Genomic DNA, 72089 nt, shown 5'->3' on the forward strand with positions numbered 1-72089 from the left:
TTCCTTTATGGTTCGCTCAGCATGTGCTTCTTCAACCACTGCTTTCTTTCCTTTCTTAGATAGCTCAACAGGTGCTTCTTCAACCATAGCATGCTCAGCAGGTGCTTCTTCAACCATAGTTTACCTTTCTTAGGTTTGATAGGAAGGCTATGAGCTAAGTCGAACAGAATTGTTGAGGTGATCTCAGTGCCCTCTTCAATTTCCCCATTTAAGCTGACTTGGTGATCCTAGAGTATTTTGGTGATGAGAGAGCCCATCCTGAGGATCCCAGTGCTGCGTTGAAAAGCCCCAATGAGAAAGATGGGCATATTGAGTGGCTTGTAGTTCAGCATGTGCCAGATGAAGCACTGCTCAAAGTTTGAGGCTGAGGAGGAGGAGTTGACCTTGGGAAAAAGGTAGTTGGTCAGGATGTAGTGTGCTTGTTTTTTAGGCTGACCCATGCTGGTACTGGAGATCTCACCTTTGTGGTTTTGGGGTTTACAGAACTCGGCAACGTATTCAACCCGCTTATAATCGTTTGTGCATCGCAGTTCTGCACCTTCTGCTTTAAGCTTTAGCAAGATAGCAAGGTAAGAGGGTGTGATGGTGATATCCTTTTTCTTAACCTTGGTGACCAAATAGTCATCATCGTCGTCAGCGACTCTTAGGTTTGCGTAGAATTCCTTCACCAGTTGTGGGTAAGTTGTTCTAGGGAGAGAGAAGAGGGTGGTCCACCCATTCTTTGAAATCCATTCGCAGAAGGGTTTTTCTTCTTTGATGAAGCTCCTGGAAAACCATCGAGAATGATAGACGTTTAGGTTTTTGATGCTGCTGAAAACTGGAAAGAACTTCCTTTCCCTAGGTTGCTTGTTTTTCTTTTCCTTCTTCTTCTTTGAAGGAGTCGTTTGGTCAGTGCGAGGGTTTTCACCGAGGATGCTGACCTCGGGCATAGGTTGGTCACGCTGACCATAGGTTTGTTCCTGAGACTCTGAGGAGGTCTCGTGATATTCCTTCTCAGCAGGAGAGGGAGGATTAATGTCGGAGCGGTTGTCATCGTATTGCTCACCAGAGATGTTCTGGGAATCGTTCGACATGGTGTTCTTGAGGATTTTTGAGAAACTTAGAAGATTTGGGAATTTAGAGAGAGAGAGAGATCAAGTGCTAAATTTTCAAGCGTAAAGAAGGATTAGTGGGAAATCATCCACTATTTATAGCCGGTGCATGCTGATCTGATAGGTCAGAATGGAGGTTCGTTCTTGAATCAATCAACAACATTTAATTCTGACATTAATGATAGATTCGGTGCATGGTTTTCTAATCATTACGCTTACGTCATCCTAGGTGGCTACTTAAATACGCGTATAGGCATTGATTTCACAAGTTGTTTTACTCAGGATCTTAGATACTAAATGTTTGGAGTTCTGAGTATATAGTTTAGCGTAGAAGGGGTTCTTACCATGTGTAGTAACTCATCATTTAGCAATCACTCAATATATATAGCAACTCAACATATAGTGATTTTATATTATTCATATTTACTCAGCATATGACAGTTACTCAACATGTAATAATGACTCGGCATATTATAATCACTCAATCATTCATTTCACTCAGAAATTTATTGAAGAGGATTAGACATACCGATAGCTTCCCTTAGTATGCTGAACTACTCACGAGCCAACGGCTTTGTGAAGATATCTGCAAGCTGTTCATCTGTTGGAACATAGGTCAGCTTGATCTCACCTTTGAGTACATGATCTCTGATGAAGTGATGCCTTATACTGACATGCTTCATCCTGCTGTGTTGGATTGGATTCTTTGATAAGTCAATGGCACTTTTGTTGTTATATTTGACTTCAATTGTTTTCGTTTAAACTCCATAATCATCCAGCTATTGCTTGATCCATAGGACTTATGCAACACAGCTTCCAACAGCAATGTACTCGGCTTTAGTTGTTGATAGGGCAACTGACGACTGCTTTTTACTGAACCAACACACTAGACAGCTTCCAAGGAAATGACATCCTCCTGAAGTGCTTTTCCGCTCAAGCTTGTCTCGTCCATAGTCAGCGTTAGTGTATCCAACGAGTGTGAAATCGTTCGTGTTGGGATACCATAAACCTGCATTCACAGAGCTTTACAAATATCTAAGGATTCTTTTTACAGCTATGTAATAAGATTCCTTAGGACCAGCTTGATATCTTGCACAGTAACATACTGAGTACTGAATATCTGGCCTACTTGCCGTTAGATAGAGTAGAGAGCCAATCATACCTCGATATAATTTGCTGTCTACTGACTTACCTTTTTCATCAGCACAGAGCACCGTGTCAGTACCCATTGGGGTAGATATTGGCTTACAGTTTTCCATATCAAATTTCTTCAATATCTCCTTAGCATACTTAGTCTGGCTAATGAAGATGCCATTCTTGCCTTGTTTGATTTGAAGTCCAAGGAAGAAGTTGAGTTCTCCCATTGACATCTCAAACTCAGTTTGCATCTGCTTGCTAAATTCCTTGCACATTGACTCATTAGTAGCACCAAAGATAATATCATCAACATATATCTGTGCCAGCAGGGTATCTTTACTCTTTTTCTTAATGAATAAGGTTGTGTCAGCTTTTCCTCTTACATAGTTTATGGTCAGCAGAAAGCTGGTCAGCCTTTCATACCAAGCACGTGGTGCTTGCTTCAGGCCGTACAGAGCCTTTTTGAGTTTATAAACATGGGTTGGGAATTTTGGATCCTCAAACCCTAGAGGCTGACTAACATAAACCTCTTCATTTATAACTCCATTAAGAAATGCACTTTTGACATCCATTTGGAACAATTTAAAATTCATAAAGCTAGCATATGTATACAGTATTCTTATAGCTTCTAATCTAGCTACTGGGGCAAAGGTCTCACCATAGTCAATACCTTCCTGCTGACTGTAACCTTGAGCTACAAGTCTGGCTTTGTTCCTGACTACGTTACCTTGTTCGTCTAGTTTATTTCGAAATACCCATTTTGTTCCTATGGTCTTTTGGTTCTTTGGTTTAGGTACTAAATCTCATACTTCATTTCTCTTGAATTGATCGAGCTCCTCTTGCATCGCATTTATCCAGAATTCATCGTTCTCAGCTTCTGAGAAGTTTCTTGGTTCAAGAACTGACACGAAGGCTACGTTGCTGAGATATCTCCTGAGTTGATTTCTGGTCATCAGGGTGTTCTCAGAACCTTGATCTCCTTTGGTAGTGTATTGTCTTCAGGGATAGGTGTTTCTACAATCTCTGCAGGATTATATTGATCAGCAAAAATAATTTGATGTTCGTTTTTACCTTTGGTCATCCCTTGAGGTAGTGACTCAGTGGCTCCGTTTTGGTCAGCGGAAGCTGAGCATGGGTCATCTTCAGTAAGCTGACTTGTTTTCCCTACAAGGTCAGTTTCATCGAACTCAACATGTACAGACTCTTCTAAGACCTGAGTTCGTTTATTAAACACCCTATATGCTTTGTTGTTTGTTGAGTACCCTAAGAAGATGGCTTCATCAGCTTTTGAATCAAACTTAGCAAGGTTGTCTTTAGTATTTAAAATAAAACATTTGCAACCAAAGGCATGAAAATGTCCAATGTTGGGTTTTCATCCTTTCCAAAGTTCATAAGGGGTTTTCTTAAGTATAGGTCTGACTAAAGCCCCATTGAGTATATAGCAAGCTGTGTTGACAGCTTCACCCCAGAAATACTTTGGAAGCCTATTCTCACTCAGCATTGTCCTGGCTATTTCAACTAAGGTTCTGTTTTTCCTTTCAACTACCCCATTCTGTTGAGGAGTTCTAGGAGCAGAAAAATTATGGTCAATGCCGCTGACTTCACAGAATTCATCAAATTGTTGGTTTTTGAATTCTCCGCCATTATCACTTCGGATGTGAGCTAATTTTAGGTCTTTATCATTTTCAATTTTTCTCACTAATGTTGAGAACATCTCAAAAGCCTCATCCTTACTACTCAACAGGATGACCCAAGTGTACCGAGAAAAGTCATCTACAATGACCAAGGAAAATCTCTTACCACCCAAGCTCAGCGGCTGGATTGGTCCGAAAAGATCCAAGTGTAGTAACTCTAATGGACGCTTGGTTGAGACTACATTTTTACTTTGAAAAGATTTTTTAGTTTGTTTACCTTGCTGACAAGCATTACACAATTGATCCTTTTCAAACCTGAGTTTGGGCAATCCCCCAACTAATTGCTTTCTTGCTAATTTGGCAAGGAGGTCCATGCTTACATGACCAAGTCTCTTATGCCATAGCCAGGAATTATCTTCCTTTGACACTAAGCATATATTCTTTGAAAAATTCTTTTCTAGGTTTAGCATGAAAACGTTGTCAACACGAGGGGCAGTTAAAATCAACTCATTTGTTTTTCCCTCGAGTATCCTACACTCAGTGGCATCAAATACAACCTTTTTACCGCTGTCACATAGCTGAGCTACGCTCAGTAGGTTATATTTAAGACCCCTGACTAGGGAGACTGAATCAATAGTAGGATTACCACCAATGGTACCTGACCCTACTATCTTACCCTTTTTGTTGTCTCCAAAACTTACATTTCCTCATTGTTTATGCACAAGTGTGATGAACTGAGTTTCATCACCAGTCATATGCCTTGAGCATGCCCTGTCAATGTACCATAGCTTTGACTTCTCAGCACACCTCAGGCTCACCTGCAATGTAACTAGTTATCTTTAGGTACCTAAGTCTTTTTGGGTCCTCGCTCGTTAGAGTCAACAGGTGATGCATCATATTTAATTTTGTGACGGCATACATTTAAAGTGTGGCCATCTTTCCCACAAAAGTCACAATAAACTACCCTTTGGGGGTATTTCCATTTTTGGTCAGCACAATGGTGCTGAGCATACCAACACACTTTTATAGTGTGTCCTTTCTTTCCACAACAGTCACACTGACTGTTCTGCTGAGTGTACCGTCTTTTCTGACTAGTACCCGAATACTCAGTCTTTGAATAGAACCTTTTCTTAGCTGATGAACTCAGCTGGTTCTGTATGGATGTGATGTCCTTTCTGAGCTTCTTGGAGTCTGGTTGGACTTCAGAGACAAACCTATGCATGATTTTTAGATTTTCATCTTGCCTGGTATTGTCCTGAAGGAGATGTCGAAGGTCACTGAGTTTGACCTCTTCAATCTCATCACATCGCCTGCTGAGTGCTCTTATTTTCTTATTACACTTTTTAATAAGTGTACAGAGATCACTCAGGGCATTTATCATTTCATTTTCGAGCAAGGGTAGAGACATTACCTCAGTTGTATGTTCCTCATGATCAGATCCATCAGAGAGGTCAGCTTGCTCAGAGAGACAATGGTCAGTAGATTCGTCAACTATGAAACAGATATTAGCTGAATCGGTGGCATCGGCTTCTGACGAGGTTGACTCATCACTATCACTCCATGTGGCCACCATTGCCCTTCTACTTCCCTTTTTGTCTTTTTTCAAGGTAGGACAGCTTGATTTGATGTGCCCAGCCTGATGGCATTCAAAGCAAGTAACGGGCTTTGAGCTGTCCTTCTTGTGTCTGTTGTCGCTAGACTCAGCTTTGTATTTATCACTTCTTTTGAATGGCCTTTTGCTGGACTTGTCATTTTTCCTGAACAACTTCTTCATCTTCCTGGTAAACATGGCCATCTCCTCATCATCTGATGAGTCAGCTTCGGTTGAGTCAGCTTTCATGACAAGAGATTTTTGCTTCTTGTCCTCAGTTTTTTCTTAAGCCTCAAAATTCTTCATGGAGATCTCATTGGTCAGCAGAGATCCGATGAGCTCATCATACTTGTACGTGGTTAGGTCCTGAGCTTCTTCAACAACTGTATTTTTTGCTTGCCAGCTCTTGGGGAGACTTCTTAGAATTTTCTTCAATTGTTCTTCTTCAGTGAAGTTCTTGCCGAGTCTTTTAAGCTCGTTGATAATGTTAGTGAATCTTGCATTCATCTCAGAGATGTATTCATTATCGTTCATCTCGAACAGCTCATACAGCCGCATATGTTGATTCACTTTGGACTCTTTGACCTTGCTGGTTCCTTCATAGGTCACCTCCAGCTTCTTCTAGATTTCTCTCACAACCTGAAATCTTATTGTATTCTGCAGCATCTAACGCACAGTGAAGCATGTTTATAGCCGAAGCATTATTTTGCAATTTTTTGAGGTCATCTTCTGACCACTTAGCCTCACTTTTGACAGTTTTTACACCGTCAATGGTTTCATAGGGAACAAATGGGCCTTGGACTATAGCTAGCCATGCACTCATATTTGTTGCCTGAATGAAGTTTTTCATTCTATTCTTCCAAAATGTATAATTGGATCCAAAGAACAGAGATGGCCGACTAATAGATAATCCCTCAGGGAGTATCTGGGTTGTTTGATTTCTTGGAAGGAAACGAGTGCTGTTCTCAGCCATTACAGGGACCAGCTCAAGATAGTTTTATCTTAAATAGTGAGCTGTTAGGCTCTGATACCACTTGTTGGTCCCGTGTAACGTGATAGGATTAGTTCCAAAGGGGGGGTTAGGAACTAATATAACTTTTTCGCTTGATAATGTTGACTTAATTGAATGTTTGATTATTTAACTTAGTTTCAGGTCAGCAAGGCTGAGTGATGTGTGAGACAGCTTTAATCAGATACTGACTAGAGCTGTTTCAGTTGTGAGTTGGGAAGTAACACTTAAGTCAGTTTCCAACTCAGCACTCAGATTACTCAGCTTCAGCTTGTATAGATTATTTACTGAGTAATTTTAAGCAAGCAATACGTACATATATATATCAAGAGAAAGGGTTAGAAGTTACTCAGCAGACTTATCCTGGTTCGGCCTCTCCACCTACGTCTAGTCCCCGGAATCCTTCCGAGCTTTTTCAATCCTCTACTGAGCTCTTTAAAGGTAGAGCACAAACCTTTTACAATAGAAACTGAGTATGCAAGAGTACCGTCCTCTATTCGTTTACTCAATCCTATCTACCACTGAATACTATAACCGAGTACTCAGCTTCTCTCTACCACTGAGTACTATAACCAAGTACACAGCTCTAACCTTTTACAAAGGATACAAGAATTGTTCTCACTTAATGAAGAACACTTTAGATGAATACAATCACTCTAGACTTTTACACAATGATTGGAGTTTGGTGTAAGAGCTTGCTTTTTCTTTTTAGACATCTTCTATTTTGGATTTTCACTTCGTGAAGATTTTCTTTTTCTATCTGTATGTTGTTGTATGTGTCTATGGTCCAAGTGATGATTTGGCCTTTTTATAGCAATCTTGTGGCTTCAATGATTTTGAATTCCGACATAGCCATTGTGGGAAAATGGTCTTCTTCGTCATCACGTGGTCAGCTTCTAGAGCTGCAGGCCAATCCTGTCTTCTGTTTTGGACAGGTGCCAAGTTTGTCTTCTTGCGCGAGGTTTGTGTTCTAGCCAAAAGTCAGATGGTCCATGCGTCTCGAAAAGGTCCTTAAAATAGATTTTCGAGGCTTCTGATTTGTTTCAGAAATTTGTCAGACCTTGTCTTCCAAGTTGACGGATCCTTGATGCTGACTTGATTATTACTCAGCTTGACTCAGCGACTTCACCTTCAAGCTTTCCTGAAGAATACATGTCTTTTGCAAAGCTGAGTTGCATTCTACTCAGCTTTTGTTGTGTGACTTTCTTATGCTGACTTTGTTTTGTCTTTCTTTTATAGACTTTCAGTTCCTGTTCTCGTTAGTTAACTTTCTCAACATTGAACAAACACATTAATACAATTAAATCAAAGCACTTAAATTTAATTGTTTAATCATGGGATTAACTTAAATAATTTTGTCAAATCAAAATCATGTGGAAAGGTGTTTCAACAGTTTGTTATGCCTCACTCACACTAGGCCAGATATCATGTTCCCTCTAAGTTTTCTCTCTAGATTTATTCATGATCCAGGTCAAATACATCTTGTTCATGCTAAAAGCAGCTAAACATGGAGCAACTAAATTCAGAAACCTTAATTTACGAGGGAATTCAAAAACATGAAGAAAACTCACTTACTTCCGTCGTTCTATGCCATTCTTAGAGAAAACATCACCTTCACCCATTGTTGTTCCCCTCTCTTGCTCAATCGTTCCCCGTCGAATAGTCGCTTAAACAGAGCTGAATCGTTCTCACCTTCGTCGCTCAAAGGTGTTTCTTTGGATTTCAACGAGAGAAATGGGTTTTTAGAGTTTTTTCATTTTATATTCTTATGACATGTGTTATAATTTTTATTAGGGTTTAATATTAGTTTTAATGATGTGTAATGTATTAATTGGTGCTATGTCACTAGTGTGATGATTCGACTAACGGTGTTATGCCAAATAAGCAAACTGTTTAGATTAGGGTATTTTTGCTGTAATTGGAAAAATATAAGAATACATTTGTGTGTTTATTTGATATAGGGGTATATGTGTTAAAACAGACAAATACAAGCGCAAATATGTATATTAACCCATTATTATTATTAGAACCATTATTATTTTTATAAGCTTTTTATTTTAATTATTGCTACTTTTAAAGGATTGTATTATTATTTCAGTTTCAATTGAATTCAGTTCAATTCTGTTTTTTCAGTAAAAAAGAACAGAGTCTAAAACTAAAACAAAAGCGGTTTAAAATAACTTAAATATGAGTTTAAACATCTTTCACATCACGAAACATAACTAAAATTACCCCAAACTCAATAAATAAACAAATATATCAATTCAATTAAAAAGTAAGACAAAGTGACTAAAACTTACTAATAGTGATTGAAAATTAAATGAAATTCACTATAAGTAACTTTAAATAGATTTAAATGTAGTTCAAGTCAAATACATGAATTAACATAAATACTTTTATTTACAACAAAGTTACAGTACTAATTGTGTTCTCAAATTGTATATCATTAATTTGTATAAAAAATAAAATAAATATAAGAACCATTCCTTAATCTTATTATGATCAAAATAAGATACAACAAATGTTGGAGTATGCCCTAGTCTCGCATCATTATATATAGATAGTATCCTTGATTATAAGGCAATAATATGTTTTGTTAATGCACTTGTGCAAACTAACTTAAGTATCCTTGATTAGTGATCTCTGCTCACGTTTGACGGATTGAGGATCCAAATAACTAAAACAGGCCCTGAGCCTAGGTTAGGAGTGCACCGGTCTAGGGCTCACGGCTAGAAGGGCCCAAAAAAAATTATTTTATATATATACACATATAGGAATGCCATTTATGCTTAAAAATACATAAATAATTGATATTTTAGACTTAAAAGAGTCATAATTGTTTTTTTTGAATATAGTTTGCGGATTAACTTAAAAAATTGTGAAACATCTTTTTATTTTGGGTAACAAGGTATTAGGTGAGCATAATAATATGTACCGTATAATTATTAATGAAATATTTTTTTGTTTATCATTTAATAAATTATATTTTAATTTTTTACATACAATTGTTTTTATTAAAGAGCACTTATCTCTAATTTCTCCTAGGACCCATAAATTGTCAAGATCAGTCATACAGACAAGTGAAACCATGAAGCAATAAGATATTAATCTAGATATCTCTGGTATGTTGTCACCGTGGAAACGATGATGGACTAAAGACTGATATATGTCTTGGTCTGTAATGGCGTTTCAACGGTTATAGACATTGAATGTCAAACCAAGGGCACAAGGGTTTACAAAACAATAAGCTCTGAATGATCTACTATGAGACAATATGGTAACAATGTAATGGTGGTTCTCATGTAATGCTCATAGATGAGTTCTTTGATCCAAAGTCACTATGGGACCTAGATGAGACACAACATGTTTTTGTTATCACCTTATAGACCAGTCAATTGGTGCCAAGTATGGGTTAACCAAGTATGTTCTAAATCACGTTGAGGGACCATGAGTGAAGTGTGGGGATTATTACTCTCATATAAAAGAGAAAGTATCATTGGCCACAAAGAGTTTAATTGCCATTTTGGTACAATTGATGTCAAATTGGATTTCTTTAAAGGTTTAATTGCTATTTTGGTTAAGTTAATGTTGAGTTTTGATGTATTGATGATTTTAGTAATTTTAATCTATTTGATGGAAAAGTTTATATAAGTGAAATACAGAGAATACTGGAAAAATATAGAATATAGGACAAACACGAAAAACAAGGAAAACATGAAAATGCAAAATACTATTGTTTATTGTGTTTTTCCTATATTTTTCATTCTTCTCGTTTTACTATTTTTTCTCGCTTTTCACGTTTTGTGTTTTTCTCATTTTTTGCATTTTTTGTTTTTTTTTGTTTTTGTTTGTTTGTTTTTTTTGTTTTTCTCATTTTTCTTGTTTGTTGCATTTTTCCATATTCCACGTTTTCCTCGCTTTTCCCTTTATTTTGTGTTTTTTGTGTTTTTCTATATTTTTTTTATCATTTTTTGTGTTTTTTTGCATATTTCACATTTTCCCCGTATTGCGTTTTCTATGATTCTCTCATTTTTTGCATTTTTTCATTTTTTGTGTTTTCTCGTTTTTCACTTTTAATATATATTTAAGGAAAAAGTACAAAAATAAACCTTGTGGTTCATTCCGTTAGCAAGCACATACCAAAATGACTAACGGTGTTAAAAGTCAAAGGAAAAAGAGTTAATTTGGTCCTTATATTTATTTATTTTATAGATTAACCCCCTTATTATCTATTATCAAACCCCAAAATAAAAAATAAAAATCAATTATACCATCTTCTCCATCTCTTTAATTTCTTTTTTTTCTTCTTCTCTCTCTTCTCTCTTAATTTTTTTCTCTCTAAAATCAATTGAACCACCAAACAAACACCCCATTATTCCACCTCATTATCCATTTCCGTTTATCCATTTTTAAAATTTTGCCTTATTTTCATCTTTCAGTTTATCCATTTCTGTTTTCAATAATGAATTTTCATGCCTCTCTTGTATCGCCTGTCATATTTAATTCATTCATATTTCTTAATCTAAATAATTACCACATAAATAAATATATTTATTTATACCTTGATTTGAGTTCTACGATTCTGGAACCAAAACTTGACTTGTCTTGGAGCAAGTCCTAATTGTTTGCTTAATTACTGTCTTTGCTTCTCATATGGGTGTGGATACTCTTTAAAATTAACTTAATATAAATATATATACTATTCATTCATACAAAAATGCTACTAATTAATATTATAATATAAGGTTTGCTCCTCTGAATATTCCAGCCTAATTCGAATAACACAAAATCAATTAATTAACACAAAAAAAAAAACGACGAGGGAAATTAAAATTAAAATTGAAATTGAAATTGAATTTACAAGGTTGAGAGAGAGAGGGAGCAGGAGAGGCGAAGAAGTCTTTAATATGAGAAGAAGGTGAATTAGACATGTCGACGCCCATGGTAGAAGGAAGGGGGGGGGGTTTGGGGTGATAAAATGAGTGTTTTAATAGAGGTTTAGATAAAGAGAGAGAGAGAGAAAGAGAAAGTGGGGTCTTGTTGATTTAAGGATATAAAACAAAAAATGAAGTTCATTAGAGGGGGAAGAAGTTTTGTTTGGGAAGTGAGAAAAAGAGAGGGAAAAGAAAAAGGCTGGTAGGAGTTGAATGTTAGATAATAGGGTGTTTGTTTGGTGGTTTAATTGATTTTAGAGAGAGAAAAATTAAGAGAGAAGAGAGAGAAAGAAGAAAAATATAAGAAATTAAAGAGATGGAGAGGATGGTATAATTGATTTTTATTTTTTATTTTGGAGTTTGTTTGTGATAATTAGATAATAAGAGGGGTTAATTTATAAAATAAATAAATATAAGGACCAAATTAACTCTTTTCCCTTTGACTTTTAACACCGTTAGTCAATTTGGTATGTGTTTGCTAACGGAATGAACCTCAATGTATCATTTTGCAAACTTTTAAACCACATGAGTGTTGTTCGAAAACAGGTGTAACCACAAGGTTTATTTTTGTACTTTTTCCTATATTTAATATTTGAATAATTGATGGTAATAATTAATTTTTTTAGAATAAATAAGAAATTATACTTGAAGGTAATGTTGTCATTTTGAACTACAAATCTAACTATTCCTTTTTATCATATGGCATCAACCAAACATAGAAATATCAATTATATTCCCTCTTATTCTATTCCTATGGAATAACTATTCTATTTCACAAACCAAATGACATATTAGCGTTCCACTCCAAACCGCAAAACGAGCACTATTTAGTTCAGTTGTTAATTGTTTGTTATCGTAGTTAGTTGTTTGATGTTTGTTATTAGCTAATTAATTACTAGTATGAGATAAAATTTTAATGAAATGTTGCTTAGTATATAAAAATATCTAATATAGAAATGTTTTAAATTAATCAACAAATAAATTATAAAAATAAAAAATAAAAAATGTAATACATAAATTAATAAAAATAATCTAAATAATTACATAAAAATTAAAATAATAACTTTATTAAACGAAGTAATAATATTATAAAGATATGAATATCGTTAAAAAAGAAACGAGATAATTTATTAATATTAAATAAATATAAAATTATGAGGAGTGTTAATGTTGAGTTTTTTTCCCCTTCTTGTGGGAGCTTAGGGTTTTCTCCTTCTCGTGGGAGTTTAGAGTTTTATTCAAAGTTGTGATTGATTCACGTCTTCTAATACTGTTGCTGTAATGTCTCTATATTGTGGCAAGTCGATTGGTGAGATCAAACTGCTCGAAGTTGCTATTGTCCCCATTGAGTCTCTTGGAGTTTTTCTTCTCGAGTCACCGCTTTGCAACAGATTCATCTGGTGATTAGATACCATGCAGCTTACGTCTGAAACGAAATGTTTATTAGGGTGCTCCTTTATTTCTGGAAATATATAAAGCCGTCCTTTACACAAATGTCGCTCGCTGAGAAGAAGGACGTTCCGTTTGAATTCCTAAATACTATATAGGAAAAAGTAGAAGGTACAAGTGGATTAGTGTTGATTGGAAAGTTTCTGATGGAGAGATCGATCAAATTTACTACCATGAAATCTCGTTTGGCGGATATATGGATGCTAAAGAAAGGAGTGTGGATAATTGTAGTGGATACAAATCCTTTATCGTTTGAATTTTTCATAAAATCAACAGAGACCGTGTGCTAGATGGAGGGCCCTGGTCCTTTGATAATAAAATGCTAATTTTGGGGGAGTGCAATGTTGGTCAGGCTCCGAAACAAGTGGAACTTGTGATGATGAATATTTGGGTGCAGGTGTATGGAGTGCCTGTAGGCTTTTCATCGGAAGCTGTCGGCAAACAAATAGGAGAATTCATTGGCTGTTTCATAGAGTATGATATTACGAATGATTCGGTGGCTCGAAGCTTGGACTTCATGAGAATTAGGATATCAATGGATGTTTAGAAGCCTTTGAAACGATGCAAACAAATTAAACATTCGGATTCAGAAGTTTCCTTTCTTTATTCACATATGAAAGATTGTGTAATTTTTGCTCTCTTTGTGGTATCTTGGGGCATACGAAACAATTTTGTGATAATATATTTCAAACTGATACTCGGGGAATAAAGAGGGAATGGGGAATCTGGCTTGTTTCTCAGGCTCATCGAGGGGGATCATCCCATATGTCTCGTGGACTTTGGGAGCCGAGTATGGTGGATGAAGGGGCATGGCGGGCAACAACAGGGCTGACATGACCGACAGCCTCAAAACGTTGGAATGGAAGCATTACGGGTAATGACACAGTGGGAAAATATGATGCTGATATTTTATCAGGGGAGAAAGAGGAGCTGGAGCTCCAGGAAGTAAGGAAACATAGGCAAGAAGGGGGAAAAATTCAAGACCCAAGTATTATTGCAATGGGGAAATCTGTAACTTAGAATATGAGAGCGCAATAAGAGCATGTGGTTTCTACGGATCACCAGGATTACATGTGTTCTATTGAAAAGGAAATGACAAAGTCTAAGGATCAGACCCGCTGATGCAAATGACTTATTTAAGCTAGAAATATCGGGGTTTCGGTAACCCCCGGGCAGTTCGAGTTCTAGTTGAGTTGCTGAAAACTCACAAATCGAAGTTGGTAATTCTTATGGAGACACTTGTGGACAATGGTCGTATGGAGGGTCTGAGACGCCAGTTTGGGTTTTCAGACTGCTTTACAGCGAATGCTAGAGGGCATAGTGGTGGCATTGCAATGATATGGAAGGATGATTTAGGATACGAAGTTAATAGTTTCTCTGACCATCATATTGAACTTGTTGTCAGTGACACGTTAGTGGGAGATTGATGGCTTGTTGGGTTCTATGGTTTTGCAAATAGAAATAAACAACGTGAGGCTTGGGGATTTACTTGGCAGGATTGTGAACTCTTCAACTATTCCTAGCCGTTTCATTAGGGACTTCAATTGCATTTTGAGAATAAATGAGAAAAGAGGGGGTCCTGACTATCCATCTTATTTAATCCACCAATTTATTGAAGTTGTCCGATCTAATGATCTTCACAATGTGTGTATGAGGGGTATCCCATTTACATAGGATCGAGGGAGAGGTACTGATCATTGGGTTAGCGAACGTTTGGACCGTGCGTTTGGAACCGGGGGTTAGATGTTATGATTTACCAATTATCGGTTCATAAATTTAACGGCATCTTATTCGGATCAATCCCCACTACTTCTCGAGATTGAGTACTACTTGTCTGTTAGTAGGAAGCACCATTTTCTGTTCGAATCTACCTAGATAATGAAAGACGGCTTCAATGACAATGTCAAAACCTATTGATAGCCAACCCGTCATGCAGTCTCGATTCGATTGGCTGCATGTAGCTCGATGTTGGCTGGGGATTGAATTTCAAGAGCATATTTACGAAGAAGATCACCAGGTATAAACAATTGATGGAGCAACTACGGGATAAAACCGATCCTGATTCAGTGATTTGGTTCTTGGGTTTCAGGGATAGACTAAATATCATGCTGGAACACGAAGCAGTTTACTAGAGGCAGTAGGTGAAAGCTCATTGGTTGAGGGAGGGGGATCAAAACATGAATTATTTCCATGCATGTGTCACGACACGAAAAAAGTGAGCCATATTAACATGCTAATCAATGTGGGGGGGGGGGGGTATCACACAAACCGAAGAATGGAGTAAGTGTGTTGTTGCTCTAGATTATTTCACAAATTTATTCTATGCATCCCTTTTTCCTGATTTTGATGCTGTTAATATTGTCCCTCGTTTGGTATAGGATGAAATGAACTGCTTGTTAACTGCACCTTTTTCTTTTGAGGAATTTACTACTGCAATCTTCCAAATGCATCCAGATAAATCCCCTGGCCCTTATGGTTTAAACCTGAGTTTCTTTCCAACATTTTTAGCCACATATTGGTCAGGAGATATTTTTGACATGCTCATTATGGTTGACACGTAACGAGTTCCATGCTAACCTAAACAACATTGTCATTAATTTAATCCATAAGTGTGAAAATCTGGTTCGAATGACAAAATTTAGACTTATTTCCTTGTGTAATGTGCTTTATAAACTAGTTGCAAAGGTATTCTAATCGATTGGAATGTGTTCTGCCCGAGGTTATTTTTGAAAGTCAATATGCTTTTGTCCCGGGTCGTTCATTTAATTAATAGTGTGCAAATTGCTTTTGAGTCTATCTATTGCATGAAGAGGAAGCTGAGGGGTGGGAATGGTGAAGTGGCTTTGAAAGTTGATATTAGCAAGGGCTATGACAGGGTGGATTGGGGATTTCTAAAATCGCTACTGCACCGAATGGGGTTCACTAATCAATGGGTGGATTGGATGATGTTGTGTATGAGTACTGTCACCTGTCTTATTTCTAAATCTCAAGTGGATGGTTTGATTACAGGTTGTAAAGTTTGCACTAGGGCACCTATCATTTCTCATTTATTCTTTGCAGATGATAGTTTCCTGTTTTTCAGTGCCACAAAAGCAGAATGCAGACATATATTAGTAGTGTACTATGGTATAATGAGGCTATGTCGGGACATGCTGTGAATTTTCATAAATCAGATATCTATTTTAGTGCGAATGTTTGGGAAGAGACACAAGATATGATAAAGAGGCTTATAGGAGTTCATACGCCTCTTTATATGGGTACATACTTGTGACTCCCCTCTCTAATAGGCAGATCAAGAAAGGAAATTTTTAGTTTTCTGAAGGACCGTTTGCTGAAACTGTTTAGCAGCTGGACTTATAGATTCTTATCGAGTGCGGGTAAGGAAGTCCTCTTAAAATCTGTAGCTCAATCTTTGCCTACGTTTTGCGTGAGCACTTTCTTATTGCCTAAGTCCATTTTTGATGAACTCTAGAAGATGATGAACTCCTTCTGGTGGGGTTCGAATGAGAATGGTGACAGAAGGATACATTGGTGCAGTTGGGAGAGGTTAAGTGTAAGGAAGGAGAGAAGAGGCATGAGATTCAGAAATCTGCATGATTTTAATCTTGCGTTATTGGGAAAATGGGATGGAAGCTTATTGAAAACTCAAATGTGTTGGTTAGCCATTTGTTCAAAGCCAAATATGCACATAGATCTTTCCTATCCTCTAAACTAGGAAATAATCCTAGTTTTATTTGGAGGAGCGTATGGAGTTCGATTAAAGCTCTAGAGAAAGGAGTAAGATGGAGAATTGGTAGAGGGGAAACAATCTCAATCTAGAAGGACACATGGTTACAGTCCGATTATAGCTATTACGTGGATTCAGCATGTACGGATGAAAACTGTTCGGCTGTTGTGGCAGACTTGTTTATCGCGGGGTCGTGACTATAGGATAAGGGAAAGTTGGCAACGTGGTTCTCCCTAGGGGATGGGGTCGTGATTCGCATGATGGTTGTACCGACGTTAAATAGGGATGACTCAATATTCTGGCACTTCATGGCTAATGGTATGTATTCAGTGAAGTCAAGATATAGGAGACTGGAGACACTATGGAATGAGGTGGTTTTGCACCCGGGGTGGTAGGGAATTTGGCTACTGAAAGTTCCTCCAAAGGTTTGTATGTTCGTATGGTGGTTGTGTGAAAAATTGCTACTTCTACGGGTTAGGCTAACTCAGAGGAATATACTTACGTCTCTACCGTGCATGGTATGCGCGACGACATCGAGCACAGGTGGCATCTCTTCTCGAGATACGGGTTTGTTATGTCATGTTGGTGGATTATTGATTTGTCAGCTCCGAGTTGGGATTGGGTTGAAGATTGAGTCCTAAATATGCTGGAGTTGGAGACATTGGAGGTGGTGAGTAGGCGTGCACTGGTGCTATGGGCCATTTGGACTCATCGGAATGCTAAATTATGGCCGAAATCAGTGGAGAGTGCGGAGGTTACTGTCTGACGAGCTGAGAAAATGACTGCTAAGTGGAGGGAGGCTATTTCTGCATCGAATCGACATCAGACGACTCCAGCAGAATTAGATCATCGTGGATGGCAGCTACCGTCTATAGGGTGGCTCAAATGCAACGTTGACGCTGCTCTGTTTACAGAAACAGACGAATGTGGCACGAGAGTTGTGGTGCATGATAGCTCGGGAGGTTTTGTGTGTTCAGTAGGGCATTTCTTCCATTCTATTGGCCGAGGCGATGGCTCTTTCGAAGGCTATGCATTGGTGTGGTACGTTATCACTTTACAATATTATTTTTGAAATAGATGCAAAGAGTGTTGTGGAGAGGATCCATTCCGTACGAGTTGATTGATCAAAGCTAGAAGGAGTGATTGAGGATATTCGCACATTATTAGCTAAACGCCCGGATTTTTCAGTGGCTTTTGTCCCTAGATTAGCGAATGGTGCGGCTCATTCTATAACCTGTCATGCACGTTGCTATGCTAATTTTTTCAGTGATTCTTGTATTCCTAGTTATTTACATTATGCTTTTTGCACCGACTCTACGTTTAATTAATTGGAAAAAATGCTTTTCAAAAAAGCAGATATTCCCCACTTTTGTAAAAAGCTACTTTTCAACTGTCAAATGTAAATAGGAAGTGTCTAACCAAACACCTAAAACTCTACATTTGAAAGTGAAAAGGCAAACTGGAAGTAAAAAGTAGGTAAACAAACACCCCATTAGTTATGAGAAAAATGCCATAAAAAAGGGTAAATAATTTATTAGTCATTTCCTTTTTACCTAACACACTGTTTAGTCCTTCTATTTTTAAAAACACATTGTAAGATCCCTATCATTTGTTATTATTAACCCTTTGGTTTTTTTATCTATTTTTTTTAGATATTTAACCGTTACATTTGGCATAAAAAGATATACAGAAAATAACAGAGTAACATGGTAATTTTGTATCATATTGTGACTGTCCTGAAACTTAAGATATATTCGGTTAAAAATCTAAAAAAAATAGAAAAAAGGATCAAAGTGTTAATATTGACAAAAGATAGAGACCTTATAATGTGTTTTTCAAAATAAGAGACTAAACAGTGGATTACATAAAAATATGAGGACTAATAAATTATTTACCCTAAAAAAATATCTGAACATTACAGTAAAAACTCTATATAGGAATACCTCCCAATTGTTATACAAATAGCCCGATCCCAAAAGTATTCCTATATAGAGGTTTTACTTATCCCAAGTAATTAATTACTATTAAGAAGGAAAAGATATTCTATTCCTAGATTCTCTACGGGAAAATCTCCTGATTTGTAGTTTCACCTTTCCCATATGACGGACAAATCATTTCCTTACCTTGTTTTAAACCCAATTCCAGCGCGTCACTGTCTGTACAAATCTACTTCTCTTCATCAAAAACATTTTACGAAAATTCCCATTGTATCCTCCCCCACAGATCTGCTTGCATCTCGTCTCCATAACTGAACCTAAACATTTTCTTCCCCCCTTCTCTTCTCTCTCTATTATTCTTCACACTTCTCAACTTCAAAGTACCAAGTCAAATTAAGGTCAGCTTCTTCAATTTTCTATCTTGTGCTACTCAAACTCCCTTCCTTTTATTCTTGTTATCACTTTATAATCTGACTTTGGTTTTATTGTCGATCGCTCTTTGATTTTGTCCTTGCCATCTTATCTTTATCCGTGCATCCATTTCTTTTGCCTTTCCTTTTCAATTTCAACCTTTCTATCAGTTTGGTATTATATGGTTTCTTCCTCCCAGATCTGCTTCTGGATCTCCTATATATTTGAATCCTAGTTATTTTTATTGATTTTCAATCGTCTTCTTTTGGTTTTAATTGATGAAATATTCCTGCTTAAGGAGCAGCTTGTTCTCTGCATTCTGTTGGTCCTGGAAATTTTGTTGAGGATTTTGGGTATTTATGGCTTTGAATTTTATTTCAGCTTCAGTTTTTTTTTTTTAATGGCTAGGATACCATTATTGTTTCCCCATTTGCAGAAACTGAGTTAGTTGTGCTTGTATTTTGTCTAGAACTTTTCTTGCATTGGTAAAATTTCTTTACTTGCTCCTTAATGTGATTTAAAACTCACGCATTGTATGTCATGGTTATGAAGCTTCAATTGAATGCATTTCAATGCATGCAAGCTTTTGTGGTTAATAATGTTAGCATGAGCATGATTTGAGTATATATGCTTCATTCTGAATAACGCTTTTTCTTTTAAAAAAAAATCATTGGTTTAATTGAATTCTGTGTATGAGAGCTTGTCGTATAGTTAGCGTTGTCTTCTATTGATTTTTTTATCCACAAAATATGCAGGACTGTGAAGAGCTTATTTCATGGAGGGAGTTGGGGGTGGGGGTGCCTCAGCGGGATCACCTGTTGGCCAAATGGGACATAATGCTTGGAGGATGTATCAGTATTATCTGGATAAGAGCACACCACATACAATCTATAGGTGGATTGGGACTCTTGCCATATTCGCTATTTACAGCTTGCGTGTCTACTCTATTCAGGGGTTTTACATTGTTTCATATGGGCTTGGAATATATCTGTTGAATTTGCTTATTGGGTTTTTGTCACCTCTAGTTGATCCTGAGATTGACCCTTCGGATGGGCCTCTATTGCCGACTAAGGGTTCTGATGAGTTCAAACCATTCATCCGCCGCCTTCCTGAGTTTAAGTTCTGGTAAGAAAAGATTTTTGTTATTAGATTGATAAGTCATGGTGTTTCCTTTCAGTAAGTCAAACCATCTTATAATAGCTGGTTCGTGTCTTTTTGATTTTTTGGTAACTATTTTTTTGGTTCCTTGGCATTTAAAGAGCTTTGTAATTGAACTTTTTTCTTAATTTATTTTGATATTTCCTTTGCATTGCATTGTCAAAATATTTGGAGTGTAAGTTTAGCGGCGATAGGAGTAGGGAGGTGGGGACAATCAATCTGGATGAGAGAGTTGTCCAGGCCATCGGATTGCTTCCGGATGGAGAAGTAGATGGAGATGTTGCTTAAAAAGGATTAAATCTGGTTGGATGAAGTGGAAGAGTGCTACGAGTCTCCTTTGTGACCCCGTCATGCCTAATAGATTGAAGGGAAAATTCTACCGCACGGCAATTAGACCAGCATTGTTATATGGTACAGAGTGTTGGACACTTTCACATTCATAAGATGCCGGTGGCAGAGATGTGGATGATGCGTATGTTGAGATGGATGTGTGGTCATACGAGAAAGAATCGGGTGAGTAATGAAATAATTAGGACAAAAGTAGGGGTTACATCTATTGAGAATAAAACGAGAGAAAACCGACTAAGGTGATTTGGCCATGTAAGACGAAGAGCGCTTGATGCGCCGGATAGGACGACTGAAGAGTGGCAAATGATGTAATGGTGAGGGGTAGGGGAAGACCTAAGCAAACTTGGAAGAGGGTGATCGAGAGTGATATGAGTTTATTGGGGATTGAGGAACATATGGTAGTGGATAGGAGGGAGTGGAGGGAGAGAATTTATGTCGCGGACACGACTTGATTTCACGGTTTTATATGATGATTCATGTTAGCCGACCCCGAGTCATTCCGGAACTAAGGCTTTGTTGTTGTTGTAGGAACTTGGATGTACAAGCAATATGTATATTTAGAAAGCATATTAATGACATTGGATTTTGATGTAAATTGGAGCATATCTTTTACATTAAATGTCATACTATGCAGCCTTGACTTGTTTTGTTTGTTGTTGACGTTTCCACCAATCTATGGTAACTTTTCAAAAAATCTTTGAAGGTGGTGAAATGTTGTTTCTTTGTCATTTCTATTTCTTGGGAACTGACTTAAGTTTTGAATTTCACTGCTTTGCTATTTCCTCTTAAATTGATAATCAAAACGAATGATTTTTTTTTATCTTATGGATGAATGCTGGTACAAGTGATTCTTTCTTGGCTGCCACTGTGTAAAAGGTGTTTTAGGAGCTTTAGTTCACTTATCTACATAATTGGCAATTTTAATTACAAAATCGAAATGAATATTTGTCAACAATATTTGTCAACAACATTTTCTCTGCTTTTTAAGTTCATATTAAGGGTGTATATCATCAAGTGAAAGATTAGACAAATTCTTTGATGTGGTCCACCTTAAATATGTAAAACTTATTATCAGGAATTCCTTTGAAATATATTTGTTCGAGGCCTTCGAACCTACTTGGATAGGGGTATGGAGGATCAAGAAGGCAAAGCTTTTTTGTCTGGTGGGTGAATGATAGAGATCCTGAGAATGGGCTGGAGATGAAATGTTACAGACTATAAGCCTTGTTTGATAAACCACTTAATGACTTAAATTACAATATTAAACACTTATTTAATTTAAGTGCGTTTGATAACAATTATTTCTCCACCACTTAAATTAATAAATTAAATTAAAAAGCACTTATTTTAGTAAGTCAAAATATTTAACTTAAGTTCTACCAAAAAAAAAAAAATATTTAACTTAACATTTTAAGTTAAACATTATCAACTAATATCTTTATAATAATTATATCACTTAATATTTTCAGCACTTATAATATTCAGCACTTAAAATTCAGTACTTATTTTTTCAGCACTTAATTTTCAGTTTTATCAAACAGCACCTAAGACTAACAGGCCACAGGTTTGGAGAGTGATATTAGGAAAAAGAAGTCTGGATAGTAACAGTTTTAGTCTTTTAGTCTCTAGTATGAGCTGTAGGAGTGAGGTGGTTAAGTAATATATATAGTACGTTTTGTTATGGGGTATGCAGAGAGAAAATTTTGGTAATTTTGTGCTGCTTTTGGAAGGGGGTCTGCTCCTTAGAGTAGAGAGGGTATATTACATTCCTGTGGGGGGTGAGATTCTTCTCTATCCATCTTTCCTTTCTTGTTGCGATGGTTCCAATGCTTAAGATAACTAAAACCTCATACTTTCTACATTTTGTGTGTTTGCTGTTCGTTTTTAGTTCTGATCCCTATCAGTGAATTCAATTTATTTGGTTTGAGGTTGATCAGACCCATTTATCCCAATCAAGGTTTACTGCTTGATTTCGAGATCTAGCTTAAGTGATTAGAGTCTCTTCCCATTCAAGCAAGCTTAATTTGTTATAAAGGAAGGATTTAAATAACCTTGTTCTTGAGGAAAGTTTTTGAGGGAATAAAGTTTTATAAGGTTTGACGGGGTTAAATCTCCTTAAATTTTGTTCAGAATTTTTATATTTCAAATTGGAATGTTATGAAAGGTCACAAATTATTACTTTACAAAATTAACCTTATATAACCAATATTATTCTTATATTTCATTTTAGAGAAACCTTCATTTGAATAACTTGTTTATAAAGGGTGATTTTAGTAATATATACATTATTCTCACCTTCTTCTAAGTGGTTCAAAGTAAACAAACAAGATAAGGTTATTAAACTTTATAATCCCATACTTCTCTTCCAAACATGGCAAGGTTTTGCTTTCACTCTAGAATAAACCTTGGTTTAGGAAGCTAGATGATTTTTTTAGACAGTTGCCTGCTTGAATGACAATGAAGGTGACTGTATTTAGGTGCATATGGGTTATCAATCCTTACATCCTTTTCTGCAAAAATTTTCGTCTTGGATTCTGAACTTAAGCAGAGATATCTTGTCATGCTTTGGTTGTTCCTTCAGCTGTTACAACTGGAGCTTTAAACATGTTTTTGTTTTTTTACATGTAAAAAGCAAGAAATTGCACGAGTTTCATGGGGTGTCAACCATTTATTATCAGCAATAGGATATTTATTATCTATGAGACTAGTTATGGTGCTAGTGGGATAAGTATTTGTCCAAGCAGTATGCAATACAAAGGTTCCTTCACTTGCTGTTAGGTTCTGTTATCCTCGAGTTAGTGTTATTGTATCTTTCAATATGAAAGCATGGCTTGATTCATGATAATCTAATTGTTTCATTGACGTTCTGAGTTCATTTACAGATGAAATTGTTGAGGTGTGAAACAGATTATATGGCTGGCCTCGTTAGGATTTTTGTTATATTTTCAGAATTTCAGGGTAACATTAATTTAATTGCAACAGCTTTGTCTGGGTCTGTGCAAATTGATTATAAGTTACAAAAGGGAGAAGTAAACTATGTACTAACATATTTGCCAAGTCAATCCTAAATGAAGACCGAACTCAAAGTATTGATACATTGTAATACGATCCTATTCCTATACATGTGTTGAAGTGATACTTTCTAATTTGGGGGTTAAATTTAGCCTATGTTTGGTAATAGGGAAGAGATGAAAGAAGAGATGGAAATTTTTTCTTCCTTTGTTTTGTAAGAGTGAAAAGGAATGGAAGGATGGTTGGAGTTCCATCCTTTCTTTCTTTTCTACATTTCGTCTTCCTCCCAAAATGGGAGGATTGCACCATGTAATGACTATAAAAACCTTTTTTCCTGGATTACTCTTTTCTATTCATATGTGAAAAACATATTGATATTAAAGTAAAAGGTAGTTATTTCCATCCTTTTCTACATCTTCATACCAAACAACTTGAGGAAAATTATTAATCCATTCCTTCCGTCATCTCTATCTAGTTTCATCCATCATTCTAACCCAAACATACCATTAATGGTGATTCGATGTGCCTCTTGGCTTATATCACCAACTGTTTCGGGCATTCTGCTAGATTGTTTAATCAGCTTTGCTCAACTTTGTTCAACAGTAGTAATACATTGGTTGACAGGGTAAATTGGGTGTCGATTTACAGTTCTGAACCAAGGAAAATCCTTCACTTGGACTTCTCATCTTGGGAAGTTTGACCCTGCTTCTCATTGTGCTGTGCAATTCTTTGAGGAGCACGAGTTTGTAAGTTGTCCATATTCTTGTTGGGAGTTTAAGCATATAAAACCACATCGTCCTGGCATGTGCTCGGGCAGTTAGTTTTTGGTTCCTTTTTATCCTCTTTATGCACATTAATGTAATAACTTTGTTTTTTCTTTCCAAAGGAATATATCATGGCAGTTTAACAAGATTTTTTCTATAATACTTACTATGGAATATATGTCAAACAAGTCAACATCAGATATTGGTATTTTGCCAATTGGCTTGCAGATTTGGTTGGTTTTAAGCAGAACAGAAATGTATTAGTAGTTGGTTCAATTAAGTCAAGATGACTGACTACATGAGGCTGATTTTTCTCTTGAAATCCTTGCCATGAAATAATATATTGTTGTTTGTGTTGTTACATTTGCAGGTATTCCTTCACAAAGGCATTCTGCATAGCATTCGTGATGACCTTCTTTTCCATGTTTGACGTTCCTGTCTTTTGGCCTATATTGCTTTGTTACTGGATTGTTCTTTTTGTCCTTACAATGAGGCGTCAAATTGCACATATGATCAAATACAAGTATATTCCTTTCAATGTTGGAAAGCAGGTGAGTTCAAGTGCCTTTTTGGCCGTCTTGATCTCCTTTCATGGAACGACTACTTGTGTGGTTTCCCTTATGGTTTACTAACTACTGCTCTACGTATCTGTCCTCCACTGCACCTTCAACTTTGACCTTTTTTGACAAATCAGTTCAAAACGGAATTGTTGTTTTTTACACATTTATATGTCATCTGAAACTGATTTGTCAAAAATGTAACACATTTAGATGTGTCATCTGAAACTGATTTGTCAAAAAAGTCAAATGGACGCACGCCAAGTTGCACAAATATTTCACTTTTGAGTGGCAAAAACAGATAACGCTCTTGACTGTTTTCGTCTATGACACAGAAATATGGCGGAAAGAAGTCTTCTGCAGGTAGCAGCGGCTTACGCGGGGACTAAAACCTAACCAGCTTCATAGGGAATGTAGGAAAGGACGAAATCAGGAAAAAAAAAATTATATATAGACGCAAGGATTGATGACAATTGATTTTTTTTTTAATCTCCTTGATGTTGATGTTATGATGGATTTTTTGTATGCACTTGTATTCCTTAGCATTGTACCATGGGAGAGTGGCACTGATATTGCAGAAGCAAAATTTTATTGTTTATACAGAACAGATATTAAGAAGATTATGTTTCTGTGAAATTTGTGTATGTAAACTGCACGGTGTTGCGGTATAGTTAGTTCATAATTCTGTTTCCACTTCCCCGATGATAGAATAGAAGAGCCTTTTGCATTCCACAATTTTATTTATTTATTTATTTTTTTTTTTTTGTGTGAGAAGATGGAATATATTAAAGATCAGCAAATAAAGCATTACAAGCAAACGCAGGTGGGATAGAAAGGCAATCTCCACGATCACACACTAAAGCCACCACTCATGCAAATACATGACCGTTTAACAAACTGAACAGTTTAACATAACAATTAACTATATCCTTAAGTAAGGATTTACGATCACCAATAACTAGATCAAGGCTAGGATTATAGTTAGACTTGCGTTGCAAGGCATAAACTAAAAGATGAGAGTTTGACTCAATCATGATGTTTTACCATCTAGTATTATTGATCAAATGAATGCTAGACCTGGACAATGGATAATTATTGGGGACTTTAACTCAGTTTTGGGGTCTCACGAGAAAACCGGCAGAGCTCCGGGAACTAGGCCTTGCAGGGAATTTGCTAATTTCATTGATGAGGGTTCACTAATTGATTGTCAGGCCAGCGGCGCCTTTTACACTTGGTCCAGCGGTCGTTCTGATCAGGCTAGAGTTGAAAGTCGTCTGGATAGAGTTCTGCTCTTTTCAGATTTCGGGGATGTTTGGAATAGCTTCAGCAGTGTTGCGTTGCCCAGGCATCATTCGGACCATAGTCCATTGCTTTTTAAATGATCAATCGAGCCTGGTCGGCCTGCGCGCTTCAGATTTCAAGCTATGTGGACTCATCACTCTGGGCTTCGGGAGCTGATCAGGAATTTCTGGACTGCTGAGCATCCGACTCTTCCTCCTATGCAACTCTTGGGGACTAAATTAAGGAAACTTCATCCCATTCTTTGCCATCGGAATAGAGAGGTCTTCGGTGACTTTAACAGGGATATTGCCTTGGTTGAGAGTAAGCTTGGTCAGGTTCAGAAGGATATAACGGTTCAGGGGCATTCGCCTGAGCTTCAGCAAAGGGAATTACGGGCTCATGCTGATCTGGATGATTTATTGCGAAGGAAGGAAACTTACCTCCGGGAAAAAATCCGAATTAATTGATTAAAAGGCAGGGACCAAAATAGTGCATTTTTCCATAGAGTGGCTACAATTCGAACTGCTTCAGCGGGTATCTCTGCATTGAGAATTGACGGTAATGTGGTGACAGACCCTCAACAAATTGGTTTGCACATCGCATCCTTTTATGAGACCATATTCAAGAACGACTCTCCAGTGACTAACTTGAGCATTGTTCATAATATTATCCCTAACCTGGTTAGTGATGCTGAGAATACTGAGCTGACCTGTTGTCCGGACTATCAGGAAATTAGGAACGCCGTGTTTGCAATGGATAGTAACAGCTCCCCGGGTCCCGATGGCTTCACTGGCATCTTTTATCAGACCTTTTGGGAGATTGTGGGTTTGGATGTAGTCGAGATGGTCAGAAGTTTCTTTCTTTCTGGTGTCATCGTCCCTAGGGTCTGCTCTAGCATCATGACTCTCATTCCTAAGGTGGAAGGTGTTATCTCACTAGATCAATACAGACCTATTGCTATGAGTAATTTCAGTTACAAAATTATTGCTAAAATCTTGGCTGATAGGTTGGCGGTGGTGGCGCCTCGGATTGTCTCAGATAATCAGTTTGGTTTCATCCTTGGCAGGAGCATCCATCAGTGTATTGCTTTAGCTTCGGAGGGCACGAACTCTCTTCGTAAAAGATGCTTTGGTGGCAATATGGCGATTAAAGTGGACATTCGAAAGGCGTTTGATACCCTGGATTGGAATTTCTTGCTTGCTGTTTTGGAGGCTTTTGGATTCTCTCTCCAATTTCGGGACTGGATCTTAAATATCCTGTCACCAGCTAGAATTTCCATTTTAAACAATGGCTCTGTCAGTGGCTATTTCAGCTGCTCTAGGGGTGTCAGGCAAGGGGACCCGCTTGCTCCGATCCTTTTTGGGATAGCTGAAGACTTCCTGAGTAGATGGATTAGCTCTCTAAGCGATAATGGTCAATTAGATCCGATGCTGTATACGAGCTCCACGGTTTTCCCTACTCACCTGTTATATGCAGATGACATCTTATTGTTTTGCAGGGCCTCCAGTCGAAATCTTCGTAGGCTTAACAGTGTTTTTGAAGCCTATAGCTTTTTATCGGGGCAGAAAGTGAACTGGCAAAAATCTAATTTATTTCTGAGTCCTTCGGTCTCTTCCAGGCGTGGAAATCTCTTAGCTGAAATCATGGGTATTACTCGTGGTTCTATCCCCTTCTGTTATCTAGGGGTTCCGTTATTCTTTGGTGCCCCTAAGAGCAGACAGTTATCGGGCTTGGCAAACAAGATTGTGGCGAAGTTTAGTAAATGGAAAGGTAGTTGCCTATCTATGGCTGGGAGGGTGGCCCTGGTGAACTCGGTGATTACTGGGAGCTTTATGCACTCCTTTATTGTGTATAAGTGGCCGGTGGCGTTAATATCTCGTCTAAAACACTGTATGCAAAACTTTGTCTGGACCGGGTCTATATCTAACAGGAAGCTGGTCACTGTGCCCTGGAAGCTCTGCTGTCACAAGCTTGCAGAGGGAGGTCTCGGAGTCAAGGAGTTAATACCTTTGAACAGAGCTCTAATGGGTAAGTTTGCTTGGGGTTTGATCCAGGATAATTCTCTGTGTTTCCGAATATTAAGATCCAGGTTTATTAGCAGGGCGAGGCATCCTAGGAATTGGATATTCAATTCCTCAATATGGACTTCTATCAGATCGATCTATTCTATCATGGCGATAATTGCTTTTGGTGAATTGGCTCTCCCTCGAATTTGAGCTTCTGGTTTGACACTTGGATTGAACCACCTGTGGCTACTCAAATGGGGTTAACTGCCTCGCAGTGTAGGGAGCGAACTGAACTTGTGGATGATTATCTTCAGGGCAATTGCTGGAATTTACCGGAGTTGAATGAAGGGGTTCGACTAAGAATCTAGGAGATCAAAAGAGGGTCTGATCCTGCTGATATATGCGTTTGGAAACCCGTAGTGGATGGCGTTCTTTCCGTTAAGCTCCTCTACGCTTGGTTGCGTCCGCGGACGGAGGCTAAAGTCTGGTGTCGTTTCATTTGGCGTGCGTCGATTCCCCCGGCTCATTCGCTCACTTGCTGGCGTGCTGTTCATGGCTACCTCCCGACTTTTGATCAGCTTAGGAAGCGAGGTTGTATTCTGGTTTCACGGTGCCCATTGTGTCAGCAGGATAATGAGACAATCCATCATCTTTTCTTAAGCTGTTGTGTTGCGCAACAAATTTGAATTGGTGTGGCGTCTTTATTTGGCCGTCGATTACCTACGACTTCCTCGCTTCAGGATCTAGTGGAATCTGCGGCTAGATTTAGGTTCAGCTCTCAAGTCTATGAGCTATGGGCCTCGACTATGGTCAGCTGCGTTTGGGCTATTTGGTTCACTCGCAACCACATAATCTTTGAAGGAGAATCACTAAATGTCTCGTTGGTGCTGAGGCGGATTTGGCATGGTATTAAAGAGTCGTCTGGCAGAACTCAATGTTCTCAATGAATTAGGGGTTGAAAGGCGCTTTCCTCAGGCTCTAAAGATTATCTCTGTTTGCTGGCAGTGGCCGCCAATTTCTTGGATCAAGCTGAACACGGATGCATCAGTTGCGAGGGGTCGAGCTGGCTGCGGCGGAGTGATCAGGTCGGCTGCTGGTCTGTGGTTAGGAGGCTTTGTGTATCCGCTGGACTGCCAGTCCGTGTCGCTGGCCGAGTTATCTGCTGCAATTAAAGCAGTTAGTTTGGCTATAGATAGGGGTTGGTCGAATATATGGTTGGAGAGCGACTCAGCCTATGTAGTTCATGTTTTCAGCAGTAAATCCCGAGATGTCCCATGGCAGATTCGTCAGGAGTGGCTCAATTGTATCCAGCTAATGCATTCTATTCGACTGATTGTCTCTCACGTCTTCAGAGAAGGCAATGCTGTGGCAGACCTCCTGGCTAACTTTGGTAGATCATCGACAAGTTACTGCTGGTGAGACTTGGTCACGGACTTTTGTTGCCCTGTTTTACTTAGGGATATTAGGGGAAGGTCTATTTTTCGCTTCTCCTAATCCTTGTAACTAAATGTTTCTTTATTCTTTCATTTTTTGTTTTACCCTGTGCTTTTAATAAAGGGTTCGGGGGCTTTGCGTGGGGGTGCCAGCCTAGCTGGGATGTCCGCCGCTGCCCTCGGTAACCAGCCTTGAATCAAAAATCTTGTAATTAAAAAAATAAAAAATTTAAAAATCACTACAATCACAAAATAATAGTTTATACATTGTTTCCAAATATGAAAATAAGTTCAGAAAAAATCAGTACATGTATTGTCAAAAGAAAGAAAAAAAAATAAGAGAAAAAATGAACCAATAAATGTTGATCCAATGAATTGTCAAAATTGAGTGAAATTTCATCAATTTAAATAGTTTATGGTCTAAATGTGATCAAATAATAAATTAGTGGCCAAATATTAAAATTTTAAATAAATCAGAGTCTAAATAACATTTTGCACCAAATTACAATTTATAAGTGAATTTCATAATAACTATAATAACAAAGTAATAATTCATACATTTGTGTTGTCCTATGTCTTTCCCATTCATCCTAGCAGTATCTTTTGTTATATATTTAAATCTATATACCTTTTAACCATAACTTTTTTTTAACAATTATCAAATTTAAAAAAAATTCCGATCGGAGGCCCCCATAAGTCGGAGGCCCTAGGCGGCCACCTAGACAGCCTCCCCCTAGAGCCGGCCCTGCTACCTCTAACTCCAACAACATAGCTTGCACATTCTTCCGATAAAAAAGAATATATTTCAGGTCTTTTCCCCTTAAAGACAACATAATTTGCCTTGCTTGTTTTGTTCATTTTACAACGTCCTTTGTGAACTTTGAAACTCATAAGTGCAAATCTTGTTATATCCAATCCTCCTTTATTTCGAATGAGTGAATGTTTACAAATCCAAATTGCATTCTAAAAAAATAATTATAATGAAAGAGAAAACACCTAAAGAAAGATTGAAATTCAAATTCAAGTTTTTATCTAACCCAAATTTACTGTAAATGTATTTTAATCTGCTCGAAAATGGCAAATTAAAATATGCACTTGATGAATTCTTATTTTGCATCAATTAATTTGGATGCAACTTGCATCATAAAACATTTCCATTAAAAGATTATATTTGAATGCATGTGTCATAAACCTTACATAAGGAATAAAATGAATAACACCTTAATTTTAGTGGTGAGAAAATTGAGTAAAACCCATATAGCAGGAATTCTTAGTAAGTAATGGTCATGAGCTATGAGCTATATGGAACACAAGCAAATAGGGGCGAAGTGGTGGAATTTCAGAGGACAAGTATGCGATTAAAGTACGTAGTTGTAACCAACCAAGGGTAAGGGCTTGAAAACTTAATTACTTGGTTTGAGCTTGACAAACAACAGCCAACCAAAAGCTTGTTTGTATCTAAATGTTTCTCCCATTTCCTCTTTCCCGATTATAATTAATCTCTTATACATTTAACATCAAAGCCCCAAAGGAGGAACACCAAAATGAGGGTGAGTCCTTTGATCTCTTTCAATACCACACATTTTAATCATTCATCCTTCGTCTTTGCAATAACTTATGCCATTCAAGGGAACTTTCTTTAAACTCTTTTAAGTTTCGAATTCTTTGTCAGGGAACTACTGTACTTTGCATGTCTTTCAGCAAAGTCGTCTCTTGCTTGTAAGGCCAAGGTTTAATGAGGACTGTCCAAAAACTTATAAATTGTCAACTAGAAAAGTTCTTTGATGCTGAGGCCGAAGCTGAAGGAAGCAGTTATCTTAGCACTATTACACCTAGTGGCACCCAAATGAACATTGAGGATTATGGGCAGGTTGCGTTATTTCCGCTTCAAAAATATTTATTTGGATCAACAATACAACTGCCAGAAACAACACCTGAACTAAAAACAGGAAAAAGCATATCTAGGGGAAGACCTCAATCACTATATCTATACTAACTGCCCATCACTATTGATATACTCCATGATCCAACTATGCTGCTTGATCACTGCTTCTCAAGTACAAGAATCACTGCCTTAAAAATCCTTTAAGACGCTATCTCTAATAATACTCTTCATATTCATTCCTTATTTATTTATTTTATTATTAAAATTATTATGTATTGTAATATTTATCAATAGTAAGAAGAGATAATAAATTATTGCTAAAAATGAAATAAAGAGAAAACTAAAGGGAAAAGAAGCCCCTCAATAATAGAGATAAGAGGCTCTTGAAGTTAGATTTGCCACCAACTCCTCAAAATTTAATTTAAAAACCTAAAAATTGACCTCATGCTCTAATGTATATATATATATATATATATTACCCTTTTTATCTTATTCTAGACCTCAAATTTCAAACTAGTCGTTTCATAAGAGTTCTTTTATCACCAATTCAGCCTGAGCGAAGCATTCTACTTGAACAAATGTGTCCACCAAGCAAAGAATCCACTGTCACCATGAAAATATCTAGTCCAGGATTCATCATCAGAGACTTTTTAGAATATGAGTCCGAATCTTCATGCTGAGAACCAAAAAAAAAAAAAACAATAATAATAACAATAAGTTGTTCACAAGGGCTCTGATTTTCTTCAACTTTGGCATGCAGATCCCAAGAATGTTCCATAGAAAAGTTCATCCTGAAAACTCCTTGTCTGAAAAGGAGTATACCAAGTCCCACTCTATGGATCATCATGTAAACCTGGTGCGCTAGGATGAAGACTGAAGAATTTCCTCTAGAACCCAATTCAATGGAAGAGATGCAAAGGTATGAGAACAACTTGAAACAATCCCAGCATGATCTGAGCTGCATTAACTCAAGTGGCAATAAAGAACACTGGATCAAAACAGATGCAGACTGTAAGTGCTAACACGACTTGATTTCAAATAACAGGAAATTTTGGTTCATATTGTTAGTATAAGTCAATGCAATTGTTAGAGTATAAGTCAATGTAAGTAATGAATAACATGCCTAAGGCTGCTGAAGGGCTGTTGGGGCACGCTTAGGCTGCTAGTAGGGTCAGTACGTCTCCTTGAATGTAGGAGTAATATCAGGAGCTACTACTTGTATATATATATGTGTATTGTTCCCAAGTAAAACATATTCATGTAGGCTCTTAATCTACATGGTATCCCATATATTCTAGCGTATTACATGGTCTGTTACACATAAAAGGGCGGCCCGGTCGCACTACGCGTCCCCGCTGAGCGAGGGTCCAAGGAGGGGTCCCACCACAAGGGTGTACTGGGGGCAAGCCTTTCCCTGCCAATTTATTTGGCAAGAGGCCGCTCCTAAGACTCGAACCCGTGACCTCTTGGTCACACGACAACAACGTTTACCGTTGCGCCAAGGCTCGCCCTCTATTACAATAGAGTTTGATGCATAAGCAAAAAACAGTCTTTCTGTCCAGCAATATAATGAGAATCAGAAACACAAATGTATAGCAGTAAACTTAAAGAAATGCTATTTTAACATAGTATAGAACATATATTAGAAACATAGAAAAGTTAGTAGCAATGTTATGGTGGTTGCTGAAGGGAAGGGTCAATTCATCTAGTTGATTATTATATTCTATTGTATTATAATTTTTGGTTTCAGAAAAAAAAAAAAAAAAAAAAAAAAAAAAGAGCACCAAGCAAGTAGAAAACATGGAAATTCTGCTTGCAGAAAATTTCCACATGTAATTCACAATCTTATGCTTATTCCAACACCCAAGAGCAGAGCTATTACTGAAAACTAAGGGTAATTGCACTATGTTAACCAGTCTATTCCAAATACAGTTTCCACGCCTTATGCTAAGTTAACCATGGATTAGAACCAATTAGTTGGGGCGGGATGCATATCTACCATCAATATAGTAGTATCACACACTCATCTGTTTGACAAAGCCATGCAACTTTCCAAAAAAACAAATGATCCATCCCATTGCAACTTATAATATCGGCATGCTTCCCAAGTTCCAGCATAATAGACTGGGAACTTATGGTGCAAAACAAAGAAAGTGTCATTTGTGCAATTAAGTATTGAAAGCTTATATACGATGATATTTTGTTTTCAAAGAAATGTTTGTGTTCTCGAGATGCAGCATTGAGTATCTGACCCTTCCTTAATGTTGGTTTATGTAGACTTGGTGTTGGAGCTGTAGAAAAAGGAGCAAAAACATATGTAAAATATGATGTTTGATAATGTCATCTATGTTATTATGTATTTTGTGATGAATGAGTGGTGGTAGGCTCAAGAAGGTGGGAGCAGAATGAGGTACTAATCTGATTTCCCTGTGTAGTAAAAAGTTATGGACAGTGCAACTGCTGCAAACTTTCTAATTAGGAAACGTGATTTGGATTATTTGTGACTGTCATTTGAATTCTGGAGGAGTCATTAGGTCCTTATGAACAAGTGATAATCAAAGATAATAGAATAACATAAGGAGATGCCAGCTGATGATATTGTTCCTCAGATGGTATTTATTGGAACAATAAGTTCAAATCCTTTTTTGTTTTTGTTTTTTTTTTCCCTTTGCGAGGATGGTGGGGAAGAGGAGATGGGATTGGGGGTTAATCAGGTTTCTAGATAAATTTCATTCTTGGTCCCCATACTTGTTATAACCACTTCAACGTCCTTCTACTTCATTTCTAAAAAACTTCATAATACTTTTCAGAAATTGTCTTGAATATCGTTTTTTATCATTCAAACCTAACACAGGACCTAATATCTATATTTTAAATAAGATTCTCTCTTATCCGATCTAGACATAAATTCTTCCATCTTTTTTCTTCTTGCTTATTTTACTTCTCTCTTTAGCATTCCCTCCTTTCATCAGATTCATTTTCCTCATTCTTCTTTTAATAATGACAACTTGGTAAGTGTCAAATAAAAAAAGAATTATTTATTTAAAAATAATCTTTTATTAAAATGGATTTTAAGTTTGACAAGCATTTCAATTATCACTATAATTCATCCCATTTATAATTTATACTCTGTTTCAACCATTGTTCAATTGCTTTTTCATGGAGATAGGAAACTCACATTTTCAACAAAGTAAGAGAAATTCCCTCAATTCACTCTACCCAAAGAAAAAAAAAAATCCAACATGTCAAAGTTGTAAAAGCATACTTCCAAAACCCCCAACTTATGAGTTAGTAAAATTTGTTTGAAGCCAAGGGCAGCATCAAACTGCCCCTTATTAACCATCGTCTTTCTTTCTTTCTGAAGTTCAACTTAACGCAGAAAATCACCACCTTGGTTTGATAAAATAGAACCTTGTTAAATGTGGTTTTAGAATCAACATGTGTAGCTATCGCATAAATCAGTGTATAAGTTGGACATTGACTCTACATCGGGTAATCCATGCCAGTTAGTAAGCATCATGAGATTAAATAAATATAATAACTAGGTTCAATAGAGTCAAACCTTGTAATATCTAATTTTCACAGGATAGCAACTCATATTATATTGGAACTGGTTCTTCCTTGAGAAATCCTCCCATTTCCATCCTCCAAGAATGATCAACTAGGGTCAGCAACTCCCTGTCAGACACCACATAGGCCATAAGTTAATAGAGTACCATAAGCTTTACATAATTGCAAAAGCAGTAGATTGAAAAAAACAGAGGAAAAAATGTTACAAGTAAAATTCTTAAAGACTTGTTACTTACTTGAGGTCATGACTAACAACAAGTATGGCTAATTCTTCCTTCAGCTGTTTTAAAAGCTTTATGACATCTGCTCGAGCTTTCCAATCTGGTCTTGCACAGAGCATTGATAATTAATCATAACACTAATGGCGAAAAACTGGAAAATACAACTCTACATTAATAAGTTAAGCAACATAAGAAGGCATGGAGGAGCACAAGTACAAATATAACAGTTCTTTACAAGATTTTTAAATTATTAACACTAGCTAAGTTAAGTATTAAAAAGTTGCAAGCTACATGTGCAACTTAAACTGAAAGTTACACCTGGTGCAGAGGGCTACCGAAGAGGATAGAGCAACAGTTCTGCAGGTTAGTACTGCCATTTCCAAAGACTTGTAGTCCAGAAGAAGGTCCAATCGATAATATAGTGAAAAAAAATTGTGATGCAAACTTTAGCAGGTCTTTAGCTTATGTTTTCAGATGCAGCCAAGAGCAAGCATTAACACATGAAGGTGAAGATATAATAAAAATTTACAGAAAACTGCAGGCCTTAAGCTTAAATAGGTTAACTTCCACTGCATTTTTGTGTTTATAAATGTACAGCTGTATGTATTTCACTAGGTGTATTTATACTAACTTGGTTAGCAAGTTGGTCCCTTGACCTGGTCACCAAGCTTATGGGTATATAAACAGGTTGTCATTCTCTTTTTAAACTAAGAAGAATAAGATACAATTCATTCTTCCATTTCTACATACTACATGAGAGCTGCCCTAGTGTGCAGATTTCATTTTGTTCTTTGTTTTCCCAAGTGTGCAAACGGGTTTCAGCAATCTCGGGTTTTACCCATTGCTCTAACCACCCATTTCCAACGTTCCTCCATTCTCACCTCCTGGTCCAGCAGACTACCACCCCTCGCGTCCTGACAGAATCCAGCCACCGTCCAACCAACGTCCGCCGCCACCTCCTCCACGCGCCACCAACGTCCGCCGCCACCTCCTCCACGCGCTGGCGCATGTGGACGCATCCGCCATCTCCGGCCACCATTCGGTCTCCGGTTGACATTCCCGGCATCGCCTGCTCGTCTCTGGCCTAACTGTCCATTCCGTTTTTGGCTTCTGGTAACGTTTTCTGGTGGAGGTCAGTATATGGGATTATTTCTTGCTTGCTGTATTTGTAGTTAGTGGCATTACGACGGTATCTCCTAAGATCACTGATCATAAATTGACTAGGTCTAATTATTTCGATTGGTCCAAAAACCATTAAAATTTATATGCGAAGTATCAAGAAGACTCATCACTTAACTGATGATCCAAAGACATATAATGAGGATTGGATGGCAGTGCTTCTCTGTTTATCGCAATCAAAAACTCTATTGATACTACATTGTGAGTATGCCAAACAACTTATGGACTACTTGCAATCTTAATATGCTGGCAAGGGTAATATCTCCCACTTATATGATAGTTATAAGTCTTCTATATCACTAATCGCCAAGGTCAACCTGCTCAAGATTATTGCTCAAGATTATTATATACAGCTCAAAGAAATTTTTGAACAATTGAATGAATTACTATCTTTATAACAAAATGCACTCAACGGGAACAAATGTTTGTTATCGTTATTTGTGTGGCACTTGGCTCTGATTTTGAGGGAGTTACTTCTCAGATCCTTTCTAGTGCAAATATTCCTGATGTTGAATAGGCTCTTACCCGTGTTTTGCAGAGTGAGATGGTTCTTTCATCCACTCATGTTGTTCCTGCTTCTAGTGCTCTCGACAGTCACAAACATGCACCAGACTGCTCTTATAAGGTTCCACCTAAGGGTAATACTCGGGACACTAAAGGCCCAACTGAGGGAAGTTGAGTATTTGAATGTTATTATTGTCACGAGTCGGTCATACCAAGCGCACTTGTCCCATACTCAAGGCAAAGGCACAAAAGGAATCGGTATGCTCAGGTTGCCATTACTGATGCTACTTCTTCTGGCCCGACTTACACACTTACAACAAAAGAATATGCTAAGGCATTCGTCTTCCTCCATCACTGCCATTGCTGAGTGTAGTTCCAAAAAGTGTCTCATTTCTTCCATTTCCAACTGGGTCATAGATTCTGGTGCAACAGACCATATGACAAGTATCTTTGGTAAAATTGCCTGTTGGTAAGAAAAAGGTTGGATTCCAATGGGTGTTTGCTGTGAAACTCAATTCTGACGGTTGAGTTGCTCGTTTAAAGGCTTGCCTCGTTGCAAAAGGCTATGCTCAGACTTATGGGGTTGATTATTCTGACACTTTCTCTCTCGTGGCTAAAATGTCTTCTATTCGTCTTTTTATCTCAATGACAGCTTCCTCTAATTGGCCCTTACATCAGCTAGATGTCAAAAATGCTTTCTTGCATGGTGATCTTAAAGAAGAAGTTTACATGGAGCAACGAATAGGGTTTGTTGCTCAGGGGGAGTATGGCAAAGTTTGTTGTCTCCGCAAATCTCTATATGAATTGAAGCAAATCCTCGAGCATGGTTTGGAAAGTTTAGCCAAGCAGTTGAGAAGTTTGAGATGAAGAAGTGCAAGTGTGATCATTCTGTTTTCTATAAACATTGTGCTTCAAGTATCATTCTCCATGTCGTCTATGTAGACGATATTGTTCTTACAGGAAGTGACATTTCAGGATCTCATCTCTGAAATCGTTTCTTGATGCTCAGATTCATATCAAGGATTTAGGGGCTCTAAAGTACTTCTTGGGAATTGAGGTGTTTAGGAGTAAGAAGGGAATCTTGTTATCTCAAAAAAAATATGTTGTTGACTTATTATCAGAAACTGAAAAATCTGGAGCTAAGTCATGCAGTGCACCTATGACTCCAAATTCGCATCTTTCATCAGAAGGCGAGCCTTTTGAAGATCCTGAAAGATATAGGCGTTTGGTGCGAAACCTGAACTATCTTATAGTGACTAGACCCGATATTGCCTATTCTGTTAGTGTTGTTAGCCAATTTATGTCTTCTCCCACTGCACTTGAACAGATCTTATGCTACTTAAAGGGAACTCCTAGATGAGGATTACTTTACAAGAATCATGGTCATACACAAATTGAGTGTTTCACCGATGCAGACTGAGTAGGAGACAAGAATGATAGGAGATCCACTACTGGTTACTGTGTCTTTGTTGGAGGTAATTTAGTTTCCTGGAAGAATAAGAAGCAAAATGTTGTTTCTCTTCCAATGTTGAATCTGAATATCGAGCGATGTCCCAATTAGTGTGTGAAATTATGTGGATTCATCATCTCTTATCCAAACTTGGATTCAAGATCACCACTCCAGAAAAATTATGGTGTGATAATTAAGCAACCCTTCATATTGCGTACAATCATGTGTTCCATGAACGTACCAAACATATTGAAGTAGACTGTCACTTTGTTCGTGAAAAGCTAGAAGAAAACATCATCTCCACAGCCTACATATCAATGAACAGCTTGGAGACAGTTTTGACAAAGCCTTAAATGGAGTTCAGGTAAACTATATTTGTAATAAGTTGGACATGACAAATATTTATACTCCAGTTTGAGGGGAGTGTTATAAATGTATAGTTGTATGTATTTCACTAGGTATATTTATACTAACTTGGTTAGCAAGTTGGTCTCTTGACTTGGTCACCAAGCTTATGTGTATATAAATAGGTTGTCATTCTCTTCTTAAACTAAGAAAAATAAGATACATTTCATTCTTCCATTTCTATAGATTACAATATACTATAAATTTATACAAGAATAAAGTGAAAAATGTGATTGAAGAACAAACACAAAGAAGAATTAAGGAAATATTTGAGTCATACCAAGACCAGCAAGAGGTTCATCCAATATCAATAAATCAGGAACTTGTACCTGAATATTAAAATTTGCTGATACTTACTAATCTTAGTATGCCATGAATAAACAGTTACACAAGTATCAAACATATTGGTTTTAGCTTGAAGCATGCTAATGAATGAATTTAAACAGATATGCGAATGGAGTCTCTTACCAATTGGATTGCCAAAGCAAGCCTCCGTTTATAGCCACCACTAAGGGAGTGAGGGTCTCTTTCCAGGGAGATCCCATTTAATCCAACCTGAGGTTAGCAACTTAATTGACACATATGGAATTCATAATGACACTAATACGAGACAAACAAGACCTCAAACCACACATATACACATTTTATGCAAGTGAAGGGAAACAAGGAAACATTGTTTTTATGGAAAAAAAGCATATATACCCAAGTGATAGCTTTCTGAAGATTCAAAGCAAGATGCTCTTCCAATTGTAGGCTTCCCTTTTTCCTTGGCCATCCAAATATAACTTCTTCAAGTATAGTATCAGCCACAAAGTACCTACAAAGTAAAAATTCTTTTTGACGCTATACTATGCAAAAGCTTGACAAAATCGACAATTTTATTTAATAAATTAGGCCGGAGATCAAACTCATCGCAGAATACCTAACTCCAGATGAAAAGGAAGATTTTGTTTCCCACATTAAGAATTGTGTTTTTTCTTTATCTAATGAATTAAAAATGAAAAGGCCACATTAATTTACATATGGATGGCAATTTGACAAGGATCATAAGGTGCACTAACATCCAAAAAACACTGAAACACAAGGGCTAATTTGATACAGGTGTCTATTTATCCCAACAGAAACTATAACGAGGGTGCAATAACGCGTTCATGTAATTAAAAGCAAATTAAAAAAGCAAAAAAAAAAAACAAAAAACAAAAAAAACAAATTGGCCACTAGATATTTTTACTTTGGTATAAAATGCACATAACATACCAAGAGATAATGACTATGAGTGTCAAATTACTATTGGATACCTCTCGGGAAACTGAAAGACTATACCAACTCTTTCAGGACTAAGTCGTTCAGGTGATTGATATGGTTTGCCATCCTTCCCATATCTCTGAATGCAAATGGAACCTGATGTTGGTTCGTTTAACCCTGCAAGAAGCTGCAAGCAGGAATGTAGGAAATTATAGATTTCCACGGTGATATAATTAACAGCAGACATCCAGCTAGATCAAGCATAAAGGCAAAAAGAATACCTGCAAGAGAGTAGTTTTTCCGCTCCCACTCTGACCAAAAACCATGCCAAAACTGAATTCAAATAGCGAAAAATGTCATCATGCATCATTTCCCAATCATCAGAACTACATCGGAAACACAAAAAATACCTCTTCTCTGGAAGACAAAAACTGACATCATTTAAAAGGTTGAGTTGGGATCCAGGAGGTCTATAGCTAACATTCCTGACCTAAATTTAACGGAATTACGGTCTCAGTATTTCCTAATTATACTCAAAAGGAGATATATTCAACTGATAACTACACTAAAAATTGACCCATGAAACTCACTTCAAAGTAAGCGTAATTGCATGAGGTCGTGAAATATTGATGAAATCTTTTTAAACTTGATATCCTGTTGGTTAAAAATTTAGAAAATCATCAAAAATAGGCACAGCATAAATGAACTTTCGGTTACTGGTATTCAATTGTCTTGTCATTCGAGAAATACTTGCCTGCACCATGACTTAAGCGAGAATATAGTTGGTGATGGTGATGGTGATGGTAAAGGTCCCTGAGGAATCAAGGAAGGGAAGGCTAAACAGGAGGTGGTCATCTCGGCGGCTGGAAATTCACTCACCTGCGGTGAGTCGGTGACCAATGCAAACGAGGATTTTGGAGCGGCTAAAAGATTGCAAATGGCATAGGCGTGTTTTTTTTTTTTTTTTTTTTTTTTTTTGTGGATTACTGTACCCAGCCCCAAATTCACACTTTCAGCCTCAAAAAAAGACGTAACCGTCCTTTAATCAAAAATTAAAAATCTCAAACCCTCCCAAACTCTCCTAAATACATTTTGATCCGAAATTAAAGACAACACATTTGATGGAGAGCAATCCGTTATCACCGGGAAGAGACAGGAGTGATGCGGTGTCTGAAGTTGAGGTATTTTTCGATTGAACTTCCTATGTTTTCTGTCAATTTAAAAAAAAAATCGCTGGTTCGGACCTCGGACGTATGAGCATCACGCCTCACCATGTGGTGGGGCGTGTGAGCATCACGCCCGACCATGTGGTGAGGCGTGATGCTCATACGCCCCACCTCATGGTGGGGCGTGATGCTCACACGCCCGAGCATATTTATGGCTGCTTTTCGGGTTTAGACACCGAAACGCTTTAGAAATGCCGCGTGTTGGAATGTAATGTTCGTTATTTATCATTTGCAGGAGGTTTCGTGGGAAGAATTTGGCGGAAACGGCATTGATTACAGTTCGCAGTTTTTTCCCAAACAAACGTTTCAAACATATCATGAAGCTGTTAACTGGGCAAAACAAACGGCAATTGGGATCGGCTTCGAGTTAACCACAACGTCGCACAAGACAGGGGGCAAGTCAAAGTGGATACTGGTTAAATGTGCTTGTGGTATTAAGAATTATAGAAGGAAAAGGGATATGGATATGGATGTTATACTACGGAGGGATACAAAAACAAAGTACTGTGGTTGCAAATTCCATATAAAGGTTCTGGAAATCGCTGAATTAGGCGGTTGGGTGGTGAATGGGATTGCTGGAGATAGAGGACAGCACTGTCATCAGTTGGCTGTATATCGTCAGGGCTACAGACAGATGAGCGGACTAAGCCCGGGTTCCAAAAAACTTGTTCGTGAAATGAGTGCAGCTCAAGCTAAGCCTTGTGCTATTTTTGCTGCAATCAAAGAAAAACATCCGGAGGATTGCCCGACACAAAGACATATCTATAACTACAGGGAGAAAATCAGGACTGAGAGCTTTGAGGGTCGGGATGTAATCGGTCAGTTTTATCGGCTTGCTATAGATAAGGATTACGTACATTGGATGCAAGCGGTGCCGGGCAGCAATGTTGTGACTCACTTATTTATGGCACATCCTACATCGATCACACTGTTTCGATCTTATTACTTGTTTGTTGGTATGGATTCAACATATAAAACAAACAAGTATAAGATGTCATTCTTTGATATCATTGGAATGACGCCTTCAAACAAAAACTTCTTGATCGCCTATGCAATCATGAAGGATGAAACTGAGGGAAGTTATATGTGGGTGTTACAAAAATTGAAGCTTTTGCTCCAACCTGATGTGCATCCAACAGCCATTGCTACAGACCGGGAGTTAGGACTGATGAGGCCGGTTCGTGAGGTATTTCCTCATAGTCATCATTGTGCACATGGCATATTAATAAAGATGTGGAGGTAGAGTAGGCAAGTTGTGTGGAGTGGAGAGTTTTGGTGAAGTTTTTAAGAATTCCAAATGGAAACGTATAATTGAAGCCCCGACAGTAGCCGAATATGAGGCGACAGTGTATGCCATGAAGGATACTACTGCCAACTGGCCTCGTGTGATAGAGTACATGGAGACCACATGGCTAGTGCATAAAGAGAAGTTTTGTCGAGCATGGACGAACAAGGTGTTGCACTTAGGAAACACCACAACCTGTTGAGTGGAGAGTTCGCATGCACAGTTGAAACAGTGGTTGAATTCATCTACTGGTGCACTCGATACAGTGTGGGCGAAGGTGCACAAGGACATTGAGGCTCAGATCGAGGCGATCAAGTAAGACATTTATTCTGTTATTTGCTTTAATCTTTTAAAGTGTAATACATTAGTTTTGTAATCCTTTACTGTATATAATCAGATACTCACTCGAGGACTCGAGAAGAATATCTGCGGTGACTCACTGTGGAGCACCTTTCAAGTATCTCGACTTACACGTTTCATATTACTGCTTGCGTGTACTAAATGCTGAGCTTAAGCGTATGCACGGATTGAGTATGGATGTGGTAAGTGAATGCGGATGCGTGTTGCCCATGACTCATGTCATTCCGTGTGCATGTGAGCTTAAAACGTATATTGACACAGATGAATCGGTCCGTGCTGACCGCATCCATCCTTTTTGGAGATCTCTTGCATTTGAAGGGTTGAGTGACATACCAGTTACTGCTCCAGTATATGCTGACGGGTCTGAGGATCACCGGTTTTTTCACTCTCTTGTGGAAAAGGTTGAAAAATTAGATCCTTCAATGGTGCGTAGCATATCGATGATGATTCATGATCAGATAAACCCGGAACAAAGTGGCTTCAAAGAACCTGAGGTCAAAGACACTGTTAGGGGTAGACCAAAGGGGAATTCATCAACGAAACGAAATCCGAGTGCATGGGAGTACAGTCAGGCACCACGAGGTCGAGCATGGTCCTCAGGTTCGAGGAGTAGTCGTAGTCGAGGCTGTTCCTCATCCTCATCTGTGCATAACAACGAGATATCGGGTATATTTTATTTTATTAATATATATGTTGAAGTTAAAGTAAATATATTTTTATTGATGAATTTTATATATTAATATTTTCAGTCGGATTTGATGCGAATATCGCCGGTTACCACCATTTACATCGGGTTCAATGTCTCATCGTACCATTTATTACTGGATTCCATGATGTTGTAGCAGATGGTAACTGTGGATTTCGTGTTTTAGCCGATGCCATCACCTATAACCAGGAGGAGTGGAAGCTGATGAGAGTGCTCATACAGAATGAGATGCGGGCAAACCGTGATTTGTATGCGCCAGTGTATGGGAACGGATTTGATGCTGCCCTCACACGTATTAAATGGGCAGGAGCGGGGTGTAGTGAGTCCCACTGGATGGTGAGTCCGGATGACTTATATGCTGCTGCGTCTGTTTTGAATGCAGTAATATTCCTTTTTACTACATCACAGTTAGGATGTTGCACTATACTGCCGATGCATTCGGACGATGGAATACCACCAGAGCGAGAGATTGTGATTTGTCATTTGGGGAGTTATCATCACTACATACGTCTTTATTTACATCCTACATTTCCAGTGCCTCCTATTGCCACCCAATAGCATATATTTCATCATCCGAGTGTTCGTCACTTGGACAATCTATACGCTGAAAGGAAATAGGCTTGGACTAGATTATATTAGTTTTATATGTTGTAATTAATAATATTTATTCATTAACTTATATTATTGCTACTGATTTTAGTTAAAATTGTATGGTATTTTTAGGTTTTAAGTACAATTCTGTAGTTACGGGTTTAACGACATATTTACGGGTTTAACGACCTATTTACGGGTTTAAAAGCTATTTTTTTGTCAATCCGACACGCGGGCGTGTGGATATCATGCCTCACCGCGTGGTCGGGCGTGATAGCCACACGCCTCACCGTAAGGTCGGACGTGATAGCCACACGCCTCACCGCAAGGTCGGGCGTGTGAGCATCACGTCCGACCATGTGGTGGGGCGTGTGGCTATCACGCCCGACCACGCGGTGAGGCGTGATATCCACACGCCCGCGTGTCGGATTGGAAAAAAAAAAGCTTTTTCCTCCTCAAAACCCATGAAAGGGTATTTTCGTCCTTTTCACGGGGCTAGGGGTGGGAATTTGGGGCTGGGTTTAACAACACCCTTTTTTTTTTATGAAAATATAGGCATGGATTTTAGGCCCAAACAAGTTTATATCCAAGAGCATCGCAATAGTTGTAAGGCCTAATACACAAATAGCCCCTGAACTTGTCTAAATGTTGCAACTGCCCACTCCAAGTTTCAATTGTAACAACTTACCCCTTAAACTTGTCCAATTGTAAAACATAACCCCAAATTGGGAATTTTTTTACCCCGTACTTGAAGAAATCGTAAAAACGTTTCTCCAGATTTGTATCACGCTAAAGATTTCATTATCACACTCCACGAGCGTTGTGTATTTTACGTAGTTCTTCAATTGCAGTCTATGTCAGCAATTTGGGGTTATATTTTACAATTGGAAAAGTTTAAGGGGTTATGTTTTACAATTGAACAAGTTTGAGGGGTAGATTGTTACAATTGAAAGTTCAGGAGGACAGTTGCAACATTGGGACAAGTTCAGGGGGTTATTTGTGTATTAGGCCTAGTTGTAACAAACCATTGTGATTTTAGAGAAAGTAATAAGGTTTAGTAACAACCAATAGAAAAGTTGAGTTTTTTAAAATTGTGGGGTAAATAATTATTAATTACAAATAGGTATTAAAACTATAATAATTTACAATGTATACTAAATAGGTAATTTAACAGATCTGGCGATATGAAAAAATCAGCCACAAATTGTGCCATACGTGCATGCGCCAGATCTGGCTCCTATGGTACTATACGTGGCTACCAAACCTTCGGTACTTGGATTTTAGGGATGTCAAAATTGTTTGTTACTACGTTATGTAACAAACAATATTTTCTAATAACCACTTTATTGGTTTGTTATAACCACACATAAGATTGTAACAACAAAAATCATTCTATTAGAGTTGGTCTAAAATCGTAATAAGACAAAATTTATTTTAATGAATTGATACATGATGAGCAACTAGGTAGAGCGGTAATATATATGTGTTATAAGTGTGCTATGGTTATGGATATAACCTTTCTAAGTGCTTTAACTCTACTAGACGCTACTACGTAGAGGCAAGTGTACCCCACCATATCAAGTAATAATCCGGTTAAGACCGGGTATCGAATCCACGGGATTTATAACCACAAGTATTAAACTACTCGGTTTTACACGTTATCTAAGCGGTGAATACTTTAGCTTGGGTTGGGTGACAACTACGAACTACTCCTAAACTAAGGTGAGACAGATTTATATAATTCATACTCTAAAGAAGTGATAAAGGTGACGATACGTTATAACATATAAGAAACAATAATTTCGAACATGTACGTATGATAGTTTACTCTTGCAAAGACGATTATGTGTAGTTCGACCGACCCGTGAAGTACTTAGACTACTTGGTTCCTAGTCAAGGCGTGTCTAATGCTGGGGATCAGAAACTAGGGCCCGTATGTTCCGTGGCTTGTCAATTCCTACGGTTTCCGTTGTGTCACTTCCGGTAGGACAACACCTATATGGTTCCCTAAAGATGACCCGTGAAAGGGCGCCGGTAATCGCGCTCCCCTACACAATAATCAATTATAAGTATCAAAACAAGTAGTAAATAGCAACATGTATAGAGAAACGGAAATCGCAAAACATATGTTATAAATGTGGAAGGTATAAAAGTGAAATACAATCGAGCCTAGTACATAGGAAGAGTACAAGATAGTTAACAAGTAAAAAGGGAAGAAGAATCGGCCCTTAGGACTAGCTAACCGGACTCAATAGCCGTCACGTAGGACTCGGAGGTGGAACTCTCGAGCTTGGTGGAAGAGGGTGGAACGAAACTTCGACGGAGTAACGAAATAATCGTACAAGCTCTCAAGGTGGTAGAGTTTCGTTATATAAAATCTGAATGAGGAAATGAGTGCTAATCACTCTTATTTATACACATCAAGCTCGGGGGTAGAATCGTAATTACACAAGTTACAAATAAGAATTCACACTATTTTTGCAGGTTTCACAAGGTACGCCCCGCGTGGATGGACATACGCCCCGTGTCTGTGCCAATTTAGCCCATATCGTTGATAATTTCTTCCGTGTGGACCAGATTTGGACTTGTTGACTCAACCACGCCCTGCGTAAACTGGGATACGCCCCGCGGGGTTGAGCTCCTGGAACTCAATTGCCTGAATTATGCATTGGACGCCCCGCGTAGAATGGTGTACGCCCCGCGTAGTTGGGTTCCTGGAACTTTTGTCTTCAATTCATACTAGAGACGCCCCGAGTACTATGGATTACACTGCAGTGTGTTGAGGGGAAGTGGCTACGCTCCGCGTAGTATGATTTACGCCCCGTGTAATCGTGAATTAGTGCTTAATTGATTTCTTCTTTGTACCTGAAAAATACGATCTTCGAGAACCGAGTTAGCTTGACGTTTATTTTTCTGAAATTAATCAAAAACTAAGGAAATCAATTAAAAACATAAAATTTATTTTTATTTTGTAATTTATTCGAAAACATACTATTTTTGTAATTAAACTTACTTATTAAGCTCGAAATTAAACCGTAAATCATGCTAAAAGATAGGGACAAAATGCCCTTATCAACCTCCTCGGACTTTAAAGTTTTACTTGTCCTCAAGTAAAAGAAATCGAAAGACAAGGGACTGAGATAATTGAGAAACAAACCTCCGGTTGGTTTTACCAAGTGCGTGATTTCAAAGCTACAGTTTTACGAAAAGTTTTCGACAAGTACTCACGCAAGCGAATGAGTGACCAAAACTTATTCGAAACCTCCATAATTAAACTTAGTAGGCAATATTAACGGGGATTGATTATCTTTGGAGAACCCGATTGTACCTCACCAAGGGATTTCACTCTTACGCTCAAACTTTGGTGGGTCGGTGTTTTTGCGCTCTTCTTTGTACTTACTCGAAGTCACCTTGAGTTTGCATTTTCATCCGGGTTTTTCCACCTATATTATTAAAAATGAACCCCAAGGGGGTTGTAATGCGGGTGGCTTTTTAGTGGTTAATTTTTAGAAACTCTAGTCCAAACACCGTTTTGATAATTGCATCGTATTTTCGTTTCTTTTGGTTTTAGTAAGTTTGTAAAATATAACTTGAAATTGCTCGGGTGGAGCTTGAGAATGCCTTTTTGCTCTCTATTTTTGATTTTTTTTTTTTCTTTTTCTTTTTATTTGAGAGCGGGCACAAAAACGATTTTAAAGTTTTGTTGTGCTTACTTGCTAATGCTTTGGTTTGTTTTGGGTAGCTCCGATGCGATTGATTTTATTGGTATTTGAACAAGAGGAAAAAGGGTTAAATGTTAAAAGGGTGTTAGCAAAGAAGTCGGTTAATAGGCTCGAGGGGGCTTCCTAATAAAGGTTTATGAAAGTGAGAAAAATAATTAAGAAAGGAATTAGCCTAAGTGGGTCCGTTTTATCATCTATTGCCCTTCTTACCAAAATAAGTGTACTTAACCCGATATTAGATGCAAACTTTATGAGTCGAGTGAAGTCAAAGCTCTCGAAATATTGTGAAAGAAGTAGAGTTCTCGTACGAACTCTTTTAGGCTAAAAAATACCTCACATGAATTTCGGGTTAAATTGTGTACTTTCAAGTTCTCGTAAAATCTTCAAAGATCCCGTTTTTATTACCTCTTTAAATTTCATTATAGAGATAACTTGTGGTTTAGGACTCAATGCTTTTTTAGTACGAACCTTGGCTTTGCATAAATTCCATAACTTCGAAATCAAGACTTAAATTTCTTAATTAAACCGATCCTTTGTGTTTCGACGTATTTACCTTTGACGACAAATAACAGAACTTTTAATTATTATCCGTAGAAGGTAGTGTGTCGGGTAATTTATGAGCCAATAAATTAGTTCAATTATTTTTGTTTATTTTATTTTTATTTTTGTTTTTATTAGTGCAAAACAAACTGTAAGTGCGGGGTTGTACGGCCCTCCGCGTGATTAAAATGACGTGTATTCGAAAGACGTCGAAAAAGAAAAAAAATGAAGAATAAAGACGGAATTAAAAAGAAACAAGGACCTTACAGGCATGTTCTTACGCGGGGCGTACCCAAGGGTACGCTCCGCGTAAGAAGGTTATTATGTGTGATTTTTGGGCAGAGACTCGGATACGCGGGGCGCACCCAGAGGGACGCTCCACGTGAGTCGAGTTCCAAGCCGTTTTTTATGGTAGAAGGTGGTTTACACGGGGCGTAGACAGGGGTACGCTCCGCGTAAACCTTAGTAAAGCACAAAAAATATTAAAAACGAACACAATCATAAACGTAAATAACGAGTTAAAGAAAAATAAAACAGAAGGACGGAAGATAAATGAACAAAACACGATTAGATACCGAAGGAAATAGATATATATATTAGAAAAACGAAATAAAATACAATAAAACATGAAACTTAAAACATAAAATCGGAAAAGTAAGAAAAAAGAAAACTATAGTGGCGGAGGGGTGGGTGCCCTTGGATGTTGAAATGGGTGAAAAAGGAGTTGGTGAAGGCCTCGAAGCTAGCTCGGTCCGCTTGCCTTTGTGCCTCGAATGTGTCGAAGCGAGTGGCGAGGGCGGATTGGTCCATGACGCGATGAGCCTCTAGGGTGTGGAAGCGGGTAGCGATGTTGGCTTCGAGGGTGTCAAACCGGGAGTTGAAGTGGGCCCGATCTTGCCTTTGGTTCCCCTCTAAAATGTCCAACCGGGCATAGATCGATTGGAAGTCGGGATTGGCAGAGTAGGTGAGACCGAGAGGTGGGCTGAAATCGAGGTCAAAGTCCGAGTCCCACTCCCCCCCCCTCACGTGGTTGAGTGGCCCCCGAACTTTCACCCGGACCGAAGGTGTTGTGGTTGAGGGTTCAGAATGCATGCTTGTCCAAAGGACGAGGGTCGTAGTGAGGTAGGAGGTCAATGGCTGCTCGGCCAAGGGAAGTGGCGGCATGAACGATGACCAAGTGCCCCAACCCGATCCCGGTGCGCCTCCTCGTGTTCATTTGTTGAAGCATGGTCTCCAGGAGGAGGGAAAGATCAAAAGTGAGCCCATGCTCATAAGAGTAGAGGGCGAGAAGCTCAAGTTTGTTGACCTTAGTCGCCTCGGCCTTCCCCGAGAAGTAGTAGTTGATGAACCGGTGGAGGAGTTGGAGGATTGGGTTGCGGATGCTACCCGGATGGAGGTTGGAGACGTGATAGTCGTACCGCCCTGTAATGGACTTCCAAAAGTCACGGGGGGTGACTTCGAGGGGGCCAATCGATGAGACCGTTATTTTCACCTTGCTTGGTGAAGTGAGTGCGGATCCATGCCGTGGTGATAGAGAACAGTCGGTTTTGGAGGCGAAAGGCGAGGACATAGCTGCCGTGGAGACCGGTGGCTGCAAGGGTGGTGAAGAATTTGGTCACCAAGGTAGGGTACACGCGGTGGCGTGCACAGAATTGTTCGTGCCATCCGAGGGCACGGAGACGGTCCTCGAAGGCACGGCCAATGTTGTGGTGATCGAGGGCGATATAGGAAAGTGTCATGATTTTAGAGCGAGAGATGTTGTGGTAGGCTATTCCCTCACCCTCGATGAGAATATGGAAGGGGGCTCGGTATTGGAGGGTAAGGGGTGGTGTTTCATCCTCGGGGGGGCGGTGGTGGTGATGGTGTTCGGTTGGAACGGGAAGAGCGGGCGCGAGTGGATCGCGGGGTGCGGATATCGGCGACTCTTTTGCTTCGGGTCATGGTGAGAGGATGATTTAAGTGTGGAGAGAATAAGGAAAGATGGAGTGGATGTGAAAAAGAAAGGTAATAGTGGTGTTTAAATAGGGATGGGGTTGGGAATCCAAGGATTTTTCGGATTCCCAGGGGGGTAAGCGGGGCGTGTAGGAGCCACGCCACGCGTATCCTACCCCTTGGATGGAGTTTTGGTCCAATGAGACCGAGGTACGCGGGGCGTGCCTCGAAGTACGCCACGCGCATCTAGGTCTCTGGCCAAAAATGGTTGGGTTAAGGGTGATACGCGGGGCGTGCGTGGGAGTACGTCCCGCGTAGAAGATGGAAGTGGAACCATTTTCGGTTTTTAGAGGTTATTTAATGTTTTTGTGGTTTTAATGGTTTTTAATAATTTTTTTATTGGTTTTTAATGAATAATTAAGATGGTGGTTTAAATGAAAAATTAATTATGGAGGGAAGTTAGTTTATTTTTGAATTTGAAATGAATGAAAGTGATTGGAGGTTAGAAGAGGTGGAGTGGGGAAATGGAGAAGGAAATGGGGAAGTGGAAAGAGTGATGTGAGTGGTGGGAGAGAGGGGGTAGAGTGTTAGGGTGCAGAATAAGCTGTCATGGGGAGTTGAATTTCGCAACTCCCCAAGGGTACGCGGGGCGTAGTATAGGGACACGCCCCGCGTAACCTATTATTTTGCTCATTTATGGAGGGGAACCTACAGGTCTAAAAATACGCGGAGCGCGGTATGGGGTGCGCCCCGCATAACGTGCTTTTTAGCACCGAAAACTGAGCGGAAGCTCATCTACGCGGGGCGTGACTATGTGTACGCTCCGCGTAGACGGTTGGATTTAAAAGTGGGATTTGTTTTTCATTTTGTGGGTTTTGTGATTTTTTTTATGTTTTGAGGTTCTATTGAAAATTTGACGAAACGAACTTGAAAGAAAAAAATTCAATTTGCTAAAATTGAAATAAAACAAAATGGAGAATAAATTGAAAACACCTATGGTACATATAAACAAGGACGGTTGGATTTAAAAGTGGGATTTGTTTTTCATTTTGTGGGTTTTGTGATTTTTTTTATGTTTTGAGGTTCTATTGAAAATTTGACGAAACGAACTTGAAAGAAAAAAATTCAATTTGCTAAAATTGAAATAAAACAAAATGGAGAATAAATTGAAAACACCTATGGTACATATAAACAAGGGTTTGGAGAATGCAAACCGGTGCTACGTTTATAGTCGGAGTAGCTCGACTTTCCCACCGGGTGTGTTTATTGCAATATATCCGAACCGGAGCCCGATGGATCTGAGTTGTGACTATTAAGAAGAGTTATTGCTTGCCCGGATTTACTATTCTTAGCCCGCGGGTTTTGCTCGGTATTGGTCGGGAGAGTTCCTAGCTGTCTCTCCTGTTGTTGTCGGTTTAAATGAGTCACTTGGTGACTCAAATCCCTGCAAAACACTTCATTATCGGCAAGACGGGTTAGAATGTCCTTTAACAAGGAAGTTACCGATTGGCCTTGCACGTTGTTGGGAGGTTGGGCATTCCGACCACCGGGGGCGTTTTGGGATTGCCCTAGCCCGTGCTCCCTATATTCTTGGTGGAAATCGGGTGGGGGCCTCAATACGTTATTGTTATTACCGTATGACAAATTAGGATGTTGGTATCGAGGTCTCCACCCGTTATCATTATTATTGTGGTGGTTCGGATAGAAGTTTGAGTTAGAGTTGTACCTTTGGTTACCTCCTACATAACTTACGTTTTCGGTGTCACCGACAAAAAGGGTGCCGGTGTTGCAATTTTTTCTGTCATGATCACCACCACAATGGTTGCACATCAGGACCTGTGCGTCTTTGTTGAGGCTCAATTCTGCTATTAAAGTGTCTAGTTTCTTGTTCATTTCAACCATGGAACTCTTTGGAGCCTCATTTTCCATGGCGAACGCTTGATGTCTCGGGGGTCTGGCAAGCCGATCTTCTTGCCATTGAACGCTTTTTCTTACGAGCTCGTTGATGAGCTCATATGCTTCGCTTGCCGATTTCCTGAACAGGTCCCCACCTGTTGCGGAATCCACGGTAGCACGATTAGTAGGCGTTAAACCATGATAAAAAGTACTTACAAGATCGTGCTTGGGGATGTCGTGGTGTGGGCAACTTCGAAGCAATTTTCGGAACCTCGCCCAAGCTGCGTGAAGGGCTTCATACTCGAGTTGCCGAAAGGAAGTGATGTCATTGTGCAACTTCACCGTCTTGGAAGGTGGAAAGTAGTAAGAGAGGAACTCCTTTTTGAGCTCGTCCCATGACATGATAGTTCCGGCTTCCAATGAGTGCAACCATTCTAATGCTTGGCCTGTCAAAGAAAAAGGAAAAGTCTTAGACGTACGGCCTCAACCGGGACACCATTTTACCGAGAAGTATCGACACACATAAGAAAATTATCAAGATGTTTGTTAGGGTTCTCATGAAGTTCTCCCTCGAATTGACCGAGTTGTTGGATCAATTGGATCATGCTAGTCTTTATTTCATATGTGTTGGCAGGGATGGCGGGGGCGACGATTCCATTGCGATTTTATGGTCGATGCGGAGCTAGGATCTCCATCATTGTTCGGGTGTCATTTCCCCCTCTGTTCGGAACGTTGTTCACCGGTGGGTTGGTTTCATTATTGATGTTGGCCATCTTTTCTCTTCGAATCCTACAAAGAGTCCGTTCAATTTCAAGATCAATAGAAACGAGAGTATCACTCCGAGATCGGGTGTGCATAAACTATTAAAGAAAATAAGGAAAAATATAGACAAGAAAGAATGTTTGTTAGTGTATAAACAAAGTATAAACAATTTATACAAAAAGAATGCCTAGACTAACAATAAAACGTTTTGGTCTAATATTGCAAGAAAATATAAATCCCCGGCAACAGCGCCAAAAACTTGATGAGCAACTAGGTAGAGCGGTAATATATATGTGTTATGAGTGTGCTATGGTTATGGATATGACCTTTCTAAGTGCTTTAACTCTACTAGACGCTACTACGTAGGGGCAAGTGTACCCCGTCATATCAAGTAATAATCCGGTTAAGACCGGGTATCGAATCCACGGGATTTATAACCACAAGTATTAAACTACTCGGTTTTACACGTTATCTAAGCGGTGAATACTTTAGCTTGGGTTGGGTGACAACTACGAACTACTCCTAAACTAAGGTGAGACAGATTTATATAATTCAAACTCTAAAGAAGTGATAAAGGTGACGATACATTATAACATATAAGAAACAATAATTCCGAACATGTACGTATGATAGTTTACTCTTGCAAAGACGATTATGTGTAGTTCGACCGACCCGTGAAGTACTTAGACTACGTGGTTCCTAGTCAAGGCATGTCTAATGCTAGGGATCAGAAACTAGGGCCCGTATGTTCTGTGGCTTGTCAATTCCTACGGTTTCCGGTGTGTCACTTCCGGTAGGGCAGCACCTATATGGTTCCCTAAAGATGACCCGTGAAAGGGCGCCGGTAATCGCGCTCCCCTACACAATAATCAATTATAAGTATCAAAACAAGTAGTAAATAGCAACACGTATAGAGAAACGGAAATTGCAAAACATATGTTATAAACATGGAAGGTATAAAAGTGAAATACAACCGAGCCTAGTACATAGGAAGAGTACAAGCTAGTTAACAAGTAAAAAGGGAAGAAGAATCGGCCCTTAGGACTAGCTAACCGGAATCAATAGCCGTCACGTAGGACTTGGAGGTGGAACTCTCGAGCTTGGTGGAAGAGGGCGGAACGGAACTTTGACAGAGTAACGAAATAATCGTACAACCTCTCAAGGTGGTAGAGTTTGGTTACATAAAATCTGAATGAGGAAATGAGTGATAATCACTCTTATTTATACACATCAAGCTCGGGGGTAGAATCATAATTACACAAGTTACAAACAAGAATTCACACTATTTTTGCAGGTTTCACAAGGTACGGCCCGCGTGGATGGACATACGCCCCGCGTTTGTGCCAATTTAGCCCATATCGTTGATAATTTCTTCCGTGTGGACCAGATTTGGACTTGTTGACTCAACCACGCCCTACGTAAACTCGGATATGCCCCGCATGGTTGAGCTCCTGGAACTCAATTGCCTAAATTATGCATTGGACGCCCTGCATAGAATGGTGTATGCCCCACGTAGTTGGGTTTCTGGAACTTCTGTCTTCAATTCATACTGGAGACGCCCTGCGTACTATGGATTACGCCCCGCGTGGTAGGTATTGACCAAGTGGGAATGCGCAATTGACTGCCGTGTGTTGTGGGGAAGTGGCTACGCTCCGCGTAGTATGATTTATGCCCCGCGTAATCGTGAATTAGTGCTTAATTGATTTCTTCTTTGTACCTGAAAAATATGATCTTCGAGAACCGAGTTAGCTTTGTTGGGGTTTGGTGTCCTATAGACAATTGTTCTAGGATACAAACTTAATGTAAATGAATTGTTCTTTATATCATTTGTTTTAATGAGATATATGTTTTATAACTATATAAAGGCAATCCCTTTTTAAGCACTAAATAAAGTCTAATAAAAGGAAATCCGTAAGTTTGTTTAAAGTGATTATAAAGTGTTCATACAAGCATGAAGTGAGACAAAACTTTATAATAAACTAATAAACTTAAAACCACCCCAAGTCAAGTGATATGTTTAGGATTGATATATCACTGTTGAGACTTGTATGTAACAATGTCTTCTGTCCGACAGAAAGCTGATCTCACAAGCTTCATATATACAGATATCTGGACAGTTACATAGATCCGGTGAAACGTCGTTCATTAGGATTGGGGATCCGATTTGGGATGATTTGGGATAACAGGATGGGTAGATTCATCCTTGTCACCTGTTCATCTCATTGGTATTAATAGGTATAACTAATCCTCAGACTCAAAGAAATGTTAATTGGTCATCCTGAATTACTGAATGTGAGACTTTGATCCTGGGGTCCCACGATCCTTAACAGAGATGACTCTGGGGTGTGAACTGCAAAGGTTGGGTGTCACAGGAGGTAATGTCAGGGTAGTTATACATTGGATTGAGCATTTATCACTCCCGATTAATGGGAGATACGTCCATGGATCACTTGTGGAAGACTCGACTCTAAATCCTTGCAAGGTGATAGCTTAAGACTTGAAATGCGGATTTCACTTAACCTATCTATTTGAGTTGACTCGGCCTGTACAAGTAAAACGAATGTCTCGCTATATGTGACTTGACATCATCCATAGTCATAAGATTCAGTTCAAGGATGTAGTTGATAAAGGATCGAATTATACTATAACTAATACAGAAAGGTTAACGACAGAATCAACCTGTCTTCTTAACGGACTCTGGGGGAATGATTACAGACTTGCCAATAACATACTCGGTACATCATTTCGTTGTGCAAAGATTAAATATAATTCTTGAAGAAATTACTTTAATAGTTGCATACGGTCAGAAGTAGTAAGAACCTAATAGATCACACATAAGACTTTGAACCAAAAGAGAGATGGATGTTGTTAATTGATGGAAGCCCAAATGAGCCCAGTAAGGCCCATTTATTTAAGAGGGGCCGAAATTTATATGTAATTGGTAAGGAATTATTTTAATTCCATTAATCCTAATTTGATTAGGAATATGAATTAAATTAATTAAGAGATAATTAAGTTAGGAGTTTTAATTAGATTAATATACTCCTATTATTATCCAATAAGGTTGTTTATTATTATCCTAGATATATTAGATATATATTGAGATAATAATTAGGAATTCTATTCCGAATTGAATTCCTATTAAGTAACCTATTCCTATCTAACTAGCGTTTAGATACAAGAGATTATATATACCCCCTTACTACATGAATTTCGACTAAGCTCTTACCCTCCCCTCTATGTGATTTTCGAAACCTACATCTAAAAAGAGAAAGAGAATTTGACTCCCCTAGTTCGTGGACGAGAATTAATACGGCTTTCATCGTTTGATTAATTACATTCATCTTCTTTTCTCTTTGATCTTGTGTTGATTAATTAGAGGCAATCTATTTTGGTTGCATCTTATACGGTTGATTCTAACTTAATCTCACTGTGTTCTACTTTGTGCTTGGGAACTCGGAGAAGAGTCTTGGGCACTTCATTAACAACGGTAGATTGTTCATCATAAGGTATTTCTTCTTATCCCTTTTTATATGAAATAACGATTAACGGATCATATGGTTAAAAGGAAGTAGGCTAAAAATTTTATATTTCCGCTGCTATACCTTAGCCTAATTTCCAACAGTGGTATCAGAGCCATCTTTAAATCCGTTATTTCATATATGAAAATTTAGAAGTTTCTTCAATAGGATTGAATAAATATTTATGGTTAGGTTAATTGATAAATAAGTTTTGATTAATTAATCCTAAGGATAAATAAGTTTTAATTAATTGTTAATTAAAATTGATTATGCATATGTTCCTAATTATTTCGGTTGATAATCATTATAACAGAATCTATTAGTTTTATAGTTAGGTTAATAAAATCAGTTTTATTAAATCTAAAGATAAAACGGAAACCTATTGTAGTTTTTCCTATTTCTGAAAATCGTTTTAAAATCTGATATATATATATATATATATATATATATAAATAAAAAAATATATATAACACGACAGCGGGCCGAGTCGCGCCTCGCGGCGCGACTGGCCGCTGTCGCGCGCGGCTGCTACCTCGCGGCAGCAGCTGCGTGCGGCGCTGGGGCGTCGCTGCCGCAAGGCAGCGGCGTCCCGCGCGCCCTAAGGGCCGCTGCCAATCGGCTGCGGTCCACTCTCGGGCCCGGCCCGATACCCACTTGATTTTAAATGGTTTAAAATCGTTTTATATTTGAATATATATATATATTTCAGAAATTGATAGTTTTTCTGTTTTTGATTATCGAATGAAAATTTGTTTAAAAGTTTGTTTTACCAATTTGTAAATCAAAATGTTAAATGAATTAAAATCTAAATAATTGGAACATGCATAATTAAAGTTTTGTATAGTTATATTATTAACCTAAAAGTTTAATACAAAATGATACGAAACTATTAGAAGTAAAATTGGATGAAAGTTAATTTGATAAGTTAATGTGATTAACATAAATATTACATAAGATAGTTATGTAATCAACCAATTAAATTTATTTAATTGAGTCTATGCATGTTTGGAGTTATGGACATATTTGGACCCTCTCTTTAGTCTTTTGGTATTTTTGAAATAGGGCCTGCGAGTCCTGCCTATCTACTATCTATTGTAATTTCTCCTCTCATCTAATTCCCTTCAATTCATTTGAAGTTTTCTTTAGTAGTATAAAAATTAATATGTAATTTCAAGGCGCCATGGAGAAGATGGAGGACCTAAAGAGAAATATGTAATAGTTAGTATTTCCTTAGGTTTGCCCTTTTATTTCGTCTCTGGCTCGACGGAATAATTTAGATGATATGTCCATAACGCCAATTATGTGAATGTATGTGTCTGATGTATGCTAAAGCAAATCAAGACTAAGTTAGATTATGAGACCTAAAATAAAATCCCTCATTAAAAAGTTAAGTAAATAAGTAAGTTATTAAAATCGGTTGCCCCTCCCTAATATTATAATTCAGCCGGCAGTACTGGGGGCCTTTGGGTTGTTGAGTAAACTCAAGCTCGGGGTCTTATGGTAACACCTGAATTATCGAAAATCGTTCTTTCATGAATATGGGGTAATACTTAAATTAGATTATGATAATTGGATGAGTAAACCCATGTTGTCATAAACTAATGGGCAAGATGGTTGGGATTAATATGAATAGCATATTAGTTACTAATGTGGTTAGTAACCCAATAACCTAGGAATCACATTAGAGATGTGATTGATCATATGAATCTACCTAGTGAATGAGACTAGCTTGTTGAGTAAACTCAAGGCGAAATCTCAAGAGTTAGGATCCTAGCTCACTAAAGGATTTGTGAAAATTCTTCGAATTAATATGGAGGGCTATTAATTTGGCAAAATAGTGGGAGCAATCTAAAATAAACTAAAAGTCCTATAATTTTAGATTGATATACTTTAAGCAAATGAATGACATACGTTTACTCTTTCTCACTCTCAGGTTTAATTAAACGCACATTCTTAAAATCATGACTAACACCAATCTGCGAAACATTCTTACCGATAACAAATTGAATGGTTCAAACTTCACCGACTGGTATCGCAACCTCAAAATTGTTTTGAAGTTCGAGAGGAAAGGGTACGTACTTGATACACCGATACCCCCTTACCCAACGAATGATGCTTCCTACCAAGAGTCTTATGCTTACTTGAAGCACAAATCTGATGATGATCAGACAGGAGACATCATATTTGCATCTTTGACACCGGAAGTTAAAAGGCAACTACATTCAGATATGGATGCCCATTCCATGGTCAAGCACCTAAAAGAGTTATTTGTAAATGAAACTCGGTGCGAGCGCTTCGAAATAACAAAGGAGTTATACAAAAGCAAGATGCAGGTGGGCACATCTGTAATGGCACATTGTGCCAAAATGATCAGCCTTATCACCAAGTTTTCTAGTATTGGAGATGCGATGGATGATGAACTAAGTGAAAACTTACTTCTTCAATCCCTCCCCGAGAGTTACTCACAGTTCATCGAGAACTACCAAATGAGTGGCTTGCAAATCTCTCTTGCAGAGCTTGCACATATGCTCGAGTCAGTCGAGCCCATTATAAAAGAAAACGAGGAGATACTAGCCCTTGCTATTGAAGGATCGAGAAAAAGGAAAGGGATCTCTCCCGATCCAAACCATCCAGATAAAGGCAAGGGGGCTATGCTCACTGAAACAAAGGGAAAGGAATTAAAGAAGCCCAAAGGAAAATGCTACTATTGTGGTGACTTGGGGCATTGGAAGAGGGACTGCATGGAGTACCTAACCTTCCACAAGAAGGAAAATAACGGTGCTACAACATCTGGTATGTTTTATATTGAAATAAATACAGTTTCACTGTCTGAATCTTGGGTACTTGATACCGGATGTGGATCTCATATTTGTACAAATATGCAGGAGCTAAAACAGACTAAGGAACTAAAGAAAAGAAGCATAAACTTGCGAGTGGGAAATGGAGCAAGAGTTGCCGCCATCGCAATTGGAGATTATGTTTTATCTTTGCCCTCTGGGCTTGTAATAGAATTAAGGAATTGTTTATACGTTCCTGAAATGTCTCGTAACATTATTTCTATTAGCCGTCTTGTTGACGACGGTTTTCATATTTCAATAAAGAACAATAGTTGCAATTTTTATAAAGATTCGATCTTTTATTTTTCAGGAATATCACAAAATGGGATTTATGTGTTGGATGACAAAACTCCTGTTTTTGCAATTGATACCAAAAGACATAAGATAGATAATTCAACTTACTTGTGGCATTGTCGTTTAGGCCATAAAAACAAGAGACCCATGCTAAAGCTACATTCAGATGGGCTTATAGATCCAATCGATCATGAATCATTAGAAACATGCGAATCATGTTTAAAAGGTAAAATGACAAAGACACCCTTTAGCAATAGAGGTGAGCGTGTATCTGACACTCTAGGACTTATTCATTCAGATGTATGCGGTCCTATGTCAGTCCAAGCAAGAGGAGGATTCAGATACTTCATTAGCTTCATAGATGACCATACCCGATATGGTTACGTCTACTTGATGAAGCACAAATCAGAAGCTTTTGAGAAATTCAAATGCTTCAAGAATGAAGTGGAAAATCAATTAGAAAGGAAAATAAAGACGCTTCGATCTGATCGAGGTGGCGAATATCTTTCAGATGATTTCCTGAACTATCTAACTGAATGTGGGATATGCTCACAATGGACGCCTCCCTATACACCACAACACAATGGTGTATCCGAGAGGAGAAACCGTACCCTACTACATATGGTACGATCCATGATGAGCATGACCTTACTTCCAAAGACGTTCTGGGGCTATGCCTTAGAAACTGCCCTCTTCACCCTAAATCGAGTACCAACTAAATCCGCTAGTTCCACACCATATGGATTGTTCGTTGGTAGGAAACCCGTGTTCTCATTCATGAGAGTATGGGGTTGTTCAGCGTTTGTCAAACGCATTGCGTCTGACAAACTAGATTCTAAATCTGATAAATGTTTCTTCATTGGATACCCTAAGGAAACTATGGGATATTACTTCTATCATCCAGATGATCAGAAAGTAATCGTATCCAAGCATGCAACCTTCTTAGAGAAAGAGTTTCTCGAAGAAACACAAAAGGGAAGCATGTTTGAACTTGACGAAGTTCAAGAAGAAGAGACACCAACTGAAACGACAGAGGCGGTTGAGGTACCCGAAGGAGTCCCATTAGATGAGACTCCAGTGCCACCTATTCGTAGATCACAAAGAGTTCGTGAACACCCAGTTAGATATGGTTTTCTAGTGGGAGATGATAATGAGGTTCCCGTGTTAGACGACGAACCCGAAAACTACGAAGAGGCTCTTACTAGTCCAGATTCTAAAGCATGGCTTGAGGCCATGGATTCTGAAATGGATTCCATGTATACTACCCAAGTGTGGACTTTGGTTGATCAACCCGAAGGGATAATACCCATTGGGTGCAGGTGGATCTTCAAAAAGAAGACAGACATGGATGGAAAGGTTATCACTTACAAAGCTAGGTTAGTAGCGAAAGGATATCGTCAGAAGCAAGGAATTGATTATGACGAAACTTTCTCTCCTGTGGCTATGTCCAAATCAATCAGAATCATGCTTGCAATTGCCGCTCATTTTGATTATGAGATTTGGCAAATGGATGTGAAAACAACTTTCCTGAATGGAAACCTGCTTGAGGATGTATATATGATGCAGCCTGAAGGTTTCATATCGAAGGATGCAAATAAAGTTTGCAAACTTCAGAGATCCATTTATGGACTCAAGCAAGCGTCTAGAAGCTGGAATAAGCGTTTTGACGAAACCATAAAACAATTTGGTTTCGAACAAAATTGCGAAGAAGCTTGCATTTACAAGAAAGCAAGTGGGAGCTCTATAGCATTTCTCATACTATATGTGGACGATATATTATTAATGGGAAATGACATTGCTCTACTACAGTCAGTGAAAGTATGGTTATCTGGTAACTTCTCAATGAAAGACCTTGGTGAAGCAGCCTATATACTTGGTATAAAGATCTAAAGAGATAGATCACGTAGACTGCTTGGTCTTTCACAGGCTACATACATTGAAAAGGTGCTAAATCGGTTTAGCATGCTTGAATCGAAACGAGGTAACTTACCCATGCTACATGGAGTAAAGTTAAATAATCATCAATGTCCTAAAACCGATGATGATAAAAGACGCATGGCTGTAGTCCCGTACGCCAGCGCAATCGGTTCGATTATGTATGCTATGCTATGCACTAGACCAGACGTAGCGTTCGCGTTATCAGTAACGAGTCGTTACCAAGGTAATCCGGGAGATGAGCATTGGATTGCTGTCAAGAACATTCTTAAGTACTTGAGAAGAACTAAAGATATGTTCCTAGTGTACGGAGAAGGTGATCTGAAAATAGAAGGATTTTTAGACGCAAGTCATCTCACAGATGAGAATGATTTTAAATCCCAATCAAGATACCTGTTTATCTTGAATGGGGGTGCGGTCAGTTGGAAGAGTTCCAAGCAGGGAAGCGTAGCTTTCTCTACGACCGAGTCAGAGTACATCGCTGCTGCAGAAGCAGCAAAGGAAGCAGTTTGGATTAGAAAGTTCATTACAGAACTAGGTGTGGTGCCTGACATTGTCAATCCCATTACTCTGTACTGTGATAACAATGGAGCCATTGCGCAAGCAAAGGAACCACGGTCTCATAATGCATCCAAGTACTACCTAAAGCGATACCACATCATTAGAGAGATTGTGGCTAGAGGAGATGTGAGAATAGAAAGAGTACCTACAGAGGACAACGTTGCGGATCCGTTGATAAAGCCTTTAACCCAGAAAGTACATGATCGTCATCTAACTTCTACTAGGATAAGTTTTAGAAACAATTGGCTTTAGTCCAAGTGGGAGTATGTTGGGGTTTGGTGTCCTATAGACAATTGTTCTAGGATACAAACTTAATGTAAATGAATTGTTCTTTATATCATTTGTTTTAATGAGATGTATGTTTTATAACTATATAAAGGCAATCCCTTTTTAAGCACTAAATAAAGTCTAATAAAAGGAAATCCGTAAGTTTGTTTAAAGTGATTATAAAGTGTTCATACAAGCATGAAGTGAGACAAAACTTTATAATAAACTAATAAACTTAAAACCACCCCAAGTCAAGTGATATGTTTAGGATTGATATATCACTGTTGAGACTTGTATGTAACAATGTCTTCTGTCCGACAGAAAGCTGATCTCACAAGCTTCATATATACAGATATCTGGACAGTTACATAGATCCGGTGAAACGTCGTTCATTAGGATTGGGGATCCGATTTGGGATAAGAGGATGGGTAGATTCATCCTTGTCACTTGTTCATCTCATTGGTATTAATAGGTATAACTAATCCTCAGACTCAAAGGAATGTTAATTGGTCATCCTGAATTACTGAATGTGAGACTTTGATCCTGCGGTCCCACGATCCTTAACAGAGATGACTCTGGGGTGTGAACTGCAAAGGTTGGGTGTCACAGGAGATAATGTCAGGGTAGTTATACATTGGATTGAACATTTATCACTCCCGATTAATGGGAGATACGTCCATGGATCACTTGTGGAAGACTCGACTCTAAATCCTTGCAAGGTGATAGCTTAAGACTTGAAATGCGGATTTCACTTAACCTATCTATTTGAGTTGACTCGGCCTGTACAAGTAAAACGAAATTCTCGTTATATGTGACTTGACATCATCCATAGTCATAAGATTCAGTTCAAGGATGTAGTTGATAAAGGATCGAATTATACTGTAACTAATACAGAAAGGTTAACGACGGAATCAACCTGTCTTCTTAACGGACTCTAGGGGAATGATTACAGACTTGCCAATAACATACTCGGTACATCATTCCATTGTGCAAAGATTAAATATAATTCTTGAAGAAATTAATTTAATAGTTGCATACGGCCAGAAGTAGTAAGAACCTAATGGATCACACATAAGACTTGGAACCAAAAGCGAGATGGATGTTGTTAATTGATGGAAGCCCAAATGAGCCCAGTAAGGCCCATTTATTTAAGGGGGGCCGAAATTTATATGTAATTGGTAAGGAATTATTTTAATTCCATTAATCCTAATTTGATTAGGAATATGAATTAAATTAATTAAGAGATAATTAAGTTAGGAGTTTTAATTAGATTAGTATACTCTTATTATTATCCAATAAGGTTATTTATTATTATCCTAGATATATTAGATATATATTGAGATAATAATTAGGAATTCTATTCCGAATTGAATTCCTATTAAGTAACCTATTCCTATCTAACTAGGGTTTAGATACAAGAAATTATATATACCCCCTTACTACATGAATTTCGACTAAGCTCTTACCCTCCCCTCTATGTGATTTTCGAAACCTACATCTAGAGAGAGAAAGAGAATTTGACTCCCCTAGTTCGTGGACGAGAATTAATACGGCTTTCATCGTTTGATTAATTACATTCATCTTCTTTTCTCTTTGATCTTGTGTTGATTAATTAGAGGCAATCTATTTTGGTTGCATCTCATACGGTTGATTCTAACTTAATCTCACTGTGTTCTACTTTGTGCTTGGGAACTCGGAGAAGAGTTGTCACTTCATTAACAACGGTAGATTGTTCATCATAAGGTATTTCTTCTTATCCCTCTTTATATGAAATAACGATTAACGGATCCTATGGTTAAAAGGAAGTAGGCTAAAATTTTTATATTTACGCTGCTATACCTTAGCCTAATTTCCAACAGTGGTATCAGAGCCATCTTTAAATCCGTTATTTCATATATGAAAATTTAGAAGTTTCTTCAATAGGATTGAATAAATATTTATGGTTAGGTTAGTTGATAAATAAGTTTTGATTAATTAATCCTAAGGATAAATAAGTTTTAATTAATTGTTAATTAAAATTGATTATGCATAGAAATGTTCGTGCCATCCGAGGGCACGAAGACAGTCCTCGAAGGCACGGCCAATGTTGTGGTGGTCGAGGGCATCGAGGGCGATATAGGGAAGTGTCATGATTTTGGAGCGGGAGATGTTGTGGTAGGCTATTCCCTCACCCTCGGTGAGAATATGGAAGGGGGCTCGGTATAGGAGGGTGAGGGGTGGCGTTTCATCCTCGGGGGGGGGGGGGGGGGGGGGGGGGCGGTGGTGGTGGTGGTGTTCGGTTGGAACGGGAAGAGAGGGCGCGAATGGATCGCGGGGTGCGGATATCGGTGGCACTTTTGCTTCGGGTCATGGTGAGAGGATGATTTAAGTGTGGAGAGAATAAGGAAAGATGGAGTGGATGTGAAGAAGAAAGGTGAAGAAAATAGTGGTGTTTAAATAGGGATGGGGTTGGGAATCCAAGGATTTTTTGGATTCCCAAGGGGGTACGCGGGGCGTGTAGGAGCCAGGCCACGCGTATCCTACCCCTTGGACCGAGTTTTGGTCCAATGAGACCGAGGTACGCGGGGCGTGCCTGGAAGTACGCCACGCGCATCTGGGTCTCTGGCAAAAAATGGTTGGGTTAAGGGTGGTACGCGGGGCGTGCGTATGAGTACGCCCCGCGTAGAAGACGGAAGTGGAACCATTTTCGGTTTTTAGAGGTTATTTAATGTTTTTGTGGTTTTAATGTTTTTAATAATTTTTTTATGGGTTTTTAATGAATAATTAAGATGGTGGTTTAAATGGAAAATTAATTATGGAGGGAAGTTAGTTTATTTTTGAATTTGAAATGAATGAAAGTGATTGGAGGTTAGAAGAGGTGGAGTGGGGAAATGGGGAAGTGGAAAGAGTGATGTGAGTGGTGGGATAGAGGGGGTAGAGTGTTAGGGTGCAGAATAGGCTGTCATGGGGAGTTGAATTTCGTAACTCCCCAAGGGTACGCGGGGCGTAGTATAGGGACACGCCCCGCGTAACCTATTATTTTGCGCATTTATAGAGGGGAACCTACAGGTCTAAAAATACGCAGGGCGCGGTATGGGGTGCGCCCCGCGTAACGTGCTTTTTAGCACCGAAAACTGAGCTGAAGCTCATCTACGCGGGGCGTGACTATATGTACGCTCCGCGTAGACGGTTGGATTAAAAAGTGGGATTTGTTTTTCATTTTGTGGGTTTTGTGATTTTTTTATGTTTTGAGGTTCTATTGAAAATTTGACGAAACGAACTTGAAAGAAAAAAAATTCAATTTGCTAAAATTGAAATAAAACAAAATGGAGAATAAATTGAAAACACCTATGGTACATATAAACAAGGGTTTGGAGAATGCAAACCGGTGCTACGTTTATAGTCGGAGTAGCTCGAATTTCTCGGCGGGTGTGTTTATTGCAAGATATCCGAACCGGAGCCCGATGGATCTAAGTTGTGACTGTTAAGAAGAGTTATTACTTGCCCGTATTCTTTATTCTTAGCCCGCGACTTTTGCTCGGTATTGGTCGGGAGAGTTCCTAGCTGTCTCTCTTGTTGTTGTCGGTTTAAATGAGTCACTTGGTGACTCAAATCCCTGCAAAACACTTTATTATCGGCAAGACGGGTTAGAATGTCCTTTAACAAGGAAGTTACCGATTGGCCTTGCACGTTGTTGGGAGGTTGGGCATTCCGACCACCGGGGGCATTTTGGGATTGCCTTAGCCCGTGCTCCCTATATTCTTGGTGGAAATCGGGTGGGGGCCTCAATACGTTATTGTTATTACCGTATGACAAATTAGGATGTTGGTATCGAGGTCTCCGCCCGTTATCATTATTATTGTGGTGGTTTGGATAGGAGTTTGAGTTAGAGTTGTACCTTTGGTTACCTCCTACGTAACTTACGTTTTCGGTGTCATCGATAAAAGGGGTGCCGGTGTTGCAATTTTTTCCGTCATGATCACCACCACAATGGTTGCACATCAGGACCTGTGCATCTTTGTTGAGTCTCAATTCTGCTATTAAAGCGTCTAGTTTCTTGTTCATTTCAACCATGGAACTCTTTGGAGCCTCCTTTTCCATGGCGAACGCTTGATGTCTCGGGGGTCCGGCAAGCCGATCTTCTTGCCATTGAACGTTTTTTCTTGCGAGCTCGTTGATGAGCTCATATGCTTCGCTTGCCGATTTCCTGAACAGGTCCCCACCTGTTGCGGAATTCACGGTAGCACGATTAGTAGGCGTCAAACCATGATAAAAAGTACTGACAAGATCGTGCTTGGGGATGTCGTGGTGTGGGCAACTTCGAAGCAATTTTCGGAACCTCGCCCAAGCTGCGTGAAGGGCTTCATACTCAAGTTGCCGAAAGGAAGTGATGTCATTGCGCAACTTCACCGTCTTGGAAGGTGGAAAGTAGTAAGAGAGGAACTCCTTTTTGAGCTCGTCCCATGACGTGATAGTTCCGGCTTCCAATGAGTGCAACCATTCTAACGCTTGGCCTGTCAAAGAAAAAGGAAAAAGTTTTAGACGTACGGCCTCAACCGGGACACCATTTTACCGAGAAGTATCAGCACACATAAGAAATTTATCAAAATGTTTGTTAGGGTTCTCATGAAGTTCTCCCCCGAATTGACCGAGCTGTTGGATCAATTGGATCATGCTAGTCTTTATTTCATATGTGTTGGCCGGGATGGCGGGGGCGACGATTCCATTGCGATTTTGTGGTCGATGCAGAGCTAGGATCTCCATCATTGTTCGGGTGTCATTTCCCCCTCCGTTCGGGACGTTGTTCACCGGTGGGTTGGTTTCATTGTTGACGTTGGCCATCTTTTCTCTCCGAATCCTACAAAGAGTTCGTTCAATTTCAAGATCAATAGGAACGAGAGTATCACTCCGAGATCGGGTGTGCATAAACTATTAAAGAAAATAAGGAAAAATATAGACAAGAAAGAATGTTTGTTAGTGTATAAACAAAGTCTAAACAATTTATACAAAAAGAATGCCTAGACTAACAATAAAACGTTTTGGTCTAATATTGCAAGAAAATATAAATCCCCGACAACGACGCCAAAAACTTGATGTGCAACTAGGTAGAGCGGTAATATATATGTGTTATGAGTGTGCTATGGTTATGGATATGACCTTTCTAAGTGCTTTAACTCTACTAGACGCTACTACGTAGAGGCAAGTGCACCCCGTCATATCAAGTAATAATCTGGTTAAGACCGGGTATTGAATCCATGGGATTTATAACCACAAATATTAAACTACTCGGTTTTACACGTTATCTAAGCGGTGAATACTTTAGCTTGGGTTGGGTGACAACTACGAACTACTCCTAAACTAAGGTGAGACAGATTTATATCATTCAAACTCTAAAGAAGTGATAAAGGTGACGATACATTATAACATATAAGAAACAATAATTCCAAACATGTACGTATGATAGTTTACTCTTACAAAGACGATTATGTGTAGTTCGACCAACTCGTGAAGTACTTAGACTATGTGGTTCCTAGTCAAGGCATGTCTAATGCTAGGGATCAGAAACTAGGGCCCGTATGTTCCGTGGCTTGTCAATTCCTACGGTTTCCGGTGTGTCACTTCCGGTAGGGCAGCACCTATATAGTTCCCTAAAGATGACCCGTGAAAGGGCGCCAGTAATCGCGCTCCCCTACACAATAATCAATTATAAGTATCAAAACAAGTAGTAAATAGCAACACGTATAGAGAAACGGAAATTGCAAAACATATGTTATAAATGTGGAAGGTATAAAAGTGAAATACAACTGAGCCTAGTACATAGGAAGAGTACAAGCTAGTTAACAAGTAAAAAGGGAAGAAGAATCGGCCCTTAGGACTAGCTAACCGGACTCAATAGCCGTAACGTAGGACTCGGAGGTGGAACTCTCGAGCTTGGTGGAAGAGGGTGGAACAGAACTTTGACGGAGTAACGAAATAATCGTACAAGCTCTCAAGGTGGTAGAGTTTGGTTACATAAAATCTGAATGAGGAAATGAGTGCTAATCACTCTTAATTATACACATCAAGTTCGGGGGTAGAATCATAATTACACAAGTTACAAACAAGAATTCACACTATTTTTGCAGGTTTCATAAGGTACGCCCCGCGTGGATGGACATACGCCCCGCGTCTGTGCCAATTTAGCCCATATCGTTGATAATTTCTTCCGTGTGGACCAGATTTGTGTTGGGGTTTAGTGTCCTATAGACAATTGTTCTAGGATACAAACTTAATATAAATGAATTGTTCTTTATATAATTTGTTTTAATGAGATATATGTTTTATAACTATATAAAGGCAATCCCTTTTAAGCACTAAATAAAGTCTAATAAAAGGAAATCCGTAAGTTTGTTTTAAAGTGATTATAAAGTGTTCATACAAGCATGAAGTGAGACAAAACTTTATAATAAACTAATAAACTTAAAACCACCCCAAGTCAAGTGATATGTTTAGGATTGATATATCATTATTGAGACTTGCATGTAACAATGTCTTCTGTCGGACAGAAAGCTGATCTCATAAGCTTCATATATAAAGATATCTGGACAGTTACATGGATCCGATGAAAAGTAGTTCATTAGGATTGGGGACCCAACTTGAGATAACAGGATGGGTAGATTCATCCTTGTCACATGTTCATCTCATTGGTATTAATAGGTGTAAATAATCCTCAGACTCAAAGGAATATTAATTGGTATTCTAGATTACGAAATGTGACGCTTTGACTCTGGTGTAACACGATCCTTAACAGAGATGACTCTGGGGTGTGAACAGTAGATGTTGGGTATCACAGGAAGTGATTGCGGGATCGTTATATATTGGATTGAGCATTTATCACTCCCGATAAATGGGAGATATGTCCATGGATCGCTTGTGGAAGACTCGACTCTAAATCCTTGCAAGGTGGTAGCTTAAGACTTGAAATACAGATTTCACTTAACCTATCTATTTTGAGTTGACTCGGCCTGTACAAGTAAAACGAACGTCTCGCTATATGTGACTTGACATTACCCATAGTCATAAGATCCAGTTCAAGGACGTAGTTGATAAAGGATCGAATTATACCGTAACTAATACTGAAAGGTCAACGACAGAATCAACCTGTCTTCTTATAGCTCTAGGGGAATGATTACGGACTTGCTAATCACATACTATGTACATCATTCCGTTATGCAAAGATTAAAATATAATTCTTTGAAAATTAATTTTAATAAGTTGCATACGGCTAGAAGCAATAAGAACCTAATGGGTCACACATAAGACTTGGAACCCAAAAGAGAGACAAATGTTAATTAATTGACGGAAGCCCAACTGAGCCCAATAAGGCCCAGTAATAGAGGGGGGCGATTTATGTATGCAAATACATAAATAATTAGTTTGATTTTATTAATCCTAATTAGATTAGGATTATGAATTAAATTAATTAAAGGATAAATAAGTTAGGAGTTTTAATTAGATTATATTACTCCTATTATTATCCAATAAGGTTATTGATTATTATCTTTTATATTTAGATATATTAATAGATAATATTTAAGAATTCTATTCCGAATTGAATTCTTGTTCAAGAAACCTAATTCTATCTAACTAGGGTTTAGATACAAGAGATTATAAATACCCCCTACTAGGGATTTTCGAAATCCAATGATTGATTCCAGGAGAGAGAATTCGAAATCCCCTTAGCCGAGGATGAGATTTCACCGCTTCCTTCCGTTCAATTGATTTTCATCTCTTTCTCTTTATCCTTGATCTTGTGTTGATTAATTAGAGGCAATCTATTTTGGTTGCTATTCATCGGTTGATTTCTGATCATTTACTTGTTTTGTTTTGTTGTGTTCATGAAAGAAGAAAAACAAACAAAAGGGAGAAATTCGTTTTACTACTCCTACATCAGGTCAGTTCACGATTTCGCGGATTCCCGGAGACTGAACCGTCGGATCGTCGTGATTTTTGGACAGGAGCTTCTAGACATATTCTTCCACGTTTCCACCATTCGGATTGTCGTTCGGAGGTCTGGAAAGTATTTTCGGGTAGGGGCAGATTGGTAGACAGTTTCTATCTCTTATGAAGTTGTGGGCACTTCGTTTGCAACGGTAGATAGAACATCTAAAAGGTATTTCTTCTTATCCCTCTTTATATGAAATAACGGTTAACGGATCTTGTGGTTTATGGAAATATGTTAAAATTTTTATATTTCCGCTGCTATACGTTAGCCTATTTTTCCAACAGTGGTATCAGAGCCATCGTTAAATCCGTTATTTCATATATGAAAATTTAGAAGTTTTTCAATAGGATTGAATAAATATTTATAGTTAGGGTAATTAACAAATTGTTTTGATTAATTAATTCTAAAGATAAATAAGTTTTAATTAATTGTTAATTAAAATAGATTATGCGTATGTTCCTAATTATTTTGCTTAATAATCATCATAACAAAAATCTATTAGTTTTATAGTTAGGTTGATAAAATCAGTTTTATTAATTCTAAAGATAAAACGGAAATCTATAGTAGTTTTTTCTATTTTCTGAAATCGTTTTAAAACCGTTTTAAAACTGATATATGTATATTTAAAATTATTTAAAAATAAATAAATACGACAGCGTCTCGGGTTGCGCGGCTGCTGCCTCGCGGCAGCAGCCGCGTGCGGCGTCTGGGCCGCCGCTGCCGCAAGGCAACGTCGTTTCAGCCGCCAAAGGGCTGCTGCCAAACGGCAGCAGCCCGACCCCGAGCCCCGGCCCGAAACCCACTTAATTTTAATTAGTTAAAATTAGTTTTAAACATATTTTAAATATATATGTTTCAGAAATTGATAGTTTTCTGTTTTGATTATCGAATGAAAATTTGTTTAAAGTTTGTTTTACCAATTTGTAAATCAAAATGTTAAATGAATTGAAATCAAAATAATTGGGACGTGCATAATTGACGTTTTGTATAGTTATATTAATCTAAGGATTAATATAAAGATACGAAACTATTAGAAGTAAAATTGGATGAAAGTTAATTTAATAAGTTAATGTGATTAACCTAAATATTACATAAAATAGTTATGTAATCAACCAATTAAATTTATTTAATTGAGTCTATGCATGTTTGGAGTTATGGACATATTTGAACCCTCTTTTAGTCTTTTGGTATTTTTGAAATAGGGCCTGCGCGTCCTGCCTTTCTACTATCTATTGTAATTTCTCCTCTCATCTGATTCCCTTCAATTCAATTGAAGTTTTCTTTTTGAGTAGTATAGAAATTAATATGTAATTTCAAGGCGCCATGGAGAAGACGGAGGACCTAAAGAGAAATATGTAATAGTTAGTATTTCCTTAGGTTTGCCCATTTTATTCCGTCTCTGGCTCAACGGAATAATTTAGATGATATGTCCATAACGCCAATGTATGTGAATGTATGTGTCTGATGTATGCTAAAGCAAATCAAGACTAAGTTAGATTATGAGACCTAAAATAAAATCCCTCATTAAAAGGTTAAGTAAATAAGCAAGTTATTAAAATCGGTTGCCCCTCCCTAATATTATAATTCAGCCGGCAGTACTGAGGGCCTTTGGGTTGTTGAGTAAACTCAAGCTCGGGGTCTTACGGTAAAACCTGAATTATCGAAAATCATTTTTCATGAATATGGGGTAATACTTAAATTAGATTATGATAATTGGATAAGTAAACTCATGTTGTCATAAACTAATGGGCAA

At 38.4% G+C, this 72089-nt stretch overlaps 2 protein-coding genes across 4 annotated transcripts; one reads left to right on the forward strand and one right to left on the reverse strand.

The window, feature by feature from the left end:
• Window positions 1-18747: 18747 nt before the first annotated feature.
• Window positions 18748-25441, forward strand: LOC136222265 (protein RER1B). Its single transcript, XM_066009843.1, has 4 exons — window positions 18748-18907; window positions 19676-20045; window positions 24573-24753; window positions 25095-25441. The coding sequence occupies exons 2-4, from the start codon at window positions 19696-19698 to the stop codon at window positions 25146-25148; spliced, it is 585 nt and encodes a 194-aa protein (XP_065865915.1). The 5' UTR covers window positions 18748-18907; window positions 19676-19695; the 3' UTR covers window positions 25149-25441.
• A 6332-nt stretch (window positions 25442-31773) lies between these two features.
• On the reverse strand, window positions 31774-40878 carry LOC136222456 (ABC transporter I family member 11, chloroplastic). Of its 3 annotated transcripts, none has more exons than XM_066010231.1 (11): window positions 40693-40878; window positions 40529-40592; window positions 40349-40428; window positions 40220-40271; window positions 39992-40125; window positions 39396-39510; window positions 39162-39248; window positions 38974-39022; window positions 35171-35255; window positions 34927-35042; window positions 31774-32322 (listed from the first exon to the last, which is right to left on the reverse strand). In XM_066010231.1, exons 1-10 carry the CDS (start codon window positions 40791-40793, stop codon window positions 34964-34966), a joined length of 846 nt encoding a protein of 281 aa, XP_065866303.1. In that variant the 5' UTR covers window positions 40794-40878; the 3' UTR covers window positions 31774-32322; window positions 34927-34963. The 3 variants fall into 3 exon arrangements, with proteins under 3 accessions (XP_065866303.1, XP_065866302.1, XP_065866304.1); XM_066010230.1 differs by having other exon boundaries at window positions 31774-32352; window positions 40693-40877; XM_066010232.1 differs by lacking the exon at window positions 31774-32322 and adding an exon at window positions 33414-33655.
• Window positions 40879-72089: the final 31211 nt, after the last annotated feature.

This window comes from Euphorbia lathyris, chromosome 3 (assembly GCF_963576675.1).
Source record: "Euphorbia lathyris chromosome 3, ddEupLath1.1, whole genome shotgun sequence".
Classification (NCBI taxonomy): Eukaryota; Viridiplantae; Streptophyta; class Magnoliopsida; order Malpighiales; family Euphorbiaceae; genus Euphorbia; species Euphorbia lathyris.

Excerpts from the sequence above, each read along its gene's own strand:
- LOC136222265 (XM_066009843.1), top strand. The coding sequence starts at position 19,696 with ATGGAGGGAGTTGGGGGTGGGGGTGCCTCAGCGGGATCACCTGTTGGC. Across the intron at positions 20,046-24,572 it reads CTTCCTGAGTTTAAGTTCTG|GTATTCCTTCACAAAGGCAT; the intron begins GTAAGAAAAGAT and ends TTACATTTGCAG. Across the intron at positions 24,754-25,094 it reads CTTTCAATGTTGGAAAGCAG|AAATATGGCGGAAAGAAGTC; the intron begins GTGAGTTCAAGT and ends TCTATGACACAG.
- LOC136222456 (XM_066010231.1), bottom strand. The coding sequence starts at position 40,793 with ATGACCACCTCCTGTTTAGCCTTCCCTTCCTTGATTCCTCAGGGACCT. Across the intron at positions 39,023-39,161 it reads TTGCTTTGGCAATCCAATTG|GTACAAGTTCCTGATTTATT; the intron begins GTAAGAGACTCC and ends TTTAATATTCAG. Across the intron at positions 35,043-35,170 it reads GTTGTTAGTCATGACCTCAA|GGAGTTGCTGACCCTAGTTG; the intron begins GTAAGTAACAAG and ends GGTGTCTGACAG.